This window comes from Cupressus sempervirens, chromosome 10, assembly GCF_028749045.1.
Source record: "Cupressus sempervirens isolate cs-2001-9-10 chromosome 10, ASM2874904v1, whole genome shotgun sequence".
NCBI lineage: Eukaryota > Viridiplantae > Streptophyta > Pinopsida > Cupressales > Cupressaceae > Cupressus > Cupressus sempervirens.
Window position 1 is genome coordinate 667,155,376 of NC_143127.1, and position 72,089 is coordinate 667,227,464.

At 33.6% G+C, this 72,089-nt stretch overlaps 1 protein-coding gene and 1 long non-coding RNA gene across 2 annotated transcripts; both read left to right on the forward strand.

The window, feature by feature from the left end:
* The first annotated feature begins 18,196 nt into the window (after nt 1-18,196).
* On the forward strand, nt 18,197-23,540 carry LOC149535595 (uncharacterized). Its single transcript, XM_089804531.1, has 9 exons — nt 18,197-18,344; nt 19,408-19,978; nt 20,580-20,662; nt 20,815-20,823; nt 20,960-21,048; nt 21,174-21,247; nt 21,976-22,026; nt 22,100-22,176; nt 22,399-23,540. Exons 1-9 carry the CDS (start codon nt 18,299-18,301, stop codon nt 23,232-23,234), a joined length of 1,836 nt encoding a protein of 611 aa, XP_089660657.1. The 5' UTR covers nt 18,197-18,298; the 3' UTR covers nt 23,235-23,540.
* Nucleotides 23,541-41,830: 18,290 nt separating this feature from the next.
* LOC149535596 (uncharacterized) lies at nt 41,831-42,567 on the forward strand. Its single transcript, XR_016358083.1, has 4 exons — nt 41,831-41,923; nt 42,022-42,125; nt 42,279-42,347; nt 42,451-42,567. It is a non-coding gene; the product is annotated as an uncharacterized LOC149535596 (long non-coding RNA).
* Nucleotides 42,568-72,089: the final 29,522 nt, after the last annotated feature.

A 72,089-nucleotide genomic window follows, 5' to 3' on the forward strand; every position in this document is an offset into this window, starting at 1 on the left:
TAGGATGACAGGGTAACCAGCTAGATTAACTTTGGGGGATAAAATCATGAAGTCTGCAAGATATTCTAGAGAATCTAAGGTTACAACTATGTTTTTTATCATCCCATCAGGAGTGACAGTAGAACTATCTACAAGTTGTAGAATTTTTGGTGTAGCCCTTAGTTATCATATTTTCAACTTCTTCATAGTATCCTTGGTCATAACATTTATAGTAGCTCCAAGATCTATTAAAGCATTTTTAACAAACTAACCATTTATACTAACATTCACTACTGGAATTCCTAGATCAAAATATTTTAGTGTAATCAATTTCCCTAACATGATGTCAGCCAGTTGTCCCACAACATGGACTATGGTGGGGTCCTTTTTCTTCCTTCCAGACTTCTTCAGGCAAGCATCTCTAATGGCTTTTCCATAAATTGGAACATCCTTAATGGCTTGAAATAGGGATATTTGGACATGTATGTTTTCCAATTGATCAACAATATCAAAAGGTTTTTCCTCTGTTTGTTCAAGTTTCTTTTGTATAAGCTTTTCTAGAAAAGGAGGTTCCACTACTAGTTTAGCTTGGGCTGACATGGTAACATTGGTTAAGTCAACTATTTTGGCAACTAAGGGTTCTGATGTTGCAGGAGGGTCTGGTATTTTAGTTATAAGAGGTGGTTTAGGCACTGGTAAAGTTGTACCAAATCTTAGATGTATATCTACAACACCCAAAGCATAATCAAGATACTACTGAGCATCAACACTATACATGGGCTGTTGTGGCTGTTGGCTATTTGGGTTTGGCTAAGGTTGTGTAGGTAACTATGTCTACTTTTGAGGTCCAGGATTTGAAGGTGGTGGCATTAGAGCAGGTTGTTGAACTAGAGGTGGTAATTGTGGCATACCAGTATTTTGGTTAAGCCATTATTGAGATCGCCTCCATTGGTTCATTGACTGCCAATTCCCTTGGGGTGGTTGCCATTGGTTCTACTAATTCTACCAATAATTCTATTGGTTCTGCCATTGGTTACTCTATTGGTTAGGCCAGGGTGGCTGGGAATTCTAAGGCCATTGGGATTGTTGTGGGTTGTTTTGCCTAGCAATGTTCCAATTGGATTGATATTGTGGACAACCTTGTGATTAAGGTTTTGCCATTGATTACCATATGAATTTGAATTTTGCAAAGGGTCCTAACATATACCTTGATGTTGGGCCCATGGTCAGTGTTGAGAAATAAAGAATACATGTTCATCATCTCCATCTATCTTGATGTACTTAGTTGGAAGATGTTGGTTCTCCATGTTTGCAACTAGTTTACATTGGCAATCTTTCTTTTGCTTCTAGCAATGAGGGCAGTATTCAGCTAGTTGTAGCTCAACTTCTACATACTTCTTTGCAGTCATTATATCAAGATGTAAATAGCGACATCATTGATGATGTCTTGTTTGAATTTTGACAATAGGTTAGATATCTTGAGCTTTGAAATGCCTTGACTAATTTCTTTAGTGACTGTGGAACAAGGTCCTCAGACTTTCTTCATGGTTGATCTTAAATAGTTTTGACAGAGCTTCTTGAGGTCTTCCCAGGAAGCTTTATATGTATCACCACCAGCTATTAGGTCTAGTGCTTCTAGACAATTATCATTCACACCTCCTAGAAAGACTAGCTTTTGTGAATCCTTGGACAACACATGATGAGGGTTCTTTTGCGGTGTATATGAGAAACGTGAAACATAATCTTCCAATGTTTCTTACTTCTTCTAAGATATCCTAAAGACATGATCTCCTCTTGAACTAGATGCTTTGCAATACTCTTTGTACTTATCCAAAAATAGAGTTTTCATTTCATCCCAACTTCATGTTGCATTTGCTCCTAAGCCCATGAACCATCATAGGGCTAATTATTTCAATGTTGCTAAAAACAATTTAAGCTTATGGGCATCAGTGTTGTAGTCAAAACTACGAAAAAGTATATCAAACTCAAACAAGAAAGTATCAGGGTCTTCGGTTGCAAGGCCATAGAACTTTGGAAGGGAAGTTGTAGGTATATTCTTGAGATTATCAGTATTTACAAGGCTTGGGAGAGGAAATGGAAAAGTAGGTTGTGCCATGAATGGAGGTATTAGATTATGAGGTCGTTGCTAAAAAGGTACATTGGGTACTGGATGATTAACAATTAGTGGATTCAGAGCAGTGTTATCAAGAAAACTGGCCAAAACTTTAGTAAAAGGTTGAAGACCACTTGTATCTATTGGTTTAGCTCTTGATGATGATGTTGTGGGAAAAATAGGGCTTGTGTCTTCAAAAGGTAACTCAACTTCTTCTTCTTCAATTTCTTTGTTCAAATTAACAAACTCCCATGGAAAAAAATTTCCATATTCATCTTGTCGCCTTCCTCTTCGATGCATGCAATTAAACTTTTCACACTAGTGAAAGAAGCTTCAAAACTAGAAATTTCTAAAAAGCTTTATCTAAGAACTATGACTCAAAAATGCTCCTAGCTTAACACCATCCCTAGCAATAGTGCCAAAAATGGTCCACCTCACAATAGGTGTATCATAGTCATGCTCTAGGCCATGCTTAGGAATAATATATTCAAACTAAGGACTATTTTTCCCACTATGAGGTGCATTTAATCTTGTCAACCAAGGGACGTATACTTGAAATGGTTGGCATAGTATGTGCACTAGCTCTCTTAATGAGTCACTAAGCTTATGTTGCAAGAAAGTAAAATGCAAGAAAAAGGGCTTACACTATTGCTGTAGGAAACTAACACACTTAACTCTATGAATACTAGAAATACAATGAAAGGCTAACAAATATTCCAACTCAGTTTATCCACTACAACTATTCTCATATATGCTATAGGAATATTCACGAAGTGCGATGCTATAGGGAGGAACTCACAACTTCTACTTACAATACTAGGAATGCTTGGAAATAAATCTATTCTATCCTAATCTAATCCACCTTCCAAGTGGGTCCCCTTGGTTGGGTTCAACTAAACTACCAACACAAGATAGAAGCCAAAAACTATTTCATTACATTTCAAAAATTCATTACATAATACATAGAACTGTAAAAACACGACTCTCTGTAAAAGTTAATAGTTTTTTCTCATAAAATCTTTCTTCTAACTAGCTAAACTAACACACTTGGGTTGATTCGTATACATAGGAGGTCAAAAAATATTCTTGTAATAGAAAAGTAAATAACCTAGCTTTAAATCCATAGGAGAGAAAGAAGGAAAATAACAACTCAAGGCAGGAAGAAGAAATAACAGCTTAAGGCAAGAATAATAAAGTCTGAGCATCCGCTTGCCATAGAAATAAATGTAGAGAAGGCAATAAGTCTTCATAGCTCCTCCTTACTCATTTCCTATTCTTCTGGAACCATTACAACTTTCCTCCATTGTGGCTACTCCTTGGCATTCTCTTCTCCTTGAATGTTGTTGGTGCTCATCTTTTGAATTCTTCCAATCATCTTTTAGCTTCATTACTGATAGGTTAGTTATTATGCAAAGACATGTTTGCAAATAAACATTTATCAAATTAAGTTTAAATATAAGAACACACATTTTGATAACTATATGAAATACTACATAATATATATAATACTAGCAAAAGATGGCATAGTACCTACCCATAGGTTTATCATAGGTTCGGCAAACATAGGTCCACAAATGTTTTGATAAAGATAAAATAGAGTATCAACAAAGTGTTTAAAACTATCATGAAATAAAATAAATATTTGGCCTCATCAGCACTGTCATAACATTTATGTATGCTTGAAAATATTCCTAAAACTCAATATGATTTCAAAAACAAGAAGTTTGATGTACCTTATTTATGCATACAAAACAAGGGCTCAACCTCGAAAGTAGTCTCTAAAAAATTTTCACTTTTGAAAATTTCTTTTTGAAAGCTTCAAACAATTCACTTTTTGAAAGCTGCAATTTCCATACTTGTCTCTTGATATTTCATTTATATAATGTCTCTTCTATTGGAAGAAACATGAGAGTGGCTTGCCGAGTAGTCAAAAACCTTTCTTCTTACATCTTCAAAAATTCTATCATTTTTTGGAAACCTACTTGATATTAACCTAGTTCTTTTTAACATTTTCATCTAGTAAATTTCTCCTCTTAATATTATTTGAATTGTTCTTCTAGATACATTGAGTAGTTCACAAATTGATCAAACTTTCTTTATGAAAAGTTCTTTTTAGTAATTATAGCACTCACTTCTCTATGTACAACACTTAAATAAACTACACAACTTGTGTTATCAATAACATTTAATACATCTATCAAATTTTGAATAATTGTTTATTTTACTTGACCTCCAGAGCTTTTCTTATTGTTGACCCCAATAACTCCAAACAAGAGTCAAGTTTAATTTCATGAATAACTTGACAAATAAATATTATTTACCAATAAGATATTTTTAAAAAAATTGCTCCCACATGTTTTTGAGATGTATTCTAATTGTACTTTCAGGTACCATGTGTTTTGATGATTCAATTTAACTAAAAACAAATTCATCATCCATCTTAATCAAATTTTACAAGATAAAATAAAAGTTTCTAGAGTTCCTACTACTTTTTGTAACTTCAACACAACCTTCTTTAACTTCAATGAATGACTCTTCAATACATTTTTTTCATCCTTTCTTCTTGTCATCTGTTACTTGGTGAAATTTTTTTGTTCCTTTTTTTTTGTCCCATTGTAAAAAACCTGAAAGAGAGAGCCTTAAATCACCTCCATATAGAAGAATTAAATTCATCTACATATAGTATAGTAGATCATACACAACAAAAAAAATCATTAAGTATATTATAATTTTTCTATTTAATTTAGAGGTAAATAAAATTACCTAATAAAATTAGAGCTCTAAGATTAATTGGTTGCATGAAGGTTGTTATGTTTTGTTGCATGAACATGAATTGGTTGCATTCAAGGGTTGCTATATTTAGATTAAATGCACTAATTGATTTTAATCAAATAATTAAAATACTTTTAAAGAAATAAGAGAAAAAAAACTAAGATTCAAATTGGTTGCATGATGTTGCCATATTTTATTGCATGGACAAAATATAATAAAATCATTACTTGTATATTTTAAGTCTTTGAATTTAAATTGACCTTGTAAAAGATTTTAAATGAATAAAATATTTCATTTAAAGATAGGAATTGATTTAAATCAAATAAATAATTTATTTAAATGAGAACTAATTTAAACAACCTAATTTAAATTTATTTAAAATAAATAATTTATTCATATCAAATTATTAAAATAAATATAATAATTGATTTTAACAAAATAAAAAAATAAAACAACTGATATAAATAGCCTTATTTAAAATAATTTAAATCAACTAATTAAGTTATATCAAACAATTAAAATAAGCATAATAATTGATTTAAATTAAATAATTTAAATAAATAAATTGAAATAAAATAAATATTGAAATTTACTTTAATAAAATTTAATAAAATTATAATTTAAAAAAAAAATTAAAACACTCATCAAATAAATAAAAAATAATTATTAAAATTTAAAAGTACCTTAAAAACAATTAATAAATAAAAAACAACAATAAAACAAATAAAAAATTTAAAACATGTAAAAAATAATTAATAAAAATATAAAAAATATTTTAAAAGTATTTTTCCTTTAAAAATAATTGACATTTTCATTTATAACACTTTGTTTAAGTGGTTGGACAAGTATGTGACTAGGTAGGAGGTAGGCAGAGTCTGGTTGAACTCAAACTGACTAAAACTAGTGCAAACATAATTGATCCAGCCATAACTATCCATGTGTCATACTAAGTGACACTTTAATCACAAAAAAAATGTAATTTTGCAATACCCTTGACTTTTGAGACTAATTTCAACATAAAAGATAGGGTTTCAGAATTAAATGTAAAAACCCTTATTTACATTTATTTTTGTGGTGGGAACTATAACCCTTGATTTATAGTATTTTTTAGCAACTAAAAAATGAGCATTGAAATTTTTTAAAATATACTTTTTTAATTTTTAAACATAAAAGGCATAAAATTCTTCTATTCATACATATTTTATCAGTTTTTAGTGTCTTAAAAGTTGAAACACAAATATCACTTTTATATCATTGAGCTTTGACATTTTTTTTATGTTGTTAGCCCTTTCCTTTGTAAAAGGGTGACACGTGTTTGTAATTTTACCGTGATACAAATAGTGTACCAAAATTGACTATACTAATATCTTAAATATCTAATTAGTCCTTTGTGTTATCCTCACATCTAATCATGCCCATATAACCTCTAATTTTCTATGACCATCAAATCATACACATACCATCATAAAAACAACTCATATAATACAATCATACCATATCACAATCATGTATACCTTTACATGTCAAAATTATCTCTTTATATACCATTTTCCTTGACTTTGTCCAATTGGCTTGAATAATAAAATGTGTTACACATTTCCAAATGTTTTTATTATAATCCACTACTTGTAAGCATAAACATATAGGATGACATCCCAACATTACTAAGTTCTTTAATTGCCAAGACATTTGAATTCCTTAGTCTAATTATCCATTCTTCACCATATACTCTAGTTTTGTGATAATAGATAGGTTTCATGTAATTCACCCAAAAATCACTCCAAAAGATACAATAACATTAGTGAACATAAATATATCATTTATACTCACTATTATATCATATATCAAAATTGTGGCCTTTCATTTGCTTGCAATGAAGCTCCCTGACTCAAATAGTGTGACTATTGATAGTTTTTCCTAGACAAATTTCATCATCATACCATAAAACTTTATCTTTAAGATAAGTGGCCTTAATTGATAATAGTATTTCCATAACTAAAAATATCTAACCATTTGCATTAGCCAACAAGTCAACATAAAGACCCTTAAAAAATTATCAAAATAATAACTAAAATACATACTTGAATATCATTTTATATTTTCACTAGCTATTAAAATAAAAATAAAAATGAAGCAAACTCTTTCACACCTTAGTTAATGCTTTTGAACTAGCTAGTTTAGTGACAACTCCATAATCAATAGTGTCATGAACCATATGAGAAGTCTTGGATATCAATAACTTAAAATGGTACAACACAAGTATTAAATGTAGTTATCAAGAATACATATGATGTTTTACAACACTACTAATTAATAAATTATGGTACCTTTGTAAATGTGCAACCACATTGTTCACTATGTAGTGTTGATGTTGAAGTTGCAACATTTGCCTAGTGTAGATGTGTGTAAACTTATAAGATAATTATTCATGTAAGAGAGTACTAATGACATACTAATTATAATGCATTAGTACATATATACTTGTGAAGTTAGGTGACCCAATTTCAACACCATCGTGACCACTTTGACTCTAGGTATTAATCATAAATTGCCAACTCTTTTAATTATTCGTTCATTCTTAAATAAACTTAATCAATTAAATCAAATTAATATGCAAATAAAGATACCTCTACATAAGTGGTATGATGCCAACACTGAGTATCCAATGTGAATGTTGATGGTCCAACATTGAACTAATGCATATGCAGAATAAGTCATGAGATGACCATTACATAATAATTAAATGTATTAATTTAAATGATTTATTCTATACATACTTGTAGAGACATTAACATAGAGTAAAATATAGTTGGGAAATCATTACTAGTGCCATCAACAATCTAACCTTGAATTTTGAACTTAATCAATATATATATTAATTTATTATTCTTTCATTTATATATGGGATGTGATTGTATTTATTTTAATATACATATAAATATTTACTTGTGTAATAATCTCAAATATCGCATTGAGATAAAAATTGATCATTAGTTTATCCTCCTCCCTCTCCTCTTTGGTGACAATGCCAAATGAGCATATAGATCCATGTGAATGATAAATATGGGCCTAGTAATGTCCCCATTTTAGCAGTTGACCAAGTGTGTGCACGTTAGCCTTGTTCTACATGGTCCCGAGGGCTAACGAAGGGTTTAATGGGATCTTGGAGTGTTTTGGCCTAGTCATTTCCAGTTTGGGCCAAAACGAAGTTGATTTACTCAGTTTCAGGCATACTTACTATTTTTAGTAAGTCGGCAGGACACAGTGCAGGTCAATTTTGGGGATTGGATTCGATACTCCTCGGTGAGAGCTTTTCGATGAGCTATCACTCGCATTATTCGGAGTCCGATTGCTAATACATTTTAATGCCTGAAGTTTTATTAAAGTAACGTCTAATTTAATTGTAAAATATTAAAGTGTTACTTTAATATTTATTTTATGGTGATGTGTACCCAAGGGAGACATAAGGGGTATTTTAATATATGTTTTATATTACACATCTTTTATCCCACATTGCCCATATGAGTTGAGGGGACCCGTGGGAATAGAATAAAAGGAAGCATTTGTGGCTTCATTAGACAGGTTGAATATGAGAAGAAATTGGTATGTGAGTTGCAGCTCAGTTCTTGGCATTTGAGGATGTCTATCCTCTCTTGTAACATTCTAGACGTCATTCCCTTGGGGTTTGGCCTTTGGAATTCTCTGTTTTTGGCTTCATTATCAGGCAGTTTAGTTGCATTTCCGGCTACAGGCAGATTTGGTATTTTGCTCATATCTTCTTCACTACTTGTCCAACGCTTATGCCGCTTTGAGGGAATGGTATTACGAAGGTAGTGGACTGATTGAAGGACAAAGTATTGCAGCAGCAAGTTCGTAAGCATGGGCTGGAGTATTATGACAATATTGCTGAAGTAATTAGTGAGTTGATAAATCTGCCATGTATTTGGTTTTATGAATTCTAAAAATAACATTTTATTAGCAGCAGTTCATTTCCACTTTGCATATTGTTGTAGTTCCTTTCTTGTTTATGTTGTATGATACCAATTCCATGCACGAAACACAACAAACAAATAAACGTTTGATTTTCGGAGTTATAAGGGGTTTTAAGAAGTTGAATGCAAACTGTTTGACATAATTCCTTTCAGCAATTTGGTTTAGTTTTTTGGGACATCCAGGGGTGCCCATTACAGTGGTATCAGAGCTATAAGTCCTGCCATCCTGTGGAGGTCTTATAGGGAATTTGGAACAGCCGGATAGAGGGAAAAAGTAAGAAAAAAAAACACAGGCTAAGCATTTATGTTTGAGCATGCGACAGGGGTCTTATAATTTCCGCGATACCAGAGCAAGACAAAATAGGATTTCAGACTTGCAAAGCAAACAGTCTAGTACATCCGTGCAGGGGGACATTGAATTCAACCATACAGACACAGAGGAGATATTTTGTGATCAGGACAATAATATGGGTGATCGAGATGACAGGAATACAGGATTAGGCGGAGGCAGAAATGCTGGTCCAGATCAAGGGGAGGTACTATTCCGACAGTTACTGGATACATTAGAGCAGGGGCAGCGTATGCAGCAGGAGCAGAATAGGCGAATGGACATGATGTTGCAGCTCATGGCTAGACAGATGGGTGTCAATATTAATCCAGGTGATGCCAACAACAGAAACAATAACAACGAGGGAAACAATAACAACGGGGGAAACAATAACCATGAAGGCCAAGGCAACAACAATGGTCCTGAGAATAACATTAATGGTAATAATGGACACGGCAACAATGGGAATGAGGCTGATAACTTTAGACACGTTGCACGCCCAGCACGGACTGTGAGCTCGAGACCTCTTCTACCCACTTTTCCACCCAGAGATCCGGTTCATCCAGTAAATGAACCGCAGATTACTGAGTTACAGGATCAGTTCAGGAGGGACTGGGAGGCTAGTGGACCAGAGTTTCAGGCAGATATTTCTCTTAGAGATTATATGGACTTGAGGATGAGACACATGCCTAAAGCAGGAGGGAGGAATCAAAACTTTGAGCTGAGGAAGAAAGTTGGAAAACTTTCTTTACCTTATTATGATGCTTCAGGGAAGATGACTGCACGAGCTTGGGTGCAGAAGGTAGATACATACTTGCAGCTTAATCCTATGCCTGAGGAGGAGGCTATCAAGTATGCGGCTATGCACTTGGATGGCGTTGCACATGAATGGTGGCATCATGGCATGGTGACTTTGGGGCATAATCAGATTACATCCTATGAGGAATTCACCGAAACATTGATTGGGAGATTTGACACTAAGGATCCCGAGTTACATTTCAAGGAGCTAGCACAGTTAAAACAGTCAGGTTCTGTGGATGCTTACATTGCCGAGTTTCAGCGCTTGTCTGTACTTGTTACTGATATCTCTCCTAGGAGATTGGTGGTGTTATTTTGTGATGGTCTTGCTGATCCATTACGAGGTTGGGTGAAGGGACATGATCCACTCACGTTAGCTGAAGCAACTAAAAAGGCACGAGATTTAGCCCCTTTGGTATACAAAGGAAAAAACCATTCAACAGATTCTTCCTACCGCAAGGACAAAGACAAAAAATCATTTCAGAAAGAGTATAGCAAACCCAAAGAAGGATCAAAAGGACTAGACAATGAAACCTTGAATGAACTTCGAAAGAAGAAGCTGTGCTTCCATTGTAGAGAGCCTTGGGACTTATCTCATAAATGTTCTCTCAAGGCTAAGGCAAATCAAATGGAGTATTTTTCAGCAGAAGAGTCAGAGTCAGAAGGGGAGGATCAGCACTCCGATTCAGATGAGGGTAACACTATAGAGGAGAGCAACATTCCTAAGGATGATAGATTGTTGGCACGCTTGACAGGGGCCCAAAAGGCAATCACATTTAAGGTCAGGGGTACTATCCAAGGGCAGAAAGTGATATCTCTTATTGACACTGGGGCTACACATAACTTCATAGATGCACAGTTGGTAGCCAGGAGAGGGTTACAGATAGAGGAGCATGATGGGTTTAGAGTCATGGTGGCTAACGGTGATAAGTTATTATGCACTCGGAAGATATCTAATCTTCACATCAGGTTTGGAGATGGCTACGAGTTGGAAGATGAGTTCTATGTTGTGGACATGGGAGATTATGATGTCATCCTCGACATGACATGGATGGCTTCACTAGTTGAGTTCACACTCAATCTAACGAAATTGGAGATGAGATTCCAGCATGAGGGGAGAACTGTGGTACTTAGAGGGCTTTCAGATGGAGGTTGCAGAATAGTGTCCTTGAGGAGAATGCAGAGACTTTTTCGTCATGATGACATAGAGTGGGCGGCAGAGTGCCACATTATGCCAACTTCACCAGAGCCACAAGAAAAGAATCATCCACTAGATGTCTAGAAGATACTTGATAGACACGCTAAAGTATTTAGCGATATTCCTCATGGGGTTCCTCCTGACAGAGGGATGGAACATGTTATTGAGCTTGAGGAGGGAGCCAAACCAGTTATGATTACTCCCTATCGTCATCCTAAGAAACACAAGGATGAGATAGAGAAGGCGATTAAGGATTTGTTGGAGATGGGGCATATCAGGCCCAGTAAGAGCCCTTTTGCTTCAGCAGTAGTATTGGTAAAGAAGAAGGATGGGACAATGCGCATGTGCATCGATTACAGGGCACTGAATAAGAAAACAATTAAAAACAGGTATCCCATTCCTAGGATTGATGAGCTGATTGATGAGTTGCATGGGGCATGCTTCTTCACCAAAATTGATTTGCGATCCGGATACCATCAGATCAGGATGAGAGCAAAGGACATTGAGAAAAAAGCCTTCCGATGTCACTATGGCCACTTTGAGTTCATGGTTATGCCATTTGGTCTAACCAATGCACCTGCTACGTTTCAAGGTTGTATGAACCAGGTATTCAGGAAGCAGCTGAGGAGATTTGTCTTGATCTTCTTTGATGACATCTTGGTCTTCAGTAAGACCTGGGAGGAGCACTTACATCATCTGGAGGAGGTGTTATCTATTCTAGAGAGAGAGTCATTGTATGCCAAGGAATCTAAATGTGAGTTTGGCATGACTGAGCTCCTTTACCTAGGGCATATCATTAGTGCAGATGGCGTTCGGGTTGATCCCGAAAAGATTAGAGCTATTGTAGAGTGGCCTACTCCCACAAACCTTACACAGCTTAAGGGATTCTTTGGTTTATGTGGTTTTTATAGAAGGTTTGTTAAGGGATTCTCACAGATTGCTACACCCTTGACAGATCTTACCAGGAAAGGAGCCTTCGTGTGGACAGGGGCAGCACAGAGGTGTTTTGAGCATTTCAAGCAGGTAATGTCTTCATGTCCAGTTCTAGCTCTACCGGATTTCACAAAGCCTTTTGAGCTTCATTGTGATGCATCAGGTGATGGGATTGGAGCAGTATTGATGCAGGAGAAGCATCCCATTGCATTCGAGAGTAGGAAGCTCCGAGGAGTTGAGAAAAGTTATTCTGTCTATGACCGGGAGATGTTGGCCATAATGCATGCATTGGCCAAATTTCGATCATATTTGGTAGGTGGACGTTTTGTGATCAAGACTGATCACAACAGTATTAAATACTTCATGAGCCAGCGTGATCTTAATGACTGGAAACAAAAATGGGTGACTAAATTGCAGGCTTATGACTTTGACATAGAGTTTGTCAAAGGTAAGAAAAATGTGGTGGCTGATGCCTTATCTCGGAGACCTCACTTATGTGCTCTGGCAGAGATTTCAGGAGATTGGAGAGATCGGATTATAGCAGAGTATGTCAGAGATGCTTGGGCTTCTGGATTGATTTCAGGTACCATACAGGATGATCGCTATGAGGTGATAGATGGATTGATCAGAGTTCAGGACAGGGTTTATTTGATTCCGTCATCACATTTGAGAGAGGCGATATTGAAGGCATTTCATGATGCACCCACAGCAGGACATCCGGGGGTCTTCAAGACCTACAGGCAGATCCGAGAGCGGTTTTCATGGAAAGGGCTCAAGGATGATGTTCAGAGGTATGTCAGGGAGTGTATGGTTTGTCAACAGAATAAGGGAGAACACACATTTCCTGCAGGTTTATTACAGCCCTTGCCCATTCCTGATAGGAAATGGGAAAGTATTTCGATGGACTTCATCACTGGTTTACCACGAGTGCAGGGAAGGGATTGCATCTATGTGGTGGTGGACCGCTTGACGAAGTTTGCTCACTTCTTTGCTATTCCGTCCACTTACACAGCAGCACAGGTGGCAGATCTTTTCTTTAAAGAGATATTCAGGTTACATGGGCTGCCCAGATTCATTGTCAGCGACCGGGATAGTAAGTTTATGAGTGTTTTTTGGCAAGAGTTGTTTAGGTTGTGTGGTACAGATCTTACACCTAGCACTAGTTATCATCCGCAAATAGATGGGCAAACAGAGATTATGAATAAATGGGCGGAAGGATATTTGAGGAACTATGTAACTACACAACAAAAGGCTTGGATCAGATGGTTGCATATGGGAGAGTATTGTTATAACACCACTTATCATATGTCCATCAAGATGACTCCTTTCATGGCACTCTATGGTTATGAAGCACCTAGCTTCATGGATTTAGTTTTGGGGGACAGTAGAGTGCCCAAAGCCAAAAACTTATTGCAGGATAGTCAGGACATCCTGAAAGTGCTCAAAGAGAATATACAACAGGCCCAGAATCAACAGAAATTGTATGCTGATCAGCACCGAATAGAGCGTAGCTTCGAGGTAGGGGATATGGTTTACTTGAGGCTACAACCATATAGACAATCATCGCTCAAGAAGAGCGGAGCTGAAAAGTTGAAACCTAGATTTTATGGTCCCTACAGGGTGATTCGCAAAGTGGGCAAAGTCGCCTATGAGCTTGAGCTTCCAGAGGGCAATCGAGTGCACAATGTGTTTCATGTGTCTAGGCTTAAGAAAGCCATTGGTCAGAGTGTAGTGCCTTCTGCAGATTTACCCCCTTTGGATGAGGAGGGGAAGCTTGTGTTAGTACCTGAGGCTATTGTGGATACCAGAGAGAGGAAGCTTAGAAACAGGATAGTGAAGGAGTATTTGGTCAAATGGAAAGACCTGCCAGAGGAAGATTCTACATGGGAGAGTGAGCAGGTTATTCAGCAGGCTGGACTGAGATTGCTTGAGGACAAGCAATTTCAAGGGGGGCAGACTGTAATGTCCCCATTTTAGCAGTTGACCAAGTGTGTGCGCGTTAGCCTTGTTCTACATGGTCCCGAGGGCTAACGAAGGGTTTAATTTGATCTTGGAGTGTTTTGGCCTAGTCATTTCCAGTTTGGGCCAAAACAAAGTTGATTTACTCAGTTTTAGGCATACTTACTATTTTTAGTAAGTCGGCAGGACACAGTGCAGGTCAATTTTGGGGATTGGATTCGATACTCCTCGGTGAGAGCTTTCCGATGAGCTATCACTCGCATTATTCGGAGTCCGATTGCTAATACATTTTAATGCCTGAAGTTTTATTAAAGTAACGTCTAATTTAATTGTAAAATATTAAAGTGTTACTTTAATATTTATTTTATGGTGATGTGTACCCAAGGGAGACATAAGGGGTATTTTAATATATGTTTTATATTACACATCTTTTATCCCACATTGCCCATATGAGTTGAGGGGACCCGTGGGAATAGAATAAAAGGAAGCATTTGTGGCTTCATTAGACAGGTTGAATATGAGAAGAAATTGGTATGTGAGTTGCAGCTCAGTTCTTGGCATTTGAGGACGTCTATCCTCTCTTGTAACATTCTAGACGTCATTCCCTTGGGGTTTGGCCTTTGGAATTCTCTGTTTTTGGCTTCATTATCAGGCAGTTTAGTTGCATTTCCGGCTACAGGCAGATTTGGTATTTTGCTCATATCTTCTTCACTACTTGTCCAACGCTTATGCCGCTTTGAGGGAATGGTATTACGAAGGTAGTGGACTGATTGAAGGACAAAGTATTGTAGCAGCAAGTTCGTAAGCATGGGCTGGAGTATTATGACAATATTGCTGAAGTAATTAGTGAGTTGATAAATCTGCCATGTATTTGGTTTTATGAATTCTAAAAATAACATTTTATTAGCAGCAGTTCATTTCCACTTTGCATATTGTTGTAGTTCCTTTCTTGTTTATGTTGTATGATACCAATTCCATGCACGAAACACAACAAACAAATAAACGTTTGATTTTCGGAGTTATAAGGGGTTTTAAGAAGTTGAATGCAAACTGTTTGACATAATTCCTTTCAGCAATTTGGTTTAGTTTTTTGGGACATCCAGGGGTGCCCATTACACTAGGATGACCATCCTCACCCTTAAGTAAAGGAATGACAAACTAAATGAGAGTTTGAGTCATAACACTAATCATGCTTAGTGTGTCCACCTCTACATGTTCCTTCATAATGGAAGGAACACTAACATGATAAACCTATAGCTTTCCAAAAGGTCCCTAGGTGCATTAGAGTCCTGATGTTCCCCCTACCTATCAACTGATGACCCTCCACATATACCTTTAGACTCTACCATGTCAAAATAATTTGTAAATTTGTAAAATTGTAATAGAGGTTTATTTTATTCAATATTTTCTTCGCTTAGAAGGTTTTTTGGAAGACTTAGTGGAGGGTTTGTTGGATGATTATCCTCTTGCACATCATTCCTTCCTAGCAATTAAAAAAATCCTATTTCAAAAAACTAATAAAAAATAAAATGGAATTGATTGAAAACTTACAATAAACGTAGATTTTGATACAACAAAAATTAAAATAAATTACTTCTATTGCATTTGGCTTCTCATTGTCATGGACAAATCTTGTACACAATGTGGACAAGAAAATTATATAAATATTTTCTTTCACACTTTCCTATCATCTAACATTAATTTTTTTTTTTAAAAATGTTTCATCAATATCAATAATGATTCTTAACATCATTTTGATACACAATTGAAGGTTACAACATCGGGTGTGCCCCTCCTCATTCAATCAAGAAATACTAAAATGATCACATTAGTGGATCTCTTGACTACACATTCTAAATCTTTTTTTCAAATATGAGCATTCCTATCTCCCTTGTATAATGAGATACATTTTCTCCAAAATTCTAGATTTTCTTTGTATGTCTAATGCATCCTCTAGTATTGCACATGAGATGCCTTTCCTCTAAAATTCCACCTGTCCTCCAATTCTATATAATTCCTCTTTAAGTTCTGTGGAACTAATAATCATTGATAAGTTTGTACATGGACACCTTTCCTCTGAAAGTTAGCATCTCCTCGATTGTGTCTAATGCCTCTTCAAGTACTTGAAAAATATTATGTGACTTCACCCTTATTTTTAATCAAGATCTATTGTTCTTTGTTGTATCTTTTATAGAAAATGTAATAAACTAAGAATTAAAGTGATGGGGAAATGTAGAACCTAAACAATAATTAAAGTAATTAAAGAATACTTGAGAAAATGCTAGGGGCAAGATTCTTTTAGTATCAACTTATGCATGAAACAATATATTGAAATAAGAAACAATAATAATAAATTATCTCATTATTATTATTGTTATTAATAACAATAATAATAAAGTTAAAATTAAAATATTAATTTTTAAAACAACTTTTAAGATTGTTGGCTTGTATCAATCGTGAATTCCAAAATATTACTAATAATTTCTTCTTTACTTTCAATTAATTATTTTAAATGAATAATTTAAAAAAATAATTTGAATGTAAAATATTAAAAAGAAAAAAAATATTAGTTTAAAATTATAGTCTATTTTTCATAAGAATTATTTTAATTCAATAATCATCAAATTTGATGTGTATGATAATTTAAACATTTATTTATTATTAAAACTATGAGTTATTATAAGATTTGAGTATCTTTCTCAATGTTTTAAATAATTTATGTTTAGTAATATTAGTATATAAACGTGTACATATAATATTTGAATATTATTTTTCAAATTAATTCTAACTATTTTAATTGTAAATTTCACAAATAATACATTTTAACTTTTAAATTAAGATAATTTCTTGTATATTGGTTTAAATATTACTTATTTTACATATATGTTAAGAAATTATTTAATTTTAATTAGATCTATATTATGAATTTTAAATAAAGTTATGCAAATTTTAAAATTTGATGCATATTATAAATTGAAAATATACTTTATGTAATTTTTAGAGAAATAATTCTTATTTGACTTTCCAATAATTTTAAAAAATGTATAGGTAGGCTTTTTAAAAAAATTTAATTCTTGTACAATTAAGAGTAGAGTTTATAAAAGTAAAAAGAAATGGAATTGTATAGGTATATAAGTTATGGATTGTCCTACAAAGTTTTAAAAGTCTATAAATTATAGTAGGAAGAACAAAGACAAGATTTAGAACTAAAGTCTAATAACCACATGAAAAGTAACCCTAGCAAATTTGGTCACTCATATCCCTTAGTCCTTACCTCTCCTACATAGGATATCTTAAAAGATTTCAAAAAAACTTCTAGCAACAAATTTGTAATGATTACATCATATTTTTATCTAATGCACCAATCGAATAATATTGAATAATAAATGACTCATTAAATCTTAGGTGTAATGATCAAAGTATGAGTCTTCTTATAGGCTTTTTCCATATGGAAATAAGGCATGAGACAACTATTACCTTCAAGCATATTTGGCCAAGTCCTTGGTTCTTACCCAAAGAGGTTCAACAAAGCTTTTTGAGCATGCTCTTGCATTGTATATTTATTTAATGCACCAATGAAATAATTTGATTAATAAATGACTCTAAATTTTAAATCTTAGCTGTCATGATCAAAGCATTGTAAATGTCAAACTTCTCATTTTGTCTGTTTGTTTAATTAGTCAATATTCTTAATGAGCCCACGAAGAATCAAGTATTGCTCAAAGACTCCGGGAATGAGGTTGGGATAAATTAGGGTGACTAGATACGACCATTCTTTGTCTCTTAGCAAAACAGGGTCACAAAAGTTTGTGCTCTTCTATCGGATAACTCAAATGATTTCCTTAAAAATCTCGAAAAAAAAGTTGTAATGATTGAACCAAATTTTTATTTAATATTTTATTAATATTTAAATTCAATGCCAACCATAACACCAATCATAAAAAAGAAGAATGATATTCCCATCGAAATTCCAAGCAAGGTTAAAGCTCCCCTTAGGGTTTTACGTGGCCCTTCCTTAAATGACGGATCTTATGTGTACGTGATTATTCGCGTCAACTCGGTTTATATAGACGAGGCTATTCTCGCTTGTGGAACACATTTCCTCTCTGCATAGGAATCTCTTCGGCATTCCTTCGCTATGCGGAGACTGGCAGATTTCCCACCATACCAAGTTTGTTTGTAGTTTTTCTGTGAGATTCGTTTGTTGTTCAATCTGAGGGACAGACATGGGCTCATATAGCTTTCTTCAAAACGCCATCAATATTAATGCAGGTATGACTTCTTTCAGTTGTTGCATTGCAAAGTTGGGCAATTTCTTTTCAACGGCTGCCTTCAAAAGTTTGTCAATCACTCTTCTACAGTCGCATTTCTTTCATTTTAGTTGTCCATGTTTGAGATCTCATCATGGGACTCTTGTTTTCTTGTGTAGGATGTATTATTACATTTTGTTTTTTGGCTTCTTAGTTTCTGTGATAAGTTGTGACGAGATGAGGAAACATTAGGAGAATAGATAAGTAGCTTGACGATCTGTTTGAAGGAATAAGCGGGCTGTTTATTTAAAGGGTCAACATAAAAAGAATCAGATTTGAGGGGCTTTTGTGATTTTGGCTGAGGAATGAGAAGTTCGATTTTGTGTTTTATATATGTAGATGATATGATTTGTTTGTATGCACTGTCTTCTGAAAATCCTGTAGAATCTATTAACATGCAGATTGTTTAGATGTTTTTCTGTCTCTTAGGTTTTACTGTGAGTTGATATGTTGAATCTATTACCTTTTCGACTGTATAGTATTTTTGTCATAATATCGTAGCTCTCATTTAAGTTAGAGAAGATAATGCCTGTTATAGACATCATGGGGAAGCTGGTTTTTAAATAGGGTAAAGCTTTTGAATTCTGACAGTGTTGTACTTTCCTTATAGTAAAACATCTAGGTTTTGACTGCTTGGTGCCTTTATCATTTATTTTTCCGAATAGATTCTGTGATCTGTTAACACAGATAATGCCTATTATAGGCATAGTAGTAAAGCTTTTCTTTTAGAATGACCTTTTTTGTAAGGACTGTTGTGTTTTAGTATATTAGCGTATTCTGATTCACTATTTAGTATTGGTATGGTGCATGTCTGTGGATCTTATTCTATGATTTATCATTAGAATAAGTTAGGGTTTGAAAATTAATGTCTATTATCAATATAATATTATTCTATGATCTATCATCAGGATAAATTAGTGTTTACGGTTTGAAGATATCATACTCCACAACCTATCATTGACCTAATATCCATGGTATCAAAGTATTATTGATTCCAATTTTTTCTTTATGTGCAATTGTCCCAGAAACCTATTCATCCGACAATTTCAGATCTGCCACACACATTTCAACAGATGCAACTTTTAGGAGGCAGCATCTGTTGGATATGAATCAAAACCCTTGCTCATCCATGAACACTACCACCACTCTGGATAATGATAAAGGCAAAGAGGCCACAAGTATGAGAAACAAGGCATCCGGAGATTCTCAACACTATGAGAATCAAGCTGAAGATGCCATTTTGGAAGCTTTCAACTCCAACACGATGGAGACTATATACAACAATAGCTGTCAAATCAATGAGGAGGTGAACAAAATGTTTTCTTCTGGTGATTTCCAAATCTCTCAAGGAGGCCTGGGTGAGCCTTTGGAGAATAAATTAAGTGTTGGAGGGGCTGCCGAAATCAACACTCATGAAATTGTCGCTGCATTGCCATCCTCTGATCAAAGGCCCAATCTTAATGATGATTCCTCAGCTCGCAAAAGGAGCAAGAAGCGTAGCCTAATAGAGACAGAAGCTGTTCTAGAGGAGGCCAGAGAAAGAAGCCTTGTTCTTGATTCTGGAGGTCGAACCTCATTGTACCGTGGAGTAACAAGGTAAGTTAACGCATTCATGCAACAGGCTCCTTTGAATAAGACCTATTTTGTTTTGGAAAACTTTATGTTTAGGTGGGGTTTGTTTTGTCTGCTGAAAGACAGTTTTCTTCAAGGTTTAGAATCTTTGTTTGTTTTCTATCTTTATTAAAAAGATATTCATGAAAATTGTGGATTGGAGATTTGAAGTTAATTTAAGATACTTTCTTTCTAAAAATTTTAAGTTTTTGGATTGATCTGTACAATGATTTGAGGCATCTAATGACAAACATTAATAAGTTTGAATTAGGTCAGTTTCTACTGAGTCGGAATTTATATTTTCTAGTTTAATACATGAAGTTCTGATGAAAAGATATGATGAAGCTCTGAGGAAAAGATTTGAAGTTCATCTAAGATATTTTCTTTAACAAACATTAAGTTTGGATTGGGTCTGTTAAGGACAGCTTTCTAAGGTCAGAACCCTTATTTTGTGATTTATCTAATGAATTTTTTTTTACTTTAGTTATATTGTCTTGTCAAAAAGAGTGTAGTGCTTGTTTAGGATCAGAACCCTTTCTTTCTAACTCATCTAATCAAAGACATTAAGTTGTGATGAAAATTACAGACATAGGTGGACTGGAAGATTTGAAGCCCATCTTTGGGACAACAGTGAGAAAAGAGCTGGCCAATCCCGTAAGGGTCGACAAGGTGAAGTTTTTTATTGATATTTTAAGAAATGACTATCCAGTCATTAAGATACATCAATCTATTAATTGATCTATTTAACATTTGATCTGTGTACTTTTGTGTCTGATTGCTATACCACTGACTTCTGGGAACCTGCTGGAATTTGGCATCAGTATATTTGGGTGAGCAAATATTTGTATTCAATTGGGTCTGTTGTACTTCTATTAACTTGATAGGGTTTATATAAAACAGTTATTTGGAAACCCTAAAAATTGAGGTTTTATCTAAGAGTCAATTATATGGTCTGTTGAAATGTAGGTGGTTATGACTCTGAAGAGAAAGCAGCTAGAGCTTTTGATTTGGCATCCCTTAGGTTTTGGGGTCCTTCCACTCCCACCAATTTCCCGGTACATGATAAATTTCCCTAAAATTTCATGAATTCATTGCAGATCTAGCAGGTTTTTATATGTCTCCATCATACACACAATTATTTCAGACACTTTAGCATTTAGATTTGTTATGTTGAACACAGGTGGCAAGTTATGTGAGAGAGATAGAAGAGATGCAACATAAAGGAAAATACGAGTATGTCACCATTCTGAGGAGGTATTTTTCTTTTTAATCTCATGTACGTTTGAATTTTTAAAATAGAGGCCATGTCTGGAGAAGTGAAACATAATTTTAGTCAATTCGTATTAGTCATTCAAGATATGCCCGCAGGAAAGTGTTTTCTATGTAATTCTGAGGAGGTCATAAAACTTATGTGCATCTGAATTTTAAAATAAAGGTCATAGACCAAATCCCCAAGCCATACCTGCAGAATTGAAATTATAATATTTATCAATCAGTATTAGTCAATCAGACGAAATTTTAAAATAAGAATTCTAAATAAATTCCCTTAAGCATAATAGCTGTTTGGTATCTGATGTTTTAATTTGAAGTTCTATTAGATTCTCAGCAGGATTCTTATGACTATAAAATTGTATTGATTTTTCAGTAAAGTTTCAGAACCACTAAAACAAGTCAATACAGGCTATACCTCCCCCAAAAAAATGAAAATATAATTTTGGCCAATCAGTATTAGTCAGTCAAGATAGGAGAATTTACAATAGAATTATAAATGATTTCTTATATGCACATAGTAGCCTTGCATATAAGGCTCTACTTAGAATTGTATTAGATTTGTGAAATGGTGATTTTTGATGAACAATTAGAACAAGTCAAAACGTAGAATGTAAGCTTCAACTGAAAATCTTATATCACAGTGAGCTATTGTTTGTTAAATATATTTCATAACAAGACCTCAATACTGATAAGGGGCACTTGTACTGCAGGAGGAGCAGTGGTTTTTCCAGGGGAGCTTCTTCATACCGCGGAGTAACAAGGTTAGTGTTTAATTTTTCTACACATACGAAAATGAAGAAAGAGTCATGAAATTATCTGTAGATTTAATTGCAGGCACCATCAAAATGGAAGGTGGCAGGCTCGAATTGGAAGAGTTGCAGGAAACAAAGATCTCTACCTTGGAACATATGGTACTTATCAAACACTTTGAAAAGCTATGGAAAATTAATTGAGAAGTAAATTTAGTAATCAAACATACCTGAAAACAACAATTTCTTTTTTTCAGAAAATGAGGTTTAGTAATGCCAAATTCGTTGAGAAATGGAATTCATGACTAAACTATTGAGTACTCAAACTTGCATGAAAAAAAATAAACTTTTCTCATAAATTTTTTGTATGGTTAAATTTTGCAGCAACTCAGGAAGAGGCAGCAGAGGCATATGACATAGCTACCATAAAATACAGAGGCCAAACTGCAGTAACTAACTTTGATATCAGCAGGTATGATGTGCCAAAGATTATGAGCACCCCACTGCCCATTGGAGGACTTGCTAAACGCATGAGAATGGAGGAGGCATCTGCTGAAATCACAGTGGATGGTGATCCCCAAGATGAAGATGAAAGCACTGTGAGCTCCAGGGGCGACTCAGCTATCTCCATCTCTGGCAATGCATTCTCAGCTTCTACTGAAACGAATGGAGTTACATATCAACAAGAAGAAAATCCATGGATGACATCATATCAAGGAGGGCATCTGCCAAATGAGGCCCACATCTTCAATTTTCCATCACAATTGCACCCTGCCAATTATGAGAAATATCTTCAGCTGCAATCCATGCTAGCATCCAAAGGCCAGTTTCAATACAATCTCATGGCTCTCAATCCTGCAGCCATCAATACTGGTAATAATCGACTCCCACCTCCTGCGATTTACAAAAACATGCCAGGAAATCCTAGTGCATCCAATGGCCTCATGTCATTAGACTACACATTTGTCCCTTCCAACACTTCATTTGACTACTCACTTATCCCTTCCAACACTTTACCATCTGCTACAGGTAATCCTTATGCACATCTTTTCAGTGGCAATTTGAATGGAACGGCTGGTTTAATGCCAGAGGGAACTGAAAACATGTTTGAGAGGTTCTCAGGTCATTCAGGACCTCATGGGTTTGAAACTCAAATGGCCAATGCTCAGCAGGATGGCACTTTTTGCTCTGGCTTTAGAACCCAGGGTTGCATGAAGTAGAATGAGAGTAAGCTATTGTTGTTAGAATAATCCGGAACTTTTATTGTCTGATGTAGAGTCTTTTTCCTCTACTAGTATTGTATTTAGAACAATCCTGTGTTTGGTTTTCGAGGTTACAGTGATGTGTCCATTTCCACCAATAAACTGAATTTTGTTATAGGCCCTTTCAATGAAATAATCAGGTCATCATCTTAAGTTCAGTTATCTTTTTTAATCGATAGATTATAGCATTTCATTCGAAATGCTGACAACAGAAACAAATACATAGTTAACTACAGAAGCAAAATTGTGAAGTCATCAACTTATTCCGGCAGACTTTTGTCATGGTTATTTTGTTGGAGGGCTTTCTCCGTTGTTTTCTAAATCACCTTGCTTATTGCAATGAGTGAAATTTCAACTAAATATATTCGGATATTGTGTTCTTTCTTCGTATCATATTTGTTTAGTAGGATTACAAGCTTGCTAACTTTTGTTTCTATTTAAATACTTATATAGGTTCAATTTTGAAATATCAATTAAATTATTTTCATTGGATGAATCTTGTGAGATCTTATATTTTGTAAAATACATTTTAACTCATATTCTATTGTTATGGCATCATTTATTTGAGACTTTATGTTGAACTCTATATTCTTTGAACTTGTTTGTCTTATTCTAACATTTTCTTTTCCATAGTTTAATAAAAGTAAAGTGCAAAACCAAAAATGAATAGAAAATATTTTATCCATCTCTCATCAGAATAAATGGAACACTTGGCACTAGTAAAGAGAGAAGCACAAGGACTTCCGGAGGTCATCTGAGGACTACTTCAGCTTGGCTTAACTACATAGTTGATGATGACCAAAGATGATGACTTCACCAAGTGTTGTGTCTTATGAACCATTCATTAGAAAGCCCCTTAAGTTCATAAATTGATAAGGAGTTATTTTCCACAAGTCAAATTGTGGTATTGCTATCATGACTTGACTATATAATTTATAGTTCTTGAGTCAAACTCATTGACCATGAACCGATCTATCATGAGAATAAATGGAACACTTAGCACTCATTTGTTCTTGATGATGAAGCCTTTTTTTAAATAATTTAATTTATCTATTAAATTTATTAAAATTACAATTATAATTTTATACTAATTTTTTAAATCTCAAACTACTATTATAATTGTATATCTATATATTAAATAATTTTATATTATAAAAAATAATATATTAATTAAAATGAAAATCAATTACAATTAATTACAAAATTAGGCAAGTAATAGCTAGTAGCCAACACTAAGTGTACCTTATTTTATTTTAAAATGATTTAATATACACTTTAATATAGTGTATAGAGACTTGTAATTTTTTTTAATTTTAAAATATTTTTACCTTATTTTATTTTAAAATGATTTAATATAGTGTATATAAAGACATGTAATATTTTTAATTTTAATTTTTTTTAAATTCTTACATGTACTATTGTTTGAAAATTTGTATTATCTTAATATGTATTTTTTTTAGTTTTCTTTAAAAAGTGTAATAAAGGTTATATCTCAAATTTTGAAAGTTTGATTATCTAGTTATTTTTTCTATTATATTTTGGTTGTAAAAAAAGTGATGGAATGTCTTTTGGCATGATTATTAGTACATTTAAAGTTATTTTTGATGGTGGTACAAAATAATGTATAAGATTGACATGTTAATTTATATTTTACACAATTCCATGCATACAAGTTTTAAAAACAACCATAATGTATAAATCAAATTGGTAAACCACAAGATCTAAGATGACAATGGAAATGAATAATGTAATTAACATGTCAAAATCTATTCTAGCCCAACCATAAACAATGAAACCACAAATAAATTCTTCACAAAAATATAAAATAAGTTAAATAAAGGTAAAATTACATCAAATGCCTTCATGAAATGTTTTATACCCTTGTCTTTTTAATGTTTGAAGAGACTATGAGAGAATGGAGATTCTTGATTGAAGTAAATACTATGCAATTGATAGTATGAAGATTATGAATGGGAAGATGATGATAATAAGATAGAAAAATAGAAAGATGACGAGGATGTTGGAAAAGATAGCAAGGGTGGAAATTATGTATGAACAAGTGATAGGAAAAGGTCCTATTTTGATGTCTCGTGAAAATTAAGCACTGGGATTAAGAGCTAATAAAGGAATTACTAGGATTAGAAAGTAGATATTGTTTTTTGTGGGAGAGAAGGAGATTAAGAAGAATTTTGAATAAATGGTAGGTGGATGTTGAATTTAGGAATAAAAGTCAATTGAAAAAAATGTGATAAGTGTCATAAATTCATAATTTATGAGTTGAACTATGTGATTATTTTAAGTGGTTGATTAAATATGAAAGAAGACTGTGACTTAAATCAATTTATAAAATAAACAAAGGTGTTTATTTCATAATTAGGAGAGTTAAGAAATGGTAAATGGGTTAATTAAATGAATGAAAAATTATTTAGTTATTTAGGATAGAAAAAAATGATAATTTTTTTTATAGGTAATCAAATGAAGCCTAGATTCACTAATACATTAGAGGCAAATTTTTGATGCCAATTTGCGACGCCAATGTGTTTTTTGGCTTTTTTTTTCAAATATAGCCCGACAACGTCGCAATTATGATGTCAGACAACTTAGGTGTCGCAATTGCAACGGTGTCGGGCTCTAATTGAAAAAAAAAACATATATAGGTGCCATACAATATATGCATGCATTTCAAACATTTCTGTCACGTTATCTATGAGCAGCACACTCTAGCAGTTGAGCATACCGAGCTATCTGTGTTCTAACAAATGGAGGCTCACAAACTTACAAAGATTTTCCAAGGAATTCGCTTGAAGTGGCTGTATAAGTATGCATCCTAGGTAAGATGTGATTCAAGCCCTAAATCGGACTAGCTTATGGCTACCTCAGTTTCATTCATAATCTAAACATCATCTATTGACCATGGTAGGTGGGTTACAAGGAATCGTCTCAGAAGTAAAAGCTATTCTTCAAAATCCAGCAGCAGTTTAAAAAATTAAGGATTCAAATCTTTGCCTACTCACCTATAGCCAATTAAAGTGCATAAAGCCTCTGTCATGCATCTGAAAAAGGTTAGGTTGTTTAAATCTTTTGAAATTTGTGTTGAATTTTGCATTTTTTCACACGTCAACAGATCAAATGGAGGATCTTGGCACCTTCGATCTCCCACTTCTCTATATGGTGCACCCCTATATAGATTAGATATATGAGGGCAAACCCCATAAACTATTTGATTTCTCCCATAAACTATTTGTGTTGCAAACCCCTATTTAGCTCACCTTTCTACATATACCTCTTTCAGGACATCCTCTATAAAAAGAAAGATCAAATCAAACTACACTTCCAAAAAATACAAGGTATACTACCCCATTCAATTTTAGTCAAATGAGCCTTGACCTGGGTAATTTTTTTTTCTTTCTCAACTCTCTTATATATCTCTTTCAAGTAATAAAAAGACCCAACTCTAAAAAATACTGTACAAAGTAATCTAATCAATCTTGACCTAATAAGCCTTCGCTACATCAAAAATTGAGCTTTGATCCCCACCATGTCCATGTCCCTAGACATAGCAAAACAGTGTTCATTTTTCACAAAGTATGTCCTAACCCTAAAATGTTACAAGTTCTCTATTTGATGACAGTGAAAGTTGGATGTTAGGAGGTCACCATTAACACTTGTGCATACAAAGCAATAATATAATAGATTACATTCCAACATATGATCTTGCTCGTGCAACCTTTTAAAATATAACATTATTCAAAAATTAATTCCATTATGCATGAATAAGGTGCAAAATACAACTTCCATAATAGTTAAATGAACTTTATACAAGAAAAAGAATACGTACTTAGCTCCAATAGAATCCATTGTGTAGATAAATGGTTTTTTGTCATCCCCTAATCCAACAATCACTGGTTGACAAATGTATGGACCAAACCTAAGAAAAGCAACCAAAATTAGCTTTCCAAAATGAGTAACTCACTAAAACTATTTTAATTCACTTGCAATACAATCACAACTAATCTATTATGGGCAAATATAGAGAAGCAATATGGCACAGCATTTAAGACACTTTTTCACATAAGATAGATAGCCCATATTCATAAAATTCCTATAAAAATTTTTGATAACATTGTTAACAACATAAATTTAGCTTTGATATTAAGATCCAGAGTACCAAAACCTATATTTCCATACACACATAATTGTGTGCACAGGCACACAAGTGTACATAGTAGTTCTCTGTTAGGTGAGAAATGATTGGATGTAACTGCAATGTCCTCCCATGCAATATTTAAAAACTATCATGTTAAAAGTGTAACGGTGTCCCCTACTAATTTTTACCCAAAGTAAGAATTTCACAACAAACTTTGTATACAAATTGTTCTCTATAATTAAACATATGATAGCTGTTGAAACTTAAAGTAAATAAACAACTAAATTACTAACATTTCATATGTAGACATAATTTATAGTTTTATTTAGAATAGCCAACCATATTAGGGTTTGAATAGGGTGCCCTAGAACATTTGCCACAACTAATCCCAAAGGCAGGATACAACACCCCTAGGCCCACAAGTGGCAAGAACACATCCATCCAACATGGTGTGGTCTACTTACAAAGGGAACCCATCTCTACCCTCACTACTCATGTCTCCTTATTAAGCCATATATGATAAATTCCAACCTTTAGTTCACTTCTACAAGCAACCATTGTAGACATTGGAAAGGAAACAACAATAGGTTGCTCTGGAACTTTCGCCACAACAAAGCCCAAGGGCATTATACAATGCCCATTGGCTCATGAGTGGCAAGAATATGTCCATCCAACATGGGGTGGTCTATTTAAAAGGGGAACCTATATCTGCCCTCCCCTCTTGTATTTCTTTGCTAACCTATACATGATTTTTTTGTAGGAGAATATCAAAATTTGATAAATAGATAAAGAATCTAAGTTGTTTAGTATTTCACATCATTAACTATACCAAATTCATAAGATATTATAAGTTAGACTGCATCTTCATCATACATATCTTAATAATTGCTACAACACATAATGCCTGTTGTATCCAGTACTGATCTAATCCAATTACTTGATTGTATCATTTGAGCTATTACTCAGTGATGATTTAAGCGATTGTTGATTAGATTATTGATGTGTGATGATGTAATAAATTTTGGTATGATACATTTTTTAGTCATGATTGAATGAATGCTGATTTGATAGAGAGATGCTTAATTGTTGAATTATTTGTTTTCATAGTCCCAAGATGAAGTTGTGATTGATGTGATTTGATAATTTTTTGCTTGATCTTGCTGATTGATTGATGCTTGATTTCTTAAGGGATTAATGATTGATGGATGAATTAAGGATTTGTTTCAACGGAGCCATGAGTGATGATTGATAAGTCACCCTTCTAGGCTTGGAATGAATTGTCCTTTGTGCTTTATTGGTATAAGGAATAAAGGATCACCACCTTTAATTAATTGAGTTACTATGTTTCAATTTTTCCTTTGAGAGTAATATATTATCCCCCAAATTGATCTCCCTTGGGTGTACTCTTCAAATGAAACATTCTCTTGTTTATACCTTGCATGTGAGGGAGATTCGCACCTCTTCATCAAGTTTTTCCCCTTTGCAATGTGTAATTTCCTTTTCCTAGTTTTCCTTACAGTTCACCCTAAATTCACAAATCCAAATTAGATAATAAACAATTTATAGTCAGAGATATAACTCTAACCTAAAAATAAGATGAAATAAGCTTGTCTTGGAACTTGCAATCAATTAGATAATAATAATATAATCATAATGTATGTAATACACTTGTTGTGAGATTTACACATCATTGCCACATTACAAATGGAAACCACCCTCTTTTTTCTTTAGCAGTGGAGGTAGTGCTCTTAATTGGTCTTAGATGGTCTTGGTGGCAATTTCTAGGTCTCCAAGTTGAAAAGATGAGTTTGGGCAACTTTGGCCTACTAAGTAGATGAGTTTGTCTAGGGTGTGAAGGTGTGACCAAGAGTTGGGCTAAACTAATCAAGGATATGGAATTGAAATCAAGGGATTTGTGATGAAATGAGTTAGAACCTTTCGAAAAATACTTGTTCCAATGAGTGATAAGTGTTCCATTTATTCTCATGGGAGATGGATTCATGTTGAATCACTACTCATGAAACATGGGTCAATGAGTTTGACTCAAAATCATATAGTTAAATCCTGATAGCAATATCATAGATTTTAGAATGCCAAATGCTCTAAACCTTATAGTACATAAGCTTGATGATGATGGTTGTAAGGTTTAGGCTGAAATTTATTTTAAAGTTCAATTTGGCATATGGTGGTTCTACTTGTCTTAATCTTTATTTTAAGTGTTCAAGTGAAATATAGAATTGGGTTTAGTGTTAGGGTTGAGATTTGATTTGGTGTAAGGTTTATATATAATAAGGATGTATATTAATTATTGGGAAAAATAAAGAAATAAAGATGTATATGTAATCATTTGATAAGATAATAATTAATATTGTAAATTATTTAAAATATTATTGATATATAGTTAGCAAAGTTTCAATATAGGATTTATGATTAAAGTTCATATTGGTTAAGTTGTAAGTGTAGAGTTCAACATGGTTCAACATTCAATTAGACTTGGTGGTGATATTAGGGTTCAATCTAGTTTATTGTTTCATTTGGTTTTCAAGTTTAATGTGGTTTAATGTTAGGTTATTGATTTGGTAGCAAGAGCCTACAACACAACTTTAGCTATTTACCATTAAAAAAATTCTTGATTTGGCATGGGATCAAACTTCAAAAAAAAAAATTTGTTAGGGTTCAATTTTTATTTTATTGGGGTTAGGGTTGAGTTTCCTGCTTTTCCACCAGGTGCATCTCAACCTCTTCGGTTATATCTTGTTGCACGAGAGTTTCAAAATTTTCAAGTCTTTTTTCACTAGAATCAACCTTAATAGAGTCATTATGGTTATATGAATGGATTCTTTGCCTTAGAACACTAACATCTTCAAAATCCCATATGAAATCTATATGACCATTTCATTTCTTCAATATGTCCTATGGATGTCCCTATCTAACTATATATCTTTTAATTGCATATAATAACTAATTTATGTGCTTTTTCATGACTATGTTTGACTCATATAATTGTGATCTCTCTAGCACTATGATGTCGTTTAATATGTCTTGCTAAAGCTTGTAAATTTTGTTCCTTTTTCCATGTCATTGAATATGTCTTGCCTTGTAGCTTATATGTTTTGAAATTTTTGTTAGGCCTTGTAGCTTGTATAATTTGATTGCTGGAGAGCTTCTACAGCTAAGCAAAAAGGTCGTTGCATGAGTTATAGCTGCGCGCTTAGCCGGTATGAAAATTGTATATATATTTTTTATCTAATGTATATTTTAACTAGACTTGTATCTTATATGTTTTGAAATTGCTGTTAGGCCTTGTAGCTTGTATGATTTGATTACTGGAGAGCTTCTGTAGCTAAGTAAGAAGGCTGTTGCACGAGTTATATAGTCGTGCACTCGGGTATGAAAACTGCATATTTTTTAATCTAATGTATAGTTTAACTAGACTTTTAGCTTATATGTTTTGAAATTTCTGTTAGGCCTTGTAGCTTGTATGATTTGATTGTTGGAAAGCTTCTACTACTAAGCAAGAAGGCCATTGCATGAATTATATAGCCGCGCGCTCGGGTATGAAAATTGCATATTTTTTAATCTAATGTATATTTTAACTAAACTTTTAGCTTATATGTTTTGAAATTTCTTTTAGTGGCTTAATGTAGTAAGGTCTCTTGAAATAAGACCTTCAGGTGGTTGGTCAAAGTTTTACAAATAATCTTATCCAGAAATTTGCCTAGAGCAATTGATTGAATGTTATAAAAGGTGATTGGATTAAATGTCTTAGGAATAAAGTCAAAGAAAGCATTTTTTAAATATTAAAGTATTTAGCTAGGTCTAAGAAGATTTGTGTACTTTTGACAGTTTTGCTTAGTTTGTGAAAGTTGTAGACCGAAGTTTTCATAGCCCGATTTTTTCTTTCTACGAAGAACAATCATGTCAGATAATATAAGTGAAGAACAAAATAGGGAGACAATCACTAGATTGTGGTCTAACTTGAAAATAAAAGGTGATGGAAAATGTTATTGTCCTTGCAAAATTTTTAAGGGCTTAAATCATAGAAGACTGCTAATCAAAATAGCTAAGAGACATTGTAGGGAGAATGGTCACATTGAAGGGGGACATGACTATCATCCATTGGTAAGTCATTCATTATATCATTTTAACAATTTATATACATATGAAATCACTTGATGATGAGTTGATGATCATGGTTTATTTATGTTAATCAATTTTATATAGGTTGATCTCCCCAAGGAAGTACATGATATGAACCACAACAATTTGAAGAATATGGTTTTCAAAATGGAGGAACATGGAGGTGCAAATATCCAAGGTGAAGATAATGATCCCATGGAAGATGACGATCATGCCTAGAAAATACAATTGAAGATGATGGTATAAATACATTGATCCATGACACATTTAGTCCAAGCATATTTGATCATGATGATGATGATAGCCTCGATGTACCTCTACTTGAGAAGGCATACGAGCCCCTATACAAAGACTCCCAAACAAATCTTCTCTCTGCTATATTGTTGTTGTTGAACTTGAAGGTTATGAATGGTTTATCCAACATAACAATGTCACGTATGTTAAGGTATGTCATGTATGTCTTTATAGTTAACAAAGGGTGAATAATGTACCACTAATATTGTTTATATTAACAACTTATATTTTTTGTTGTAGATTGATAGGAAAGTTTCTGTTACCATCATCAAATATTCTACCTCGCTTATATCAAGAATTATTTGCTGTTATGAAAGATATTGGAATGGAGTATCAAGCAATACATGCTTGTCCCAATGATCATATTATATATTATAAAGAACATGAATTTGCAACATAATGCCCTGTATGTCATACGAGTAGATATCAAACAGATCAACTAACAAAAAAGGTGCCTCAAAAGGTTCTTCGTTACATCCCCATTATTCCATGGATGCGACAATTATTCAGGTGTAGTAGCTTGGCTCAATTTATGAATTATCATGCACGCAATAGAAGTAGAGATGAAATTATTCAAATCCCTACAGATGGTTCGGCATTTATGCACATAGAGGAAAAGTGGCAACACTTCAAAGAAGAACCTCGTAATCTTAGTCTTTCATTAGTAGTGGATGGTGTCAATCCATTTGGAGAGATGAGATCTATTTGCTCGGTGTGGCCTATTTTTGTTATCAACAATAACATTCCTCCATGGATGTCAATAAAGAGGGAGCACATTATGTTGGCAATGATTGTTCCAGGTATCTTATCATTTGATAGTTATTAATTTACATGTACTTACAAATCTTGCAGTAAAACGGTCACAATAATTATGTAATGTTACTATTCATTCAAGTAGGTAAATATCAAGTTAAATATATGAATGTATATATTGAGTCTCTTATCGATGAGTTGGTGGAGTTATGGAATGGTGTCACTATGTATGACGTGTCTAGACCAACAAGACAAAGACAATTTCAATTCCATGCAATACTTGCATGGACAATACATGATGCCCTAGGGCTAACACATTTTTGTGGTATGTTATAGTGAATTCAAGTTGTGCACGATAATTCTAATTATAAAAATCAACCTATTTAATAATCCAATTATATCATTATTTTGTAGGTCTTCAAACAAAGGGAAAATTTGCATGTCCAGTTTGTGGTCCAAAAATGAAATCTTGTCATTCAAAAAGTTTAGGAAAGCAGGTGTTTGATGAGTGTAGACACTTCCTCCACAGGAATCATAAGTATTGAAGTATGAAAAAACATCTTTTCAATGGGAAATAAGAGACTACATCAAAGCCATGAAGAATGACACCTTGCCTATGGAAGTTGGAATATAATAGAATTAATCATCGAGCTAATGTCGTTCCACCTAATGGTTTATGTTTGTAATTTATACATTTCTATTGTGATTTTTGTTTACTAATTGTGTAATTGATTATCGTGAAGGTCGTCAAAGCAGTACTGACAACCTTCCAAAGGGACTAAAAAGCTATCCCAAAAAATTTAGTAGGTTGCCCTACTACAAGAACTTACAAATTGTGCATTTGTTTGATTCTATGCATATTGGAAAGAATATAATAGAGACATTGTGGAAAATATTGGATGGAAGGCGTGACAAAGAAAAAATTGTCAAAAATTGTAATGATTTTCATGAATCCAATCATGCATTGAAGAATTTCATTCACTCAAATAGTAACAGAGATCAGATTAATATAAGTGCCCTTCCTTGGTTATTAACGGAGCAGCAAAGTGATGCCATAAAAGAAGTCATACGAAAAATTCAATTTCCCACAAGATTTTCTGTGAACATAAACAATCTCATATAAAAAAAAAGTGAATTTGGGCCAGGGCTCAAAATGTATGATTGACATACTTTCATCAAGGTAAGTTATGTTCTTCTGTATTTACAATATATTCATAAACCATGTGTACGATTCATTATGTTATGTTAGAAAATAATGAAATGATTGGTTTATAATTACTGCAGTATGTGCTTCCTCTATCTCTCCCAGAGCCCTTCAACAATAACATCAAACAAGTGATATACGATCTTGGAAAATACATGAGGTAAGTAGTAATATCTGTTCAATTTGTTGTATATATTTATTGTATTCATGAATTGTTTTTCTTGCTATGTAATCTATTGTATATTATTTTGTAAAGTCTCTTATCTATATTTTTTTTTGACTTGAATCTCTTAATGTAGGTGGTTGTCATCTAAAGAAATCCATAAAGAAGATATAAACTATTGGAAGAGAAGAATTCCTCATTTACTGTGTGAAATGCAAAATTGTCTACCTCCAATTTTTTTCAGTGCACAGGAACACTACCTCATACACCTAGTTGAGGAGATTGAAATGTGTGGACCTGTACACACTAGGTCAATGTGGATGGTTGAGAGGCACTTGAAATATTTGAAGGTTTTGGTTTGAAAAAGAGCACATCTTGAGGGTTCTATGGTAGAGGGATATATGGTATACCAGACTATGGTATAAATTATTGAATATCTTCCTAAGTTTGCATCAAATATCCATGTAGATCGCATTTGGGATCTTGAGCCTTTTAAAAAATTAGAAGGGGAGTACTTGATGGGGAAAGCTACATTGAGGAAAGTGAGAGGTAATAAATTATAAGATGTTATTGTAATAAATTATTTCTTAATTTTCAAAATAAATCGGTTGTAAGTTGTCTATTTTTTTTTTTTACAGGTGCTCGAGAGTGGGATGCACTACATTTGTATATTGCAAAAAATCTTGATTGGATGACGGTATGGATTGAACGATGTCAACATTCTGGTCAGATATTAACATGGGAAGGTGTATCTTCATTGGTTAAAGAAGCTCATTGTAATGGAGATTCCAATGTTACGCAAAGGGAAATAGATTTAGCACGTGGTTTAAGAGATTTCTAGGTATGTATAAATTTATTAATCACCCTTATGTTTATCAACTCATGATACAATAATTTTGACATGTTTCACATATTATTGCAGGTTAAAGACCACAAGGCTATGTTCTGTAATGGTCAAAAATTTTGCATCAAAGTGTTGGATGACACAAAGAAAACTTGTGATTCAGGAATAACTACAGTCTTTCAAGTGACTAACATTTCATCTAGAAATGACTTACATCCTCGAGAGTCTGAAAATCGATACTATGGTATTTTGGATGATATACTAGAGTGTGACTTTAGTTCCTTCAAATTAGTACTCTTCATTGTCAAATGGTATAGGCTACGACTTAATCCAGATGATCCTGATAGAACTGTTATTGAACATGATAATGGATTTACAATGGTTAATACAAGGTTGTTTGAGCTAGTTGGGGATGAGCCCTATGTTCTTCCAAGCCAATGTGAGCAGGTATTTTACTCAGAGGTTCCACATAAACCGGGTTGGTCATTTTTTGTTAGACATGAACCGAGAGGAAGGCAATTAAAGTATAATGCAATGGAAGAAGAAGATACCGAAGAAGTAGAAGATGATGTAGATGCTGCTACTGATGATGATGATGAAGATGATGTTGATGTTGATGATGATGATGTTGATGATGATGATGATGACAATGATGATGATGATGGTGAGGATGATGATGATGACGACGATGATGACGATGATGAGGATGATGATGATGATGATGATGAGGATGATGATGATGACGAGGAGGATGATGATGATGATGATGACGATGACGAGGATGATGATGATGAGAGGTATGCCATCAATCCTTAATCTATTTAATGTTAATTTCTTGATAGAAATATATTTTTCTTAGATGGTCCGATAGTTTATTCATTATCTATTTAAAAGCTACAAGTTTCAACTAGAAATAGAATACTGCTAATCTAAATTAACTATTAATCTAATTTAATTAAATAAAACTATTTAAAACACATATTGATGCGTGAATGTATTGAGCCTTATTTTCTTTCAGGTCAAAAGAATTTGTAAGTGTTTAGTTTAGAAAAGGGAATTCATTAAATATTTATAAAAGGGAGTTGTACCTAGAATAAAATTCATACGGAAAATATAATATAAGTGCTTAGCCCTTCACTACGCCTACTTCCCTAATAGGCTTATAATGTGAGCCTGATTTAAGTGTTATATTGTGTACCTTTTAATGTTTTTAATTTTTATGTGATGCTTATGATGGATGTTATTATGATTATGATGTGATTATACTCATGATAATTGAATTACATTTGCAGGAAACTAAACCCCTTTCAGGAGCATCTTGCATAGTCTCATGGATCGACAGGTATAAGTCAATACTCCTTATAGACAGTCTATTTAATACACTTATCAATAGTAAGATTGATGTCTTCTAAGATCTCTCCCATTTGCAGGTAGCAGCGAATAGGTATTTGTCAGAAGTGTCTTCCTCGAGTGAGGGAAATATATAGAAGAGGAAAGTGAGACATGCAGTTTATCTAGAACAGGGAGATTAACTAGAGGTCAAAGGACTAGAAGGAAATTCAATAAACACATGAAATTTTTCCTTGCTCAAGGGGGGTCATGTTCTTATGATGATGAGATGGAAGGTGACATCGAGGTGCCCTTGAGGTACCAACATCTATAGAAACATTGGGTACCCTAGGAACTTCCTCCAATAAACACTAATTTTTGTGTTAACGAGAGGATATATTGCATAGCACCATCATCATTACATGGTTTGGGCCTATTTTCTATGGACAACATAAAGGTGTCTTAAAAAAATTTTTTTGAATTGATGGAGTATGTTGGACCATGTTACAATTACAAAAGTTGGATGCATATTGTTCAATATAAAAAAAGTATGCGTAGGTATGCCCTCTCGGAAAATTATATACAACAACAAGACAATAATCAAAGTAAAAGTGTGGCTATATACATTGATGGAAGGCCAAAAGAAACATGGAATATTGTGGGTTTTATAAATAGTACACGACCTGGGTCAACTATAAAGCAAGCCAATTGCATATTTGAGGCACGCAAGGGAAATTGTGTATTCATCTATGTGATAAAATCAATACATGTAGGGGAAGAGCTTCTTATTGATTACAATTTGAACCGCATAGATACAAACGAGGCTACTTAATGGGGGTGGTACATACTATTAAACGAACTTCTAATCAATGATTCCAACATACCATTTAGTCAATAAATTTTTGGCTAATATTTTTATACTTGATCTTTGACATAGGGGCACACTATGGACAACTGCCCAGAGGGGATACTGGTGATGTTCTTGGCTCATCTACACATGAGCAGGTAAAACTCATTGTAATTGTGTAAACTAGACAGAAGCAAAATATTATTTTTTTAATGTTGTTTTCTTCATTTTTTTGGAGTAATTTTGATAATACTAATACTATTGTTGTCATAGAGGGCCAGTGGTTGGAGGGAGGGAAAGGAACCTACACTCCCTCAGTAGTCTGCCCCTAAGTAGGACCCATTTTATATTGATTTAGCAGAGATCGATGACCCGATCGGTTCGATTAAAAAGTTGCTAAAGAAAATTGGCAGAGAAATTATATGTTTGGCAACCATTAAGCCTACTACTCAAGAAATAAAAAATAGGGCATCTGAATTATTGCACACCTCTGAAAGCTTAAAAGTAAGTATTAATGAAATTTTTAATTATAACAAGAGTTCAATAATGGTTTTTATATTATGCTTTTTTATGGCATTAATTAAAATATGGATGTATTTTCTTTACAAAGTTTTTTGCATGATTTCGAGCCCCATTCCCATGATGAGGGTGTTGCAGGTGGTTCAGGTAGATCGCATGTTCCATTCCCCACTTGTTTTTTCCATTGAATATAGATAGGAATTATCATAATCATTGACAATACATGAAATTAAGACTAAATTTATGCACGTGTTCTATATTTATGCATGCTCTAACAATTTTATTCTTCAGCTTCAGATCCTATGATGATGTCGCCTCCATCTAGGACAACCACAAATCGCTTTTCAACTGTTGATTCGACAACACATAGCTTACAGGCATCGACTGTTGCACCATTTATTGGTACACAAATCCCTCTTTTTCTCTCTTTTTTTTATGTGTTTAAGTGTTATGTGTTTACGATGTAGATTGTAATGACCCCCCTTTGGTAGTCACTCAACGTTTAAACTTTTTCACAATTTTTTTACAACTTTTTATTTGATACGCCTTTGGTTTTTATAATTCACGTGAATGATTAACCAGACTCACATGTCTACTATCTTTGAACTCAAACATTACTTTTTCATGTATTTTTCACATCTTCTTGCATGAATCATCACCTTCTTTTGACTGTTACAATTGTCGACTCCTATTCAATTGTTATTTCAATGAGTACACCAAGCCTGCACAAATTATACTTGTTCACTACGGCCTGAACATATTTACACTAACCACTAAGCCTGCACAAATTATTCATCAAAAGAGGATGAATGCACATATGGACACCAACATAATGGCCTGAAATACGCACTGGACACATTATGCAAAGATTTTTTGGGAATTCTGAAAATATGGGAACTCATATTTATTGATTAATTATAGATGTAATATCCCACTTTTGGATAAGCAAGGAAACAGGGATAATTACCTCTACTTCCTTTTTCACTATGCCAAATAAATGCAAAATAAGCAAGTAATGAAAGTTACACTTAGATAAGCTTCTATATACAAATTGAAATAAATGCAATAACTGATATAAAAGTGTTTTTTCCTTATGGATATGGTTTATCACTTTATTGATATGAATGTGCTACTGTATCTCATGTAGCTGACAATCTTATGCAAATGATTTATTGCTTTCAACAATGGCTATGATATCTGATAGGACAAAGTATATACCCAACAATTGATGAGATGATGTTGCCTATGGTGATACAATTTCTATATCTTATCTTATCTTTATAGTTTATGTAATGGAGTGTGATATGTTGCTTATAACAATGATATTGCTCTTTTAGATACAGAGTTTTTTACTTGCAATGTCTAATATAGAGATTCAGTTGCAGTGTCAAATATGGATATATATTCTTGTAAAGTTGATTTGATGTTGTTTTGGATGTCTATCTATTACATGCAATAAATGATGGATGCCATGTCTGATCTATTATCCTTAGTCTCTGCAATTCTTAGATGCATCTCTGATTTGCCAATATATGCCTATACGAAAATGCTAATGGCAGTTTCCTCTAAATAGAGCAGACCGAACTGTTAATTTATCTGAAACAAGTTAATTTATTTGAACTTATGAAACTTATGAAACTGTTTGCAATAGGAGTTGTAGCATCATTCCTTGGATGTTCCTATGTTCCTAGTATAGGAACGGTGAAGGATGTCATATTGATCATCAACGATGATGAAGACATTCCATTAAAAGTAGCCAAAGTTCCAAGTACTTTAAAGTTATTATTCTATAGCGATATAATAGTAATTTAGTTTTTGATCACTCTTTATTGACTAATGATCCCATGATTGTTTTGTAGGGAATGATGTTTTTTGGAAAAAACTTGGTGATGAGTGTTTGTGAATATTCGGGCCCATCGTGCGTACCTGGTGGAACATCATATCCTAACTAAAACCCCAAACCACTATTTTGATTTCATATCATTGCTAGAATAGTTTTCCTTTTCATCCATATCTTGAACTATATTAAAGGTAGCTTCACTTCATTTATGAGTCTAACATGTTTTTTTTAACTTAAAAGGTGGAATCTCCAAGACAAAAAGTTGAAGCATGATCTTATAGAGAGCATGACCCAACTCTTTGGACCTCATGCATTCGAGAGAAACAAGCTCCTTGAAAAATTTGGTTTATGTTTGAAGTATATTAGGGACCAGTATAGAAAAAATTTATAGGATAAACCTAGGTATGAGCGTCTGCCCGATGTTCCTGAGGCTGAGTGGCAGGCTCTGATTTTGGATGGAAAGTATAAAGCTTACACGAAAAATACAATTACACCAGTAGAGAGTACACCAAGGTATGTGATACTATTGAGAATGTAATTATGTACTAATTAACCTCTATATTTATACTATCTAACATATTTCAAACTTTTCATAGATTTCCTAACACATCAAAGGCAACAAAGGCAAGACTAGAAAAGCACGGGACACACAAGCTCGGCTCTGGTGGTTTTTCAAAACTTCAAGCATGAGTTGTAAGTATTCATGATCCTCAACTTTTGCAACTTTTGTATTTCCTTTTGATATTTTAACTACCCTCCATTGGTTGATGAAACAATGCAAGTAAAATTCACCATACCATGCAAAAATGCAAGGCTCAGAGTTCAAGAGATGCATCATAGAAGAGGATAATAGAATTGGCTTCCAACAAGGCTATAGAGCCATGGCTAAATGGCTATGAGCTGAAATTAGTGTGGAAGGTTCTAATAATGATGCATCTGAGCCACAGGTAAATAATCTAAATGAAATTAATTTCAAATTGAATACTTTACCAATTAGTCTATTTGATATTAAGCTCCAATATAAAGTGAGTATATCTATTTTAAGCAAGCAATGATAACAATGCGTAGGATGTTGGAATGCAGCCTGAAAATCCTTCTACACAATCTGTTAATGCTGAAGGTTTGCATGATGTGCATCCCAGTGGTGGAGGTATACATTTGCTATTAAATTTTTTATATGTAATTGCAATTGGTGTTTGGATTAATGTAGCATTTTGTATAGCAGTTGTAGAGGATCAAGGGGTTGATGTTCATGAGCGTGTTGACGTTGAGTCTAGACAAAATGATGTGGTCAGATCAGGTAAAGAGCACCATAGTTATGTTATTTAAAATAATTAAATACTTGTAACAATTATAATAAATTATTTTTAATTTAACTCTTTTATTTGTTATTGCAGAGGAGCCCCCTTTGCAACAGCATAGGAGTTTGAGATCATGAAGAACATAGAAAAGAACTGATGAGGGGGGAATTGATGATGACACTGATGCTCCTCTTAGAGCTTACAAAGAAAAAAGAAATAGAAAGAAAAAAAAGAAATGATTGTCATCTACATACCTTAATTGATAATGACTGAATTTCATGTCTCAATGAATTTAATTATGTGCTAATGAATGTTCATGGATTATGTGTTAATGCAAAATATTGATGAATGTTGCATGTTTACGAATCTAATTTGTTAATGAATGTTATCATGTGATATTGATTGAATGTTACATTTTATTAATGGTTGAAAGAATGAATGAATGTTAGATGTTAACGAGGAATGTAGAGTGATGTTAGGGGGAGGGGGGTGGGGCTAAATGAGCTTCCACCTTCACGTGGTTGGCCTGTTTAGTAGATAATATTAAACTATTCTCGAAACAAAGTGAAGCTCAATAAGATGTAAGTGAAGCTCAAATTGGCACAAATAGGGAGTCAATATGATGTAAAGGGTCATTTGAAGTCCTAGGGTGTCCTAGGAAGAGTTATGGATGGATGGTAGTGTTTACATGATGTAATAGGCTATTAAAGCCCCTAAATGATGTAAAATGTACTCAAAGTGCAAGATCTTGTAAAATTGCCAACATTGGCAACATAAGCCAGCTTAGGCTTGAATGGGGTTAGTTAAGGTTATAGGTGTGTGAAGAGTGTTTTAAAAGGTCTTTTAGAGTCATTTAGGAATGACATTATAGTTTTCATAAGTCTTTAGTCGAGAAAAGGTCACAAAAGATAATCAAAGGTAATGATGTTAACAAAGGTAATGAGGTTTTTATCACTAAAAGTGAAGAGCTTTTTGCTTTTTGAACTCCACTTCTAAGGATACTTGGATTATTTCCATATCTGAAAACTTGTGAACACATTGAATTATAATATTATTTTCTTTCGGCTTAGTGAATATCATTGTGGTTTCACTGTCAGAGATTGGAAAACATCTATTTTTTGTTTCATTAGTATTCTTTTTAGCATGCAATGGTGATTTCTGTCAACTGATGCAGTTCTAGAGAATGGAGGTGAAACTAAAGAGTTGGAGGTATATGACTTTAAAGGAGATAGAGGAATAGCATTAGCTATGTACAATACTGATGAGGTATGTAGTCCTCTCTTTTATGACAAATATAATTTCCTATTCTAATTCTAATTGAGCAAATCTCAAATATTCAATTATGATTAATTATTTCTGTGCAGTCTATTTGTGCATTTGTTGATGCATCAATGGCAACAGCTTATGAGAAGAAATGGCCACTTTACCTGAGTACTAAAAACACAATTTTAAAAAAATATGATGGAAGGTATGTTTTCAAATCAATACAAGGATTGATGATCTTATTTTTACCTTTTTCTCTAACACACCTTACTTCCCATGTTATCATTCTTTATCATTCTCTAGCTTAATGATCCTCATATTCTCAGAGATTCTTCTTATATGTGACTTAAATTGGTAGGTTTAAAGATATCTTCCAGGAGGTATATGAGGCCAGTTGAAAAGCTAAATATGACACAGCAGGAATCTGGTTGGTTTTGTTTCTTGGCACAATAATATGAAGATTGCAATGTTGATTATCTTGACTCTGTTGGGCACACAATAACTTCTTTCAATGATTGATTCATGAATAGGTATGAGCATAGGCTTATTGATGACATGGTAGCCTATGCCTTGAAGAGTGATGGTGCCTATGTTTGGGCATGCAAAAATTATGACGGTGATGTGCAGATTGATTTCCTTGCATAGGGTTAGTGGTGCAAAATACTATTTTTCATTAAATCTAGCTTTGAACTGATCATTATATCTAATCTTACATATATCTATTATTTTTGTAAGGAAGGAAACATGATTACTTTCTCTAGAAGCAAACCTGACTGGATTTTCTATTTTTAGGATTTGGATCTCTTGGTCTGATGACATCTGTCCTGGTGAGATTGTAATCCACTTTACTGTTATATATAACTTGGTTCAATTACCTATTTGTTTGGTGCATATGTTTTCTTACAGGCAAATCATTTTTAAACACGGGATTATTTAATAGTGTTTATGTTATTTGTCAGCAAGCATGCACACATTCATCATATTCTATACCCTCATTCTTATTCATACTTTAAGTTGGTTTAGATTTGGTTCATGAGTTGTATGCTCTAATTAAATATTTTTCTGAATTAAGCTCAATTTTCATATCCTATACTTGGGGTATTGCCTATCATTTTTCATTGTGTTCATTTCCGAGCAAGCTTGTCTACATGTACACACCATGACATCTTTACATGGACATTATGTGTTGCCACTTTTATCCATTGGTGGAACTGCATGCATTTAAATGTCTGGCAGATGTGTCCATGATTCTATGTATTTTTGTAGCTGTGAAGAGCTTATATTTCAAAAGTGAAACTTTAGGAGTTAGATCTGCAAGATTGCGTTTGACATATTCTATTTTATCACTATATTTATCTATCAGCAATTATTATAGTTTGCACCTTCAACTAGATCTACTTCATTAAGATCATATGATGCAGCATCTGTACTTTGTATGCATAGCATACTGCTAGGGAATTTAAAGGTAGATATCTCAACATGCATTTTCACTTTTCATGCAAAGATTGCATGCTAACCTTTCTAAAGGTTATTTTAGAGTGTGAAATATTTTTAGGTCTTCTAGTAAATATTCTGTCAGATGGAGTTGTTAGATTGTAATTCTATTGTCAACTAGGGTGGCAGTGCTATAATTGTAATGTTTTTTACATTATAGTAGTTCTTTATTTTTATTGAAGGAAATTTAGATTTCTGACAGTGACTAATTTAGTTGTTGGGTCTACTGTTAAAGTTCTCAATAATCTCAGTTTAACATTAGAAGCATCGCCAAGGCTATCTTCCATCTTTATTTCCAGGCATACACAATAATGCTGCTAATTTAATAGTATAAGAATAAAATGCCTAGTCATCTATAGATATCTTGTGGTTCTCTTCCAATGAAATGGCCCAAAAATTAGGAGTGCATATTTGAATCACACAACTTGACGATAACTGTGCACCTCTAGAGCTTGAAGGCTGTTAATATTTTCCATATAGACTAGCATGTAAGTTTAGGAACCTATTTGAATAAGTATGTGCAATCTTTGCTTCTTGATTGTACGCCATGATCCATCACTAGGACAGTCACCTAGGGAAGAGAGAAGGAGTGAATAGAAGATCAAGACCAATTGAAGGAGTGGTGTGGGCTTAATGAGAAATTGAATATTTTTTTTTTTTACTTCTCTTACCGTCGCAATTGTGATGCCAATCCTAGAAATTGTGATGCAATTTCCATCACATCCACAACAACCCCATTGCAATTGCTGGGGTTGGTGTCACAATTGCGATGACTTGGTCAAGTATTGTGATGGGGTTGCTGTAGATACGACGACAACCTCATCGCAATTGCGATAAAAAGCATAGGAATTGTGACGGGGTTGATGTCAATATAAGTGGCTACATAGCGATGGATAGGTGTCATAATTGCAATAGCAAAGAATAAACATTGTAATTTGTGACTAAATAACTATGACATCTATGTCTATCGCAGTGGCGACACATTACTGTCATAATTGCAACACATAGCCATCGCAAATCGATTCCAAATCTATTAGTGATTATTTATTATTTATTTATTACTATATTTGTGATTAATTGTTATTATATGTTAAGATCAAGTAGAGTTGAACCTAAGACATCCCAAATAAGAGACTCGCAATTTATCATTGTGTTGTAGGCTCTTTCCTAAGAATAATGAGTTATTTAAACATGTAAGAATATTTATTTAAAAAATAGTGGAAGAATATAATGAATTATATTATTAATATAAATACTTATTTAATTACTAATTAAATTATTCTAATTTTACAAGGACATTTTTAGGTTTCTATATTTTATTACCCCTGTTTGAGACAATGTTCCCTATTACATTGTTTTAAAGAAAAAAATTGATTTTTGATCGATGCCCTAGTTTGATTGGGTAATGGTTGATAGCCCCCTCAAGATATTGTGTAATCTATATCCAAAGGACAATCTCTTAATAGATCATAAGGAATATTCAATGATAACACATGGGCGATAAAGCTACGTGACATACTAGGATATTGCATTGGGAAAGGGATTAAAAACTACCCATTAGATAAGTTTAGCTAACTAATTATTTATTGAAATGATCAAGACAACTATATCGAATGAGTTGATTAAGGTAATGGGGCTGGTTAATAACTAATTGGGATGATAGGACTTGTCGATAACTATTGTGAGCTAGTTGATAATTAATCATTTTGATAAGGATAGTTAATAGTTTATGATTATAATTATGTAAAAATAGGTTTTGAAGGGACCCTAAAATCCTTTTACAAAATAGTACTAAATAGAGACATATCAAGTAAAGTGTTGACTAAAAACTAGAACAAAAAAAAAAGACTCGAAAACATCAAAAAGCCAACCAGACAAAATAATGGCAACAAAAAGGGCTAGGCCCCCAAGCACAAAAACTTGAGATGACAACACACATAGAAAAGGACCACAAACAAATAATTACCAAAGATTTTGGAGTAGCTCATTTCCAATTCTAGCTTTTTCATATTCTCTACAAAGGTTATAGATAGAACTTGAAGAGCTAGGAAAGGGAAAGAAATGAAGGAAAGAAGATATGCATCGAGCCTATGTTAGGTGAGGATGATGATGATGATGATGAAAAATACTCACCATCTACTAGTAGCTCAAGTGGTAATAGAAGGTCTTCAATGTATATGTACTTATTCTTGTTAGTATGTTCTTATTCTTGTTGTTGTGTTTTTGAAAAATTTTGTGAATTATGCTTCAATGGTTGTACAAAAGCTTCATGAGAAATCCAAATGAGATATTTATTTTGCAAAAAAAATAGTATTTATAGAAAACTAGCACTAATGACAAAACTGCATACCCCATTAACATGCAAAGTCATAACTAAATACTTAAACCCAAATACCTATACAAACATTTGTTATGATAGAAACAAGATCATATATACAAGTGACAAAATGATTAAAATATATGAAACTAAGTGTACCTCATAAGATAATGATGGTTATGCATGCCATCCAAATCTAGTGAAGGTGACATATTGATAGGCTATGATGATTCTTAATATTGTTGAGACTTGGAAGATAGTTAACATTCACCTTGGTTGCACTCAATAGATTATATTCATGTGACCCTATTTTAGATAATAATGATGAATACTCACCATCTACTAGTAGCTCAAGTAGTAACATAAGGTCTTCAGTGTGTAATACCCTTCCTTTACTATCATTGCAGAGTACATTGTGAAAGTTTTGTTTGACTCTTCTATGGACATGTTAGCTCTTAGTTGATATTTTAAATACAATACTTTGTTATGTAGGGTAATTAATTATATCATAGAACAATGGTTACATACTTGTAATGATGATGATCTAATTGCTTTTAATCAATGAATATAACTACCTTCATAATGATGTCATATGATGTGTCTTCAAATGATGTTTACCATATCTTCATGATGACAAGTTTCTTATGTTTGAATATGATGATGTTTATAGTCATCTTTATTAATTTTACAATTACCCCATACTTGCATGTGTATGGTGTTTGTGTGTATGTCTTACATTTCATTTGATGTGCCTAATGTGGTTGAGGGAGGGAGTCATAGTCACCTACGAGTCAGGATCTACATGATGTACTACTCCCCACCATTTCCTTTTTAGCTTAGATATATATGCACATGCTCATCTTTTATGTAGGTTATATAAGTACTAAGCATCAACTTCCATGAATTACCAGGATGAGTGTGCTCTATTACAATAACTCAATGGTATGAATGAGGAGATATTGTTCAAGTTCAATCTCAATCAAAACCTAATTAATTTTCCTAAGAAGGAAGGCATTTATCTAACTACCTACCCTTTTGAAACCATTGGTCTTTTCTTTGTGTGTGTTGTTTAATTTTTTGGTTTGGTCAATTTTGCTTATGTTACTTTTATGTGGGTTTGACTATGTGGTTTTCTTGATAAATGGTTTGAATTATGATGTTTGGATTAATCTTATGATATTTGAATTATTAAATATTATTTGGTTTTAAAAGGAAATTATTAAAATATGATAATATTTAATTAATCACAAAATTTTACTTAAATATATAATTTAGTCTAGTTTTAAAAATTTAATTTAAGAGTCTAAATTGGAAAATTAAGTAAAATAGGATTAATATATTGAAGAGTAAATGTTAATTTATTATAATTATTTGATTAATAATGATAAAATTAAAGTTGCAATTAAATAGTAGACTTTAATTATTATTATTAATTAAAATAATAAATTATGGTTCTAAAAATGGCATGCCAAATAAATAAAGTGGAGGCAAAAAAGAAAGTAATATTTTTTATTAGAAGTGCTTTCAGTGTGCATGAAAAGATTTATTAAATTAAGTTATTGATATTTTATTCAAAGTAAGTGTTTTTTACCAAATTAAAAAATTAGGAAACCTTAGTTAGGGTTAGGGCTCTTTATTAGAGGCTCTTTGGTGATTTTAGAGATAGGCAAGTTTTGGGAGAGCAATTGGATGGAGAGTTAAAATTAATAGATTTACACAAAGGTTTGTTATTTTTTCAACATTGAATGTATAGAGTAAGTTCAAAGCTTAGGAGTATTTTGCATCGTGTGTTTTGGGGTTGTACTAGCAAATTTGATGTAGGGTTTGAAAACCTTGCAAATCTTTCATTTGAAAAGATTATCTTCTTCATGTCTATGAGGTTGCATTGTAATGATTGTTAAAATTTCTGAATAGTTTTATTTGTGAAATTTAAAAAAGAAATTACTTTGGGTTACATTATTTTTTAGAAATTAGAAGGAAGAAATTTTATTGTTCTCATCTAGAAAATTCTAATAAAACCTAAATCTAGAAACCCTTGCTTTAAAATTAGTAAAGCTATGTTGCATGAAATCTATCAAACCTTAGGTTCCTCTTGAGAAAACTTACATGCAAAATAGTTAGAAAATATGAATATTCATCTAATTTAGAGCTTGATTATATTTTTTTTTGTAAATAATTTATAGAATTAAAATAAATTGAAAGTCAAAGCTGAGTTAGACACTATCAATCAAATTAGAAGTTAAATCTAGCATTGGAATAAAATAAAATTGAGAAAATTATATGTCTATATATATTTACATACTTTATAAATAAAGTAGAGTATACTTATTGTGAAAAGAATTATGTTTAAAAACATATGTATGTCTAAAGATATACATGCAATTCAATGTAGTTTTGCATGTAAAGAAATAAATACAAATGAACATATTTATGCATGTGAAAATGAATAAATGCATTTTATAAAAATAGATACAATAATCATGTATGCCTAAAAATAAACAAGCATGCAACAATAACGCATGCAAGATTATTTTTATTTTATATATGTTAATTTTTAAAAAAATTTAAAGATAATTATTAATTTCAGATTTAAAAAATAAAAATAAAAATATTATTATTTATTTATTTTTAAAAATTAAATAAATAAATAAATTATTATTTATATATGGGAGTTGTAAGAAATAAAATAATAATAATGGAGAATAATAAAAAGAATTTAAATAATAGGAAGCAGACGGGTGCGAATTTGAAGTAGGATTTATTGTATTTTTGATCTGTTGCTGATGCAAATTTGAAGTTGACTTTTTTGAATTTTGATGGATGCAAATTTGAGCCAACATTTTTGATCTCTACAAATGCAAATTTGATCTCTTAGATCTGCTCCCTTCGATCTGCATTTTTTTTTTCATGTGGGTCTATGCCTAGGGCTTTGTCAAGGTGGTGACCTCTGGCTTTTGGAGATACTTGCCCAAAATAAGCAGAGCTAAATTTTTGATAGAAAATTTTCCTTGTACACATTTTTTCGGCGTTGGGTTTAGCTAAGGTGGCGACCTCCGATGTTGCCAACGGATCATGTGGAGAATAGAAAACCTCCTCTGTGTATGGAAGTTTTATGGCTGAGGTAAGGGATGTTGAGCATGTTGCAGGTAAGGTAAATTCATTGCCAATTAATGGCTCCTCCTCTCTGAATGACAATGTTCATCCTAAATCTTTTTCTGAGTCAATGGCTCATTTCTTTGCCATTAACGATAAGGCCAAGTTTGAATTTGTAGGCACTGTCAACAATGAAGCATCTAAAACTGGTAAGATCCCTTCAGTTCCCTTGTCACCATTTGCTTTTGTTTCGAATCCAGAAATGTTAGAAGAAATTGTTAAGGAAAAGAATAGATTGAGAGATACTGCTATATTTTTTCAGCTATTGAACTTGACAAATGTCCACCAAGAAAGTTTATGGATGACTAGTTTCATCAATATTGGAATAACAAACTAGGGTTACACATTTCATTCTATAGGCAATTACAGAAGGGCTTGTATGTGATTTTCTTTGTGAATCATGATGCTCAAGAAGAGGTGCTTTAAAAAAAAATTTGGAATGTGGGTTCCACTTCTTTTAGGTCTCTTCCTTGGTTGCCTGAGGCCGTCCATGAGGAGGTTCTTGCACTTTTGGCACCAAGGTGGATACTGGTTAAAAAAATTCTCCCATTTCTGTGGCATTTTTTACCACAATTGCTTCGACCTATTGGTAAAGTTGTCCGAATGGACAAAATTGTGAGACTTGTCCCACATATGGATTCCTGGATTCTTATCTCTTTCTTTCCTGGTAAGGATATCCTTGTTGATATTTCCATTAATATCCTTAATGAAACTTATATTTTCCCTGTAGAGATTCTGGGGGGTTTGAACGCATGTTTTCTCTGTCAAAGAGAAGGGCACCTCCATAAGGATTGTCCTATCATCAAGAAAAAACCCAACCCCTCTACTGATAATGTGGTTATTCCCTCAGTCACCTGCAACTTGCCATAGAAGAATGTCTTTAGTTACACCCGCCCTCCTTCTTCACCACCATCTCCTCTTGGCAACACACCTAATGACTCAATTAAAATTGTGTCTAACCCTCACTCTGCTATTATCACTCATCCTGGGAAAACTATTGGGGAAATGACTCTTGCTTCATTTTCTTCCCAAGCTCCTTCTAATGAAGATCTTTAGGCACCCCCTATTAGTGACTCAGCCTTTAATTTCAATTTGAATGATGGTTTCACTATTGTCCAAGACAAGAAAAAGTGAAAAAAAGGAAATAGCAACTCTATGCAAAAATCTTCCCACCCTACTATGAGTTCTCCTCAACAATCTAGCTTGTTATTTGCTCCCATTTTGACCATTACCAATACCGGTACCAACTACATAAAGAAACATGATGGTTTGATGGAAAAACCCCTCACAAGGGATTCATCTTAGACAATCCCTCCAAAAGTCTTCCAAGAGATTGGGGATGATTATAATTTTGAGATCATCTTGGCTGACCCTATGCCCACTGATGCTCATATTGGGCCTTCCATGGATATAGAGTCTATAAAAGAGTTTGATGATGATGTTAATATGGTCCCTTCTGCTACCAGACACAGAGGTAGGCCCCTTGGTTCAAAGAACAAAGCATTTGTGCCTAAAATAGGGGAGTGCTCAAATAAATTCTCGACTCTTAGTAATCAAGAGAGAATTGCGTGTTCCACCCCTCACTCTATTTCTCAATGAATTGTTTATCTTGGAATGTGAGGGGTTTAAATTCCCCTGATAGAAAGTATATTATCAAGCGGTTGTTAGATTCTTTGCATTCTATTGATTTTTTTATGATGCAAGAAGTCAAGGCTGTGGGATTCACTTTGGATTCCAATCTCAACTTTATATGGAGGGATGCTATCAAGTTTTATTCTAACCATGGGAGAGGTAGAGGTGGTGTTGCTTTGCTTATTAATTGCATGTGGGGTAACTATATCATCAATGAGGGATGTTCTCCTTGTCAGAGAGCTATATGGGTGACTCTGCAGCATGATAATAAACCCTTTGGAGTTTGTGCTATTTATGCTTCAAATGACCCTAAGGAAACAATTGAGCTCTGGAATTGGCTTTAGGCCTCCCTGATATGCCTTGGCTTTTCGGTGGTGATTTCGACATGGTTGAATCCTAGGATGACAAGTTGAGGGGCTCTCCTTTTCATTGGAAAGATAATGAGAAATTTTTTTGGTATAAACTTATAAATTTTAAGAATCTTTTTGATCCTATTGCTAGGAATAGGAGTTCTAATTTTGGGTTATTGCACATTTGGTGTAATTTTCAGTAGGGCAATGCGAGGATTTACTCCAAGCTTGACCATTTCTATTCCAATAGGTTTTCTTTCTCTTTCCCCCTTAACAGTGCTAGGAATATTATCCATGTCATTGCTACTACTCTTTTTGATCATCACCCTATTTTGACTAAAGTAAATTTTAATAGTAGCTCCCTTCAACATAAGTCTACCAGCAATAAGTTCATTTTAAACACCAGCCTCCTCTTGGATGAGGATGTTCTTGCTACTCTGCAGATTATTAGAAGTCTTAATAAACTTAATCTTCAGCACATGTCCCATCTGGATAGATGGAACACTAATTTGTCTACCTGGAGGGTTTTTCTACAAACCATTGGTCAGAAAAAGGCTAAGGACTACAGGTTTGTTGGAAAAAAATTATCTTATGATATGCAAATTTCTGAGAACAACATCCAAAATAATCCCTCTAATATGGATCTTCTCACCCAGGTTATAGCTACTAAGGATGCTCCTAGGAAGCACTAGCAGGTTAGGATTCAGGGAGCCAAGATCAGATCTAGAGCTCACTGGTATCAATATGGGGATAGGGGCTCTAAGTTTTTCTTTAACCTTCTTAAACATAAGCATATTAAAGAGTCTGTTGATAGACTTTCGATTGATAATCATGATATTACTGATCCTGAGGTTATTATTCAGGCTTTTGCCAACTATTATAAGGGCCTTTTTACCTCTGAAGACTCCTGTGAGGTTGACTCTATAAGAGATAAATGCAAAGTTCTCATTCCTAAAAAGTTGGACACAAAAGATATTGATATCCTTGCTAAAGATATCTCTATTGAGGAGATTGAGGGAGCTATCAAGGTCCTCAATAATGATAAATCCCCAAGCCCTAATGGTTTCCCAATTGTGTTCTATAAATCCAATATCAGTTGGATATGTAAGGATCTCAAGGACCTTTATTCTGAAGCTTTGACTAAGGGTTCCTTGGGTTAGGATGTCAATAAAGGTATTATTAAGCTCCTCCCTAAAGATGGTGATAAGACCTTCATTAAGAATTGGAGGCCAATTACCCTTCTTAATGTTTCTTATAAGATTTTGGCTAAAATCATGGCTCTTAGGTTGGTCAATATTCTTCCCAAGTTTATTAATTTCACCCAAACTAGTTTCATCAAGGGTAGGTACATTCTAGAGAATCTCATAGCTAGCTGGGAAGCCATGGATTGGTCTAAATGCTCGCATCAAAGCTTTGCCATGCTTTTTCTTGACTTTGAGAAAGCATATGACAGGGTTGAGTGGAGATTTGTTCTCATGATGTTAGATGCCTTCGGATTCCCCCCCTTCTTTTGTAAAATTGTGTAGATGCTTCTTAATGATGCCTCTGCTCAGGTTGAAGTCAATGGTATTCTCTCTGCTCCTTTTTCTCTTGGTAGATCCATTAGACAGGGGTGTCCTCTAGCACCTTCTCTTTTTTTGATTGCCTCAAAGGCTCTCTTCTATATCCTTAGAGATAATTCCATTTCTCCTTAGGTCAGAGGTATTTACCTACCTAATAATGAAGATCTCATCAATTTTCAATTTGCGTGTAATGCCTTGCCAAGGGATCCAAAGAATTAACCTAAAATTTCACTAAGTTTAGTAGCATTTTTTTTTAACATGAAAGTAAATACCACATATAACTTATGCGAAATAACGAAAACAATAGCAATGTCCATCTGAAAGTCAACATAACATACATAATAGATTTACATTCTTTAAAGATCCCTTAATGTTGAATTACATCTATCATTCATGAATCCATCTAGTACAACATCCACATGAAATACTAATGATAAGTCCAATGTTTATTCATTACATTTCAAATGCTCATTCATCCTTTGTACATGTCACAGGGTATGACAAGCTCAAAACAATATACATACGTGAATTATGGTACATCACCCTATTCTAATCCATGATACATCAAAGTAAAGATAATCACATGATACACATGATACATCATCATAGAAGATCAAAAAAATAAACTAAGTGCATGGTTCCTCCCAACTGTTAATAGCATCATTAGATAATTGCAGATCCTAGCCATCCCTCTATGCGTAACATTCCAAATCACCGAAGAGATCATCGGTATTAACATAGTAGGAATGTCACTCCTAGCATATACAACAACATATGTAGAAAGTAATCTAACATGCAAATATAAGCATAAGATAACATCATCTAACATATGCTAATCATCAATGAAAGGATACATATCCACCATCATGAAGGATGCATCAGCCACGATGTCTCAATAAATCTCAAATGATAAGAGTGGAAAATACACTACCACCGAACCGTGTGGTACCTAAGTGCTCTACTCCCACCATGCTGAGGAGATAATCTCAAGTCCCAAATAGGCTATCCAAAACACATAGCACAAATCTCATAAGTCCAGGAATCCTAAAAGTATACTAACTCAAAGGTTTCAAACACAAAATCTGACATCTAATCCCCAGAGGCACACAATGACATGTAAGAACCTACTATGCAAGCGAGAAAGTGTCATCGCATTTATCATGTACAAGTTACCCTGGCAGTTAGCTAAACTTCATAGGTCCATACCGATCTCATGCAGCCACTAGTATCCTCTCATACTGATGAGGCATACTACAGAATGCAAGGTTGCAACCCTGCGTTCTCACTACTCCCATCCTAGCCTGTACAAGCACTCAAGGCATGGGCAAAAACAAAACTCTTATCTTTTTAGGTTCATTTAGTTAGTATTAGGTGTGAATGTTATCACTTATTATTCCAACTTACAATGAGTTAGCCCGGCAGCCTCTTAGGGCCCCGGCCCCCATTGCAAGCTACTTCCCGACACTACATGCAAATATCCTACCCTAAGCTCATGGAATCATAAATCTCAAAATCACAAAAGATAATCTATAATAAAATCATCAAATATGCATAAAAGCATCAAATCTCCATGAGTAAACATCCATATAAAATCATGATCACAACAACTCTCTATTGGAAATTGAAGCATCACTAATAATCAAAGTATCCAATGTTTCTCAATAACAAAAATATATCTCATCATACTGATCGAAGACTCCAAAAATGGTTGAGTCAAACATGTCACATCATGACATCATCAAGAATAAATCCACATTACAGTCCCATCATGGCAACTAGAAACTAACCAAGGATAACTGATCGATGACCAAAAATGGTTAAGTCAAGCATCTCATACATAAGAATCTCAACTATAACAATCAGTAATTACATCCAATACATAGAGCATTCCATCACATAACCATGGTTGGGTTTATAAAGATCAAGATTAAAACATCATCATGACATCACAATCACATAACTCCCAAGCCTCTAGTAGACGTCCTATAACTGGTCAACACTAGTCAACCCAAAACCCAAAACAATAGCATAAGAATACACAATGTAAACACATGTTTTCATTTTGCTTAGTTTAAAAACTTGAGTTTAAATGTAGAGGTCTCAGTTGATGTTTCCAAGTTTGGAAAGTGAAAGGAGGAACATTTGTACAGTTTTCCTAACACATATATTAACTTGAATGAATAAAAACTTTCCTTAAAATCCATCTTTCAATTATAATCTTTGTTTGAAAAACATTCCCCACCAAACTATCAATATACTTTATTTAATAATTTAAAACAATTAAATTATGAACCTTTAATATAAATCATTTATCAAATAATAATAATTTAAATCTATTAATAATATATTTACATATTACATATATACATATATACATATATTTAAATATATATATATACATACATATATATAAATATATAAATTATTATTATTATTATGTTTTAACAAAATTGAATTGAATTATAACAACTTCGATCATAAAAACTTTTATCACATAACTATTAAAACATATGCCTTTGAGTTCATATGATAATATCATAATATATAACGTTACCATTGATAATGTTTTACATTACAACATTACCAATGAACCCGCATTTTTCCATCGCATAACATTGTTTGCGATTTGTAAATCGCGGTGCACATTATATCATTCGGCACTGTTTTTACAAACAATGACTACATTTACTCCCTTCGCCGTGGAGCCATGAGCACTCTGTACTCTGCTGTTGTAGAGTATTGTGGCGACAACAGGTACGGAGTACCCCTATCATTGTAGTACCTGCGACGGTAGGTACTCCACCAGCCCGCAAGGATAGTGGGTGCGGATCTTTCCACTAGTCAAAAACTTTTAAACATTCAGCCCACGGTTTAATTTAAACATCATGTTACTGTGATATGACAGCATGTGTCTTTTCCAACCTTCTAGATGAGTCATAGGGTTGTAGACACCATGTGCTTAATTGATGCACTAACCCCCGTGTTGTTGACATATGAGAAATAAAAAGGTGCGTTAATTCTCATGGAAGCTTATAACTCCAATTTACTTTTTATATAATTTCTATTTAAGTATTTATAACTTTCATTTTAATTTTTAATAACTTTTATTATTATTATTTATTTATTACTTTATTATTATTTTATTATTATTATTAATTTTAATTTCTAATTTTTTAAATTTAATTCTTTGTTTTCTTTAATTAATTATAATCAAAATATCAAATAACATGATATTTTATATTAATTTTCTCAAATAATTAATTTATTAATTAAATCTATTTATTAAGACTTAATTAATAGAAAATTCACCATAGACCTCCAAGATAAAATATGAAAACCCATCATAGAGAAAATCACACAAAATTAGTCTAAAGGGTTAAAAATCTTGAATTATGTCATCCGACACATTCGGTGAGTAAAATATCCAGATACTTGTCCTACCTCACTAGGACAATTGGCTTAAAGGTTTGGGATTTGGACTTGAGAATTTATCTCCCTTCTCTTATCATTGAGATAGTGTAATAGGGTATGCTCATCCTGGCAATTTAGGGAAGTCGATACCGGGTACCTGCAACCTGTAGAAAAACCATGCATGTACATACAATATATATAATGCTAAGCTAAACAGAAAATGGTAGGAAGTGGTGCATCGTGTAGATTCTGACTAAGCAAGTGACTACGACTCCCTTCCTTAACCATATCAAAAATGCCATACAATAAGAAAACATGCACACCATACACATGCAAGTATGGGGTAAGTATCCATTATAAAACACATGAGATAATAAACCATCTAACTAATCATCAACAATAACTAAAAGCAATGTAATGATCATCAGGTATGCATGAAATGTAAAGTCTAAATGATCTCATCACATAACCACTGAATTCATAACATAATGTCTGATAGTGTCAAAACAATACCACTAATCCATCAACATAAAACTAGTCCATCATAGTCCAATAATAATAGCAACAATATGTCTAGAAAAGATGTGAGCGAGGGTAGGAACTACATCCACCCCCCCTTGGGTTAGGCTTACTCCTAGAAGCCTACAAACAAGTAGGGATATAACTCCCTCAATCTAGCTGCATCCTCCCAAGTAGCTAAAGAATCATCAGTAGGGTCCCATTGGACCCTTACCTACTTGATGGTTCAACCCCTGAGGGTCAACTTCCGCTGCTCCAGAATAGGAACCGGCTCCAAAGCTAGCTGCATGTCCTCTACCTGCAATGCATTCCAATCAAGAACATGTACAATATTAGGAATATATTGCCGAAGCACTAAAACATGGAAAACATCATGAATGCATGCTAGGCTAGGCATTAGAGCAAGGCGGTAAGCAACTGAGCCAATCATTTCTAGAATTTTGAATGGTCCCACAAAGTGAGGTGCTAGCTTAGAACCCTTTCCATATTAGATTGAACTCTTTCGCAGTCGCACTCTCAAGAAAACCTTACCACCCACAACAAATTGCTTATCAGTTCTATGAGCATCAGCATACTTCTTCTGCCTATCCTGTGCCATAGTCAAGTGCTCACGAATACGCACTACCTATTGCTCCATATCACAAAGCATCTCAAGACCCAATAGGATGCGATCCTCAAGACTATCCCAACTCAAGGGTGTACGACAAGGATGTCCATATAATGCCTGAAATGGTGCCATGCCAATAGAACTATGATACCCGTTCTTGTAAGAAAACTCCACCAGGTAGAGATAGTCCTCCCAATGTGTCTGCCTATCCATCACATACATTTGTAACATATCCTCCAAAACTTGATTCACCCTCTCTGTCTAACCATCAGTCTCTAGATGATATGTCAAACTGAAGTTTAACTACACTCCAAGCTCATGCTGCAATGATGTCCAGAATGTGGATGTGAATATAGGATCCCTGTCAGAAATGATCTTTCTAGGAATACCATGTAATCTCACAATGTCTTGCATGAAGACATTGGCTACAGAAATTGTTGTGTAGGAAAACCTAATCTGTGAAAAATGTGCCACCTTAGTCAACCGATCAATGGTGACCATGATAGCATCATGACATCGAACAATCATAGGTAATCGTACTATGAAATCCATGGAGATGATATCCCATTTCCAAGAAGGAATGAAATTAGGCTGCAAAAGTCTAGCTGGGTGCTGATGTTCTACCTTAACTCTCTGACACTCAAGGCACCTAGCCACAAAATCAGCAATATCTCGCTTCATCCCAGACCAAAAGAACAAACGTCTCAAATCAGCATGCATCTTCTTGACACCTGGATGTGCTGAGTAAGGTGTACGATGGGCTTTTTCCATTATCAAGGTGTGAAGCTCATCTAGAAATGGCACATAAATCCTCCCCAGATGTCTTAAAAGACCATCTAATTCTCGAACGTAACTTGCAAACCTACCTTCCAAAGATCTTCCTGAATCTATCTCTCTGCACACTTCCTGATACCATGAATCCGTAGCAAGTGTCTGAAGAATCTGACTCCTCAAATCCACACTAGGGGTTATTGATGATACCACATGTCTCTTGTGACTTAGAGCATCCATCACCACATTCTCCTTACCCTAAATGTACTTAACCTCAAAATCATACTCGCATAGAAACTCCATCCATCACCTCTGGCGAGCATTCAAATTAGGCTGAGTAAAAATGTACTAAAGACTACAATGATTGCTGTGTAGCTTGAATCTATGCCCCAACAAGAAATTTCTCCACCTTGTCAAAGCATGAACTACTGTTTCTAACTCATGATCATGCGTAGGATAATTTAGCTCATGATCCTTGAGCTTGCATGATTCATACGCAATCACTCATCCATTCTGCATCAACACTGCCCCAATCCCTTCAAGAGAAGCATCTGTACACACCATAAAATCACCTTCTAGATCAGGTACAACTAAAATTGGTGCACTGGTCAAAAACTCTTTGAGCTTCTGGAAAGCTTCCTCACATTTCTCTGTCCACACGAACTTCTTTCCTTTCCTCTAAAGAGAAGTGATAGGATGTGCTATCCTAGAGAAGTTCTAGACAAATTTGCGATAATAAGAAGCTAAACACATGAAACTATGGATCTCTGACACATTAGTCGGTGTCAAAAAATCTATTATCGCCTAAATCTTTGCAAGATCCACTGAAATACCATCACCTGAAATAACATCCCCTAAATACTGAATCTCTGATTTAAAGAATTCACACTTAGCTGCATTGGCATAAAGCTAATTGTCTCTCAAACACTACAATACCAACTGCAGGTGTTCCTCATGCTCCTTCTGAGTCTTAGAATATATCAATATTTCATCAAGAAACATGAGTACAAACCTATCCAGATAAGATCGAAACACTCCATTCATCAAACTCATGAAAACTGATGGAGCATTAGTCAACCCAAAAGGTACCAATGTGAACTCATAATGCCCATAGCGAGTTCAAAAAGCGGTCTTGTGAATGTCGGCTTCCTTAATGTGAAGCTGGTGGTATCCTAACCTAAGGTCAATCTTGGAGAATACTGGAGCTCCCTTGATCTGATCAAATAAGTCATCAATCCTAGGCAAAGGATGCCTATTCTTAATAGTCACCTTATTCAACTGTCTATAGTCAATACAAAGGTGCAAATAATTGTCTTTCTTCTTCACAAAGAGCACTGGAGCTCCCCATGGTGATACAATAGGTCAAATGCTCCCTTTGGCCAAAAGTTCCTCTAGCTAAAGACGTAGCTCACCCAATTCCTATGTAGTCATGCAATAAGGAGCTTTAGAGATAGGTTCCACTCTAGGAATCAGATCAATACTAAAGTCAATGTCCCTCTTCGAAGGCATGCTTGGAATCTCACTTGAAAGCACATCTACGTACTCCTAAAAAATTGGGTGATCTAAAGTCTTCCTCATAGGATCTTCCTCATCAAGATCATTTACCATAACAGTAAATATCTGACATCCCTTATGGAAACTTCGCTTCAATTGCATAGCAGAAATCATCCGCAAAGAGATAGGCCTTGGTATCTCAACTATCTGCACATCATTCCCTTGGTCATCTTGGCACAAAATAATCTTCTTCCTGCAATCTATACTGGCTCTATGAGATCCAAGCCAGTCCATGCCTAAAACCACATCATAGGAACCAAGGGGTATGACTCGAAGATCCACTGCAGTATCAAAGCTTCCTAAGCTAAGCCCACACTTATGAACTATAGAATCTGTGGAGACCATAATGCCTGAGGCTAGTTCCACTTGCCAACCACGATCTTGCTTCACCACATCTAGCTTACACTTAGAAACTATAAATGGTGAAATAAATGAATTTGTAGCTCCTGAATCAAACAATACTGAAAGAGATATAGCTCTAATAGCACCTGTGGTCTCAACCACTATTCCCTGATGATCTACCTGACGCTGATCAACTACTACAAAAACTCCATGAGCTCTATCTGCATCACCAACTGTAGGCTCTGAAACTGTAGGTCTAGGTCCTAAAAACTGAGGTGCTCACTGAGGACATTGAGTTGCATAATGTCTAATCTGTCCACATGAAAAACATTTGTATTTTTGCCATATCCTCTTCCCATAGGTGGTACATTTGATTGCTGACAACTTTTCCTGCTAACAAAAGACTGGCTACTCTGAGCTAGTTGATTGGACTGATTCTGTTTATTGTGTTGAGCATTGCGGTTGTTCTTGGTGTTAGAACCTTTGCCACCACCTTGAGCTTGAGAATTTGATCCCTTCTGTTGCTGTGTCTGTTGAGACTGTTGCTGATACTATTTCCCCTTAGAGAAAGAAAACTTCTTGTTACCACTTGAATTGTAGTTACCTTTAGATCTTGATGCTACAAGTGCTCCTACAAAACCACCTTGACCAAGGTTGACACTTTGTTCAACAAGGATAGCTCGATGTACCACATCCTTGAGGGTTTTCGGCTCAAATACCTTAACTCCCCCAATTATACGGTTATTCAACCCCCTAATAAAGTGTTGTGTCAACTGAGTTGAATTTTCACTGAACCCTGAAAAAGACATGAGCTCATAAAACTTACGCTCATACTTGATCACTGACAAAGTGTACTATCTAAGATTATGAAATTCATCTACTCTTTGTTGATTCCATTCCTCTGGTAGGAATCATTCCCGAAAACTCTCTAAGAATAGTTCCCACATGACACTGCTAATATTCATTCCTAGCTTCTTCTCCTCAATCGTCCACCAAGTGGCCCCAAAATTCTCTAAATTAGTCATCATAAATCTTGCCTTAACATTGCTGTTGAGCTCCTACATGGAAAAAATCCTATCGAGGGAAATAAGCCACTGCTCAGCCACATAACCAAAACCTTGCCCATTGAAAGGCTTAACCTTGGATCTTGAAAGATCCTTCATCTGAGTGGACACAATGGACCTCTGAAAATCCTTTTGAGGAATTCTAGCTCTAGGTCTATGCTCTTGTTCTATCTGGTGCACTTTGGGCTGCTCTTGAATAGGAGGTAGACGTTCTAGAATAGTCTGCATCATCTATCTCAAATCAACCTCTTCAGACTTAGCTTGATCCTCTCTACGACTCTCTTCCTGCTGCCTACTAGAGTGCTCTTCCCTGCTCTCTACATGAGCTGATCCCTCATGGGAAGACTCATGGACACTGATAGCTTTTCCATGACCACGGCCTCTACCATGGCCTCTAACAGAAGACCTAGTCCCAGATACCATCCTACAATAGTGCAAAGTACAATTACAATCACATGTTGCAATAGTCTAAGTTTAGTTCTATGTTTAGGTTTAATTTAAATTTCCAATTTTGAAACCTAAGTGTTGAAGTATGAAAAATATTCAAGTAATAGTTCAAGTTCTATTTTAGTTCACCTAGTTCAAGTTTGAGAAGATACACTTAATAGTTCAAAGTTCTAGTTGTTCCAAAATACCCAGAGCTCCCAATGTAGAAACTCGAGCTCTGATACCAAATGTAATGCCCCACCAAGGGATCCAAAGAATTAACCTAGAATTTCACTAAGTTTAGTAGCATTTTTTTTTAACATGAAAGTAAATACCACATATAACTTATGCAAAATAACGGAAACAATAGCAATGTCCATCTGAAAGTCAACATAACATACATAACAAATTTATATTCTTTAAAGATCCCTTAATATTGAATTACATCTATCATACATGAATCCATCTAGTACAACATCCACATGAAACAATAATGATAAGTCCAATGTTTATTCATTACATTTCAAATGCTCATTCATCCTCTGTACATGTCACATGGTATGAAAAGCTCAAAAGAATATACATACGTGAATTATGGTACATCATCTTATTCTAATCCATGATACATCAAAGTAAAGATAATCACATGATACACATGATACATCATCATAAAAGATCAAACAAATAAACTAAGTGCATAGTTCCTCCCAACCATTAATAGCATCATTAGACCATCATGGATCCTAGCCATCCCTCCATGCGTAACATTCCAAATCACCAAAGAGATCATCGGTATTAACATAATAGGAATGTCACTCCTAACATATACAACAACATATGTAGAAAGTAATCTAACATGAAAATATAAGCATAAGATAACATCATCTAACATATGCTAATCATCAATGAAAGGATACATATCCACCATCATGAAGGACCCATCAGCCATGATGTCTCAATAAATCTCAAATGATAAGAGTGGAAAATATACTACCACTCGACCACATGGTACCTAAGTGGTCCACTGCCACCGTGTTGAGGAGATAATCTCAAGTCCCAAACAGGCTATCCAAAACACATAGCACAAATCTCATAAGTCCAAGAATCCTAAAAGTATACTAACTCAAAGGTTCCAAACACAAAATTCGACATCTAATTCCCAGAGGCACACAATGACATGTAGGAACCTACTATGCAAGCGGGAAAGTGTCATCGCATTTATCACATACAAGTTACCCTAGCAGTTAGCTAAACTCCATGGGTCCATACTGATCTCATGCAGCCACTAGTATCCTCTCATACTAACAAGGCATACTACGGAATGCAAGGTCGCAACCCTATGTTCTCACTACTCCCATCCTAGCCTGTACAAGCACTCAGGGCATGGGTGAGAACAAAACTCTTATCTTTTTAGGTTCATTCAGTTAGTATTAGGTGTGAATGTTATCACTTATTAATCCAACTTACAATGAGTTACCCTGGCAGCCTCTTAGGGCCCCGACCCCCATTGCAAGCCACTTCCCGACACTACATGCAGATATCCTACCCTAAGCTCATGGAATCATAAATCTCAAAATCACAAAAGATAATCCATAATAAAATCATCAAATATGCATAAAAGCATCAAATCTCCATGAGCAAACATCCATAGAAAATCATGATCACAATAGCTCTCTATTGGCAACTAAAGCATCAGTGATAATCAAAGTATCCAATGGTACTCAATAACCAAAATATATCTCATCATATAGATCAAAGACTCCAAAAATGGTTGATTCAAACATGTCACATCATGACATCATCAAGAATAAATCCACATTACAGTCCCATCATGGCGACTAGAAACTAACCAAGGATAACTGATCGATGACCAAAAATGGTTAAGTCAAGTGTCTCATACATAAGAATCTCAACTATAACAATTAGTAATCACATCCAATACATAGAGCATTCCATCACATAACCATGGTTGGGTGTATAAAGATCGAGATTAAAACATCATCATGACATCACAATCACATAACTCCCAAGCCTCTGGTAGATGTCCTATAACTAGTCAACACTACTCAACCCAAAACCCAAAACAATAGCATACGAATACACAATGTAAACACATGTTTTGGTTTTGCTTAGTTTACAAACTTGAGTTTAAATGCAGAGGTCTTAGTTTATGTTTCCAAGTTTGGAAAGTGAAAGGAGGAACATTTGTACAGTTTTCCTAACACACATTAACTTGAATGATTAAAAACTTTCCTTAAAATCCATCTTTCAATTATAATCTTTTTTTGAAAAATGTTCCCCACCAAACTATCAATATAATTTATTTAATAATTTAAAACAATTAAATTATGAATGTTTAATATAAATCATTTATCAAATAATAATAATTTAAATCTATTAATAATATATTTACATATTACATATATACATATATATACATTTATATTTAAATATATATACATACATATATATAAATATATAAATTATTATTATTACATTTTAACAAAACCGAATTGAATTATAACAACTTCGATCATAAATTTTTTTATCACATAACTATTAAAACATATGCCTTTGAGTTCATATGATAATATCATAACATATAACGTTACCATTGATAACATTATACATTAAAATGTTACCAATGAACCCAAATTTTTCCATCGCATAACATTGTTTGTGGTTTGTAAATCGCGACGCACATTATATCATTCGGCACCGTTTTTACAAAAAATGAATACGTTTACTCCCTTCGTCGTGAAGCCATGAGCACTCTATATTCTACTATCGCAGAGTACTGTGGCAACAGCAGGTACAAAGTACCCCTCTCGTCGCAGTACCTATGACAACAGGTGCTCCGCCGGCCCTCAGGGATAGTGGGTGCAGATCTTTCGATGAGTCAAAAACTTTTAAACATTCGGCCCACAGTTTAATTTAAACGTCATGTTACTATGATATGACAGCGATGTTTCTTTATTAATAAATACATATATATAAATGTATGTATGTATATCTATATACTTATGTCTATATATATATATATATATATATTTATATATATTATTTGTAGATCGAAAATATAACTAGTTTATTTAAAAAGTCTAATTTTCAAAATTATCTTATAAACCTTTGATCTCAATTTTTTCCATTGAATAATGTAATGGGTATGACTACGAATCTAAACCCTAGCCCCGTGTTCTTTTCAAATCAATGCATATAAGATTCTCAAATAAATTTAACTACCCATATTGAGAATGCATACAAATTAAAATAGGAAAAATCCTTAGAAGACATATGGAAGACACGAAGAAAACAGGGAAAGCAAGATGTGGAAAATAGCATAAGTATAATCACAAGAATCTACCCAGATTCTGATGCTAATTCACTCTTCCTTAGAAAATCCTTAGAGCAAGCTCCCTTCTTCAAAGTTCTCGAATCCTCCAATGCTCCAATTGCACTCCAAATGCTATGTCTAAGCTTCTAGGAATGCCTGAATATAAAGAGCTCTCAAGAAACATCTAGAGTGCCTCTAGAAATAGCTAGAAGGTGTCACCAACTAAGCATGTGTCTTTTCCAACCTTCTAGATGAGTCATAGGGTTGTAGACACCATGTGCTTAATTGATGCACGAACCCCTGTGTTGTTGACATATGAGAAATAAAAAGGTGCATTAATTCCCATGCAAGCTTATAACTCCAATTTACTTTTTATATAATTTCTATTTAAATATTTATAACTTTTGTTTTAATTTTTTATAACTTTTATTATTATTATTTATTTATTACTTTATTATTATTTTATTATTATTATTAATTTTAATTTCTAATTTTCTTTTATTTAATTCTTTTTTTTCTTAGTTAATTCTCATTTAATTAATTATAATCAAAATATCAAATAACATGATATTTTATATTAATTTTCTCAAATAATTAATTTATTAATTAAATCTATTTATTAAGACTTAATTAATAGAAAATTCACCATAGACCTCCAAGATAAAATATGAAAACCCATGATAGAGCAAATCACACAAAATCAATCTAAAGGGTTAAAAATCTTGAATTATGTCATCCAACACATTCGGTGGGTAAAATATCCAGATACTTGTCCTACCTCACTAGGACAATTGGCTTAAAGGTTTGGGATTTGGACTTGAGAATTTATCTCCCTTCTCTTATCATTGAGATAGTATAATAGGGTACGCTCATCTTGGCAATTTAGGGAAGTCGATACCTAGTACCTGCAACCTGTAGAAAAACCATGCATGTACATACAATATATATAATGCTAAGCTAAACATATAATGGCAGGAAGTGGTGCATCATGTAGATCTTGACTAAGCAGGTGACTACGACTCCCTTCCTTAACCATATCAGAAACGCCATACAATAAGAAAACACGCACACCATACACATGCAAGTATGGGGTAAGTATCCATAATAAAACACATGAGATAATAAACCATCTAACTAATCATCAACAATAACTAAAAGAAATGTAATGATCATCAGGTATGCATGAAATGTAAAGTCTAAATGATCTCATCACATAACCACTGAATCCATAACATAATGTCTAATAGTGTCAAAATAATACCACTAATCCATCAACATAAAACTAGTCCATCAGTCTGATAATAATAGCAACAATATGTCTAGAAAAGATGTGAACGAGGGTAGGCACTACATTGCGAATGATACCATGCTTTTCTTTGAGCTATCAGAAAGTAACTTTAACTCTTTGCTGGATAAAATTAGTCTCTTCTATACTATATTTGGGGCTAAGATCTCCCAAGCTAAATCTATCTACTTAGGGTGGGAGGAGCAACCTCCAGATTGGCTTTCCCAATTCAACTTTCAATGGGGTGGTCCTAATAAGATCACCAGATATCTTGGGATCCCCTTTTCGATGGACCCTACCCTCAAAGACATGTGGTCCTAGGTTAAAGTGAATATTGATAAGAAGCTTGGAAAATGGCATAATACGGCCCTTTCTCTGGCAGGTAGAATTCAAGTTTTCCAGAAAATGTTGTCCCCGTACACCATTTATTACTCTTTTGCCTAGTTATTTAATAACTATCAGATTGCTGAAATTCAGAAATCCATCTGAAAATTTCTTTGGTCTGATGGCAACGGAAATAATAAAATTCATTCTGTTAAGTGGGTTGGTGTAGCACTAAAAAAACCCTTGGGTGGCTCGGGTTGAAAGATTTAAGAACTCAGGGCATAGCCCTGTCTGCCAAGTAGATTTTTTAGTCCATGGAGTGTGATTCTCCTTGGAAAGTGCTGGTTAGAAACAACATTGGGAGGGGTGTTCCTACGAAAGCTAAATCCTGGACTAACCTCCCCTTTTGTGATCTCCTACTTGGAAACTTTCCTGTTATGGTCCAAGGCTCCATGGTTTTTAGGTCTATCTGGAAGGCTTGGGATCATGTTAGGAAATTCATCACTCACAAAGAGTTTCACTCTAGCAATCAACTCCATGGTGAAATGCCCATTTGGTGGAATCTTCACCTAAATGGTAAACCTTTGGCCCTTACCCAAGGGTGTTCTACCAGACTTTGGGCTAAGAAAGTTATTAAGCAATTCATGGACCTTTATGAGCAAAATCATATTCTGCCTTGGAATGAGCTTAAGAATAAATATGGTATCCCTAACTCTTATAGAAGAACTTATAACATGATTGTGCAAGCTGCTATTGATCTTCCTATTATTTGCAATGTTGATTCTCATAGGTATTTAAAGTGTAAATGGCTTGATGGTGTTGTCACTAACCTTCTTAAGGTTAAGAACATTAATAAAATTCTTGCTTGTAACACTGATATTATTGATCATGTTAATACCATTTGGTACTCTTCTTTTAATGGTAATGATTGGAAAAAGTATTTTGAAATTTATGGAAGAATTCTATTGAACCTAAAATTAGATGCTTCAGATGGTTAGTCTTGTTGGATAGGCTGCCTATTAAGAGAGATTTTTCTAATTCTGATACTTGTAATTTTTGTAGGGTTCCTGAAACTAGTAGACATATCCTTCTTGACTATATTTTTGCTAAAGAATTATGGAATATGTTTGGCATTGTCTATCCTATTGATGTTACTATTCTTGATATTATTTCTAGGCATATTGATTGTCTTCCTAAAGATACCAATTTATTTTGGAATATTTTGTCGTCTAACATTCTTTGGCAGATTTGGAAATGCAGGAATGAGGAAAGGTACCAAGGTAAGCAAAAGGGTCTTACTGAGTTTTTTCAAAAACTCACCTATTTTAAAATCTACTTGCAGGTGTAGGCTACCATGTTGATTGAGCAGGAGAAATTGAGAAGGTTCATGCACGATGGGTACCAATGGCGGAGAACTTTGGATGACTTGCAAGTTTTCACACATGCTTGTAATAGGCTGACCAAGGAGATCAAAGAGAAAGGGCATGCCAAAAAAGAGGAATTATTCATGTTGATGCACATTCAAGAGCACAAAAGAATTGTTTGGATGGAGGGCCCCTTAGGGTGGACAACGTGGGTGGATACGCCCTATGATATTCTTGGCTAGATTGTTCCTCTACTCTTCTGTTATTCTTCTAACTTAATGTACAGTGGTTTCTAATTCTCTGTGGTGAGATTTGGCCTCCTTGTTTTCCCTCATGGTGACCTTTTTGGTTCTCCTCCTTTTTGTATTCTTATTTCTAATAGAAATAATAATAATAATAATGCTTTTATTTATTCAACTAAGTTCAGTTAGCTCTTGGTGGAATATAATGTTATTAGATGTTTATAAATGTATATGTAGTTATAAGTTAGTAAAATTATTTAATTATGATTTAGTTATATTTTAAGAAAAGCTATATTGAAGTAAGTAGATAATCATTTATTTATGGTAAGTAGATATAATGGGTGGAATTATATTTTATTTAATTGTAATTATAATCTAATTATAATTATAATTCAAGTTGAGCTATTCATAATAAAACTGTGAGTTCAATGAAAATTAAATATTAATATTGAACTTATATGGAAGTTAAAGTAATACTTTAAGAATAATATTGATATTAATATAGATCATCTAATACTTAATGTTATTTACTAAGATATTTATAATTTCAGATCATTTAAATCAATAATAAGATAATATGTTATACTTAGAATTGATAAAATATTAATGTAGTTAATATTTAATTAAGATCATTTTTTGAGTTGAATATTAAACTACTCAATAAATTATAGAAAATAATATCATTATAATATTGATACATATATATATATATATACATATATATATATATATATATATATATATACATACATATATGTATACATACATATATGTATATATATATACATATATGTATATATACATTTATATATGTATATATATATATATACATATATGTATATATACATATATATATGTATATATATATGTATATATACATATATGTATATATATATATATATGTATATATACATATATGTATATATACATACATATATGTATGTATACATATATGTATATATACATACATATACATATATATATATATATATATGTATATATATATACATATATATATGAATAATTTATTTACAACTATACTATAGGAATTCATGGATGTTTTAAAACATAAAATCTTAAACCAAACTGAACTTTAGAATATAAATTAAATTTGTTTCAAAACTAAAGTTGTATTACTATTGTGATCATTTCTTACTATATGATTTTGTTGTATTTTCTTTTATGATGTTTTGGGGATTATTTAGTTGGCCAATTAGTATTGTACACCAGAGGCTATGGGATTATATTTTCTAGGTGAAATGATATTATAACCATTTTTATGTCTTGATTAGTCCATGTATGGTTTAAAGTGTAGGTGAGAGTGATCCTTCTTGATTTGATCATTATCTCTTTTAACCAAAAAGGATGATGACCATAATTTCATTAAGTTCTCTTTACTTGGTTAGCTTACGTTATCATTTATGTTGATGAATATTCTGGATGGTTGTGTTGTGTATTATATTACTTTATGATTTACTCTATAATTTGAATGGTTATCTTTATGTATGATGTACTCCGTGATGAAGATAGATGTAATTGATATTGTTTTTTTTCTTCCTCATGATTATAAGACCCTATGAATTATTAATGTGATTACAAGATATCCCTTATGGTATGGATGATTCTTTCAGATGATATATTGAGATCGATAATGAATCCTTGTTTGGATGTGATATTCTTTCTTATGCTGAATTAATTTACTTTGGTTATTTTCATGATTATAGTTTATGTTAATGTTTTTGTTGTTAATTTGATTATTTTGAATGGAGTATTAGGGTAGTTTATCTAGGTGTATATAGGGAAAGTGGCTTGCAATGAGGGTCGAGGCCCTAAGTGGTTGTTAGGGTAACTCATCATAAGTAACTTAATTATGTCATAATAAGTTACACACTAAGTGGGGGTTTTTGAAATGAATTAAAAATATTAAGTGTAACTCTCCCATGCCTTGAGTGCTAGTACATTCTAGAATGGGAGTGCAAGAAGATTTTTTAGTGCAATCTTGCATAGTTAGATTCCTTGTCTGTACGAAAGGATTACTAATGTCATATAGAGTCACTAGGGGGTTGGGGTCTAGAGAGTTTGTCAAGGTAACCTTAGATTTGACTTATGTGATGACACTTTCCCATAGGCATCTTGTCTTTCCTATATATTTATTTTTATTTTTTTGTTTTGAGTTACCTCTAGGATCATCTTTTCATATGAGTAGTACCACTTGATGTAGAAATCTTTTAGTATCCTTGCCTAGAATTTGTAGTGTTGATTTTGTGGTTTGATTATCTATGTGTGGATCATACATTATCTACCCTGTATGGTGGGAGTGGGAGCCTGATCTGGTGACCATGAGGTTGGGAGGTAGTGACTTCTTACCATTTGTGTCTTGCCTCAAATTGATACTGTGCTTGGTTCTTCATTAATTTTGTTGTACATTTATCTTTCTTATTGTTATCTTGGATTTTCTACTCATTTGATGTGTCTACATATATCATGTACCTTATCATCTTGAGATCCTATTGGATGATGTATTGTTTATTGATGTACTTGTATCTATTATTTCATGCCATACAACATGTGTAGAGGATGTGGTTATTTGGATGTGCTTCATTGTATAAGTTTTACTTATGTGTCTACTTATGAGATTACGTATAGGTTATTCTTTTATGATTATGGAAATTGTACTTAAGATTAAAAATAATTAATAAAACTTTCTTAAATATGACTCGATGTGAAAGAATCCTTGAGGAATGAAAATTATATTTGCAATTGATTATGTTTACTTGATAAGTATGTATATTAATTCTACATTCTTATCCTATATTTTATAAACTAATATACATTCTTATCCTATATTTTATAAACTTAAAAAAAATGTTTAGTAAAACATTGTAACATAGTAGGTTAATTTCTCTTGGGTTCCTAAGCAGGGGTGTTACATCTAGTATTAGAGCCTGAGTTTCTACTCTACGAACTCTAGGAATATTGTGTATCACCATATAACAAGTAGTAAAACATGCATTAAGATTGGACAATAGAATTTATCAACAAAAGAATTAGAAAACATAGTTTGGACAATAAGAAATAGGGAAATGATAGAACTTCTTAAAAATGAATCTTGTATTCATAACACTTGGCTTTTTAGATTCTATTAAATTGTTACTATACAATTTTTGTTTGGAAACTTATATCTTTTTTGGAGTTATTCTTGATTAAGTTAGAATGATAAACCTTGTTGCTTATGCACTTGGTTATATAACATTGATTTCTAGTCAATGCTTAGACTCATGCATATTGATTAGATCTTATTATGTATTGCATATTATTTTTGTGTGACTAGTGTAATATAATTTGAAAAGATATAGCTAATTATGAAATTAGAATTTAATTCATAGTATTTTCATTTGTCAAAAGCATCATATGCATCAATTTAAAATAATAAATTATTTATTGTGAGTAATGCATTTATATCATTGGGTGTGTGTCTTATCTGAATAGGTCCATTGGGTCAATGACTTAAGTCCCTAATTGGATTATTATTATTTTAAATAATAAGAGAACCATTTGGGATATGATATACTAGTAGTATGTTATAAAATTCAATTAGAAACATTGTATTAGATGCACCATGTAGATTTTCATGTATTAACTTAAACTCAAGAAATATAATAAAGTAAGAAATGATTGCTAGTAAGTGGGTCTTATAAATGCATGGAATGACATGAAATATATTTTTAATAGTCATTAATGAGCCATATTTTCATATATTTTAAAGTTTAATCACTAACACATCCAATATACTAGACTGCAAGATGCCATGAAGCAGTTACTCCCTAGAGTTTGGCTACCAATAGTCACCTTATTATGTGAAAAAATATTCTTATAGAAATTTATTTTTGGATATTTATGATTTTTTTTGTTGTGAGTGGGCTAGCATTGAATTTTTGAACCTTCTTATGTCTAGATTAGTTTTCTTAGTCTCTTTTCACTATCTATTTCGCAGCATTGGTCACACTTGTTTACTATTGAAAATCACTGCAATATTCTTTTTATTTGCTATTGAACTTTATATTCACCCACTTGGGTCTTCCTTTTGAATTATATGGTTACTATCCAAATGTTTGGTATTGTTGGCCCTATTATGTGATATATATTATTTCAATCATGTTCATTATGGATGATGTAGGAGCAACCAGTGGTGTAAGGGCAATCCTGTATCACCCAAAAATATGGTTGGTGTTAGTTTAGATGTTTAATGTGTTTGGATTTTTGGTTACCCATTTGGGCCAAATAGAGATTTCAACTCTCATAGTTCCACTATTAGTTTTCTAGGTTAGTTTTTTGAGAACCTCATGATACGTATCAATGTACAAAATGGGTCATTTTATAATTGAGCCATAATTATGATGAATCATAGGTTGTAAGTT

Excerpts from the sequence above, each read along its gene's own strand:
- LOC149535595 (XM_089804531.1), top strand. The coding sequence starts at position 18,299 with ATGGGCTCATATAGCTTTCTTCAAAACGCCATCAATATTAATGCAG. Across the intron at positions 18,345-19,407 it reads CGCCATCAATATTAATGCAG|AAACCTATTCATCCGACAAT; the intron begins GTATGACTTCTT and ends CAATTGTCCCAG. Across the intron at positions 21,049-21,173 it reads CCACTCCCACCAATTTCCCG|GTGGCAAGTTATGTGAGAGA; the intron begins GTACATGATAAA and ends TGTTGAACACAG.